The 66,812-nt window shown below is 38.3% G+C and overlaps 10 protein-coding genes and 1 long non-coding RNA gene across 20 annotated transcripts in view; 6 read left to right on the top strand and 5 right to left on the bottom strand.

Moving 5' to 3' along the window:
* LOC131317453 (uncharacterized protein C57A7.06) overlaps window positions 1-550 on the top strand; it is a 7,949-nt gene extending 7,399 nt beyond the window's left edge. Inside the window, exon 11 of the mRNA XM_058347009.1 lies at window positions 114-550. Coding sequence (XP_058202992.1) covers window positions 114-272 — 159 coding nt within the window. The 3' untranslated portion in view covers window positions 273-550. The remainder of the gene's footprint in view (window positions 1-113) is intronic.
* LOC131317460 (uncharacterized) lies at window positions 288-1,428 on the bottom strand. The gene is made up of 2 exons (XR_009197348.1): window positions 585-1,428; window positions 288-486 (listed from the first exon to the last, which is right to left on the bottom strand). It is a non-coding gene; the product is annotated as an uncharacterized LOC131317460 (long non-coding RNA).
* A 1,734-nt stretch (window positions 1,429-3,162) lies between these two features.
* On the top strand, window positions 3,163-8,147 carry LOC131304191 (blue-light photoreceptor PHR2). The gene is made up of 4 exons (XM_058331336.1): window positions 3,163-4,343; window positions 7,147-7,376; window positions 7,484-7,585; window positions 7,810-8,147. Exons 1-4 carry the CDS (start codon window positions 3,360-3,362, stop codon window positions 7,886-7,888), a joined length of 1,395 nt encoding a protein of 464 aa, XP_058187319.1. The 5' UTR covers window positions 3,163-3,359; the 3' UTR covers window positions 7,889-8,147.
* A 1,762-nt stretch (window positions 8,148-9,909) lies between these two features.
* On the bottom strand, window positions 9,910-16,580 carry LOC131334741 (magnesium/proton exchanger). 4 transcript variants are annotated; one of them, XM_058369964.1, is made up of 9 exons: window positions 16,433-16,580; window positions 15,857-16,304; window positions 14,282-14,457; window positions 13,489-13,607; window positions 13,201-13,358; window positions 12,473-12,603; window positions 11,837-12,053; window positions 11,589-11,718; window positions 10,430-10,965 (listed from the first exon to the last, which is right to left on the bottom strand). In XM_058369964.1, the coding sequence occupies exons 2-9, from the start codon at window positions 16,281-16,283 to the stop codon at window positions 10,668-10,670; spliced, it is 1,656 nt and encodes a 551-aa protein (XP_058225947.1). In that variant the 5' UTR covers window positions 16,284-16,304; window positions 16,433-16,580; the 3' UTR covers window positions 10,430-10,667. The 4 variants fall into 4 exon arrangements, with proteins under 4 accessions (XP_058225964.1, XP_058225947.1, XP_058225973.1 ...); XM_058369990.1 differs by having other exon boundaries at window positions 11,589-11,612; window positions 11,669-11,718; window positions 15,857-16,553; XM_058369973.1 differs by having other exon boundaries at window positions 13,201-13,217; window positions 13,269-13,358; window positions 15,857-16,535.
* A 2,694-nt stretch (window positions 16,581-19,274) lies between these two features.
* Window positions 19,275-23,305, bottom strand: LOC131336230 (bidirectional sugar transporter SWEET17-like). 4 transcript variants are annotated; one of them, XM_058371992.1, is made up of 7 exons: window positions 23,190-23,305; window positions 23,030-23,066; window positions 22,683-22,893; window positions 20,260-20,421; window positions 19,906-20,025; window positions 19,592-19,675; window positions 19,275-19,520 (listed from the first exon to the last, which is right to left on the bottom strand). In XM_058371992.1, the coding sequence occupies exons 1-7, from the start codon at window positions 23,221-23,223 to the stop codon at window positions 19,449-19,451; spliced, it is 720 nt and encodes a 239-aa protein (XP_058227975.1). In that variant the 5' UTR covers window positions 23,224-23,305; the 3' UTR covers window positions 19,275-19,448. The 4 variants fall into 4 exon arrangements, with proteins under 4 accessions (XP_058227975.1, XP_058227994.1, XP_058228004.1 ...); XM_058372011.1 differs by having other exon boundaries at window positions 22,683-22,873; window positions 23,190-23,259; XM_058372021.1 differs by having other exon boundaries at window positions 22,683-22,873; window positions 23,030-23,085; window positions 23,186-23,243.
* A 2,624-nt stretch (window positions 23,306-25,929) lies between these two features.
* On the top strand, window positions 25,930-29,571 carry LOC131334709 (outer envelope pore protein 16-4, chloroplastic). Its single transcript, XM_058369897.1, has 6 exons — window positions 25,930-26,110; window positions 26,190-26,241; window positions 26,374-26,405; window positions 26,490-26,523; window positions 28,082-28,149; window positions 29,153-29,571. Exons 1-6 carry the CDS (start codon window positions 26,051-26,053, stop codon window positions 29,285-29,287), a joined length of 381 nt encoding a protein of 126 aa, XP_058225880.1. The 5' UTR covers window positions 25,930-26,050; the 3' UTR covers window positions 29,288-29,571.
* A 3,716-nt stretch (window positions 29,572-33,287) lies between these two features.
* Window positions 33,288-38,079, top strand: LOC131333527 (caffeoylshikimate esterase). 2 transcript variants are annotated; one of them, XM_058368089.1, is made up of 8 exons: window positions 33,288-33,736; window positions 33,935-34,025; window positions 34,103-34,135; window positions 35,925-36,071; window positions 36,468-36,598; window positions 36,724-36,861; window positions 36,988-37,086; window positions 37,521-38,079. In XM_058368089.1, the coding sequence occupies exons 1-8, from the start codon at window positions 33,716-33,718 to the stop codon at window positions 37,899-37,901; spliced, it is 1,041 nt and encodes a 346-aa protein (XP_058224072.1). In that variant the 5' UTR covers window positions 33,288-33,715; the 3' UTR covers window positions 37,902-38,079. The 2 variants fall into 2 exon arrangements, with proteins under 2 accessions (XP_058224072.1, XP_058224079.1); XM_058368096.1 differs by lacking the exons at window positions 33,288-33,736; window positions 33,935-34,025; window positions 34,103-34,135; window positions 35,925-36,071 and adding an exon at window positions 36,235-36,368.
* A 1,476-nt stretch (window positions 38,080-39,555) lies between these two features.
* Window positions 39,556-43,211, top strand: LOC131318500 (uncharacterized). 2 transcript variants are annotated; one of them, XM_058348325.1, is made up of 7 exons: window positions 39,556-39,648; window positions 39,866-39,912; window positions 40,517-40,541; window positions 41,569-41,643; window positions 41,877-41,981; window positions 42,087-42,206; window positions 42,947-43,211. In XM_058348325.1, exons 2-6 carry the CDS (start codon window positions 39,908-39,910, stop codon window positions 42,201-42,203), a joined length of 327 nt encoding a protein of 108 aa, XP_058204308.1. In that variant the 5' UTR covers window positions 39,556-39,648; window positions 39,866-39,907; the 3' UTR covers window positions 42,204-42,206; window positions 42,947-43,211. The 2 variants fall into 2 exon arrangements, with proteins under 2 accessions (XP_058204308.1, XP_058204316.1); XM_058348333.1 differs by having other exon boundaries at window positions 42,087-42,222; window positions 42,964-43,211.
* Window positions 43,212-43,463: 252 nt separating this feature from the next.
* LOC131318513 (UDP-glucuronic acid decarboxylase 2-like) lies at window positions 43,464-49,836 on the bottom strand. Its single transcript, XM_058348346.1, has 7 exons — window positions 49,228-49,836; window positions 48,984-49,131; window positions 48,099-48,178; window positions 46,723-46,806; window positions 46,536-46,610; window positions 44,381-44,473; window positions 43,464-43,895 (listed from the first exon to the last, which is right to left on the bottom strand). Exons 1-7 carry the CDS (start codon window positions 49,834-49,836, stop codon window positions 43,668-43,670), a joined length of 1,317 nt encoding a protein of 438 aa, XP_058204329.1. The 3' UTR covers window positions 43,464-43,667.
* Window positions 49,837-57,298: 7,462 nt separating this feature from the next.
* Window positions 57,299-59,774, top strand: LOC131325643 (peter Pan-like protein). The gene is made up of 5 exons (XM_058357993.1): window positions 57,299-57,531; window positions 58,191-58,291; window positions 58,371-58,558; window positions 59,029-59,222; window positions 59,448-59,774. The coding sequence occupies exons 1-4, from the start codon at window positions 57,498-57,500 to the stop codon at window positions 59,132-59,134; spliced, it is 429 nt and encodes a 142-aa protein (XP_058213976.1). The 5' UTR covers window positions 57,299-57,497; the 3' UTR covers window positions 59,135-59,222; window positions 59,448-59,774.
* A 1,255-nt stretch (window positions 59,775-61,029) lies between these two features.
* LOC131335671 (uncharacterized) lies at window positions 61,030-63,985 on the bottom strand. Of its 2 annotated transcripts, XR_009202578.1 has the most exons (3): window positions 63,118-63,985; window positions 61,246-61,602; window positions 61,030-61,142 (listed from the first exon to the last, which is right to left on the bottom strand). XR_009202578.1 is itself a non-coding variant. In XM_058371143.1 (2 exons), the coding sequence occupies exons 1-2, from the start codon at window positions 63,824-63,826 to the stop codon at window positions 61,496-61,498; spliced, it is 816 nt and encodes a 271-aa protein (XP_058227126.1). In that variant the 5' UTR covers window positions 63,827-63,985; the 3' UTR covers window positions 61,030-61,495. The 2 variants fall into 2 exon arrangements, 1 of the variants encoding a protein (XP_058227126.1); XM_058371143.1 differs by having other exon boundaries at window positions 61,030-61,602.
* Window positions 63,986-66,812: the final 2,827 nt, after the last annotated feature.

Genomic DNA, 66,812 nt, shown 5'->3' with positions numbered 1-66,812 from the left:
AATGACATCCCATTTCTATATGCCCATTTTTTTTCTTAGTGTGAATGGGAAAGGAAGAGTGGATCCCCAAGCAGCACTTCTAAGTATTGTATCCATTGTTTCATTTGTTGCAGGTGGTTAAGAAACCCGGTGTGATCATAAAACCAATTAAATTTGAAGATGTGAATCCCCATGAAAGAACGGAGCAGCACAAGAAGAGTGGACAGAAGCAGAAGAAGAAAAGTAGTGGCAGGTCTATAAAAAGCATGAATGCCAAGGGGATTAAAGTTTAAATGAAACCAGTTTTGTGGAGACATTTTAGTTTTGTTATACAAGGAATATGGAAGAATCAAAATGGAAGTTTTGCTTAAGATGTTTTAACTATGGACCATTATGTTATAAGCAAACTTTGTTCTGTTTTTGAGGCTTTGTGGAGTTGAAATTAGGAAAATTCTGCAAGATAGGAGCAGTAAAAGAGCTTTCACGTACCTTAGCGGTAGTATATCTCTGTAACCATATTTGCTTTTCGTTACAGTACGCCTATCTAATTATGTTTTTTCCCCTGCGATCAGCTCATTGTTTTAAGTGGAGTTATCTTGGTACACAGATCATAAAAATGTCAGAAACAAGATGCTGAAAGTAGACCAGAATTCCCAACAGAATTAGAATCGATTACGGAAGATGCTTGGGCCTTCATAAACACCACAGGTAACAAGCTATAAAAGAGATTGAAAGATTATTCACAATGTTTTTCTCTCTTGTTTTTAACTCAGGTGGGAAATTTACGAACTTTTGCTGTTTTAGTGTTTTTTAATCTTCGATTTTTGGAGGAAAAAGAAAAAGGGTATGGTGCAAAGCCAAAGGACAATGAAATAGAAGATTAGTTACCTTTTTTGGGAGGAGTTAGAAGAATAAGAGATGCTCGTAAAAACCGTTTGGATGTTTGCTTCACATATCCCAGATTGAACATAGCATTGATGTGTGACACAAATGGTCTGGTCCTCTTTCTAATGCGACTCCCAGCTGTGATCTGGTGTATATAATTCATTCTCAAATCTTTTGCTATAATGCTGAAGAACCTAGGTTCATGAAATCTCTTCTTCAATGCAACTTTTCCCCCTTAGTGTGATATCTGGGTTCTGAAATATTAAGAAAAATGGGAACCTTTTAGGCATGGTAGGGCTGATTGATACGATTGTCCGCTCCGTGGCTCATTTTATTTGTTTCCAAAATACTGAGGCAGCTGGCTTTTGAACCAATTTGGGATGTCTCATTTTACTTGCATGTGTGGGACCCACACATTAAACGGCTTCAGACACTTATCTGTCTGGATATATTTGCCCTGAAATAATTTCCTTTGATACATGTGTTGGTGCAATCGATGCTTATATTGTTAGTTGGGGGTGGGCTAGTGAGCCTTATTTACAGAACGAAACCCAACTGGTCATGGTGGGCCTCCTGTAGAATCGGTCAAAGAAATGATAGTCCAGAACTTCAGATGCGGATTCTCTCTGCTGAAATTTAGTTGACTCATGGAGGGTGGAGTTTGAGTCTTTGCTTGCTGATTTTCTGTTATCTCTTTGGCAGTTTGGTGGTACTCCAATTTAGGTGCCACCTTGTCAATATCTGCTTCTTGTTTGTTGACTATCCCTTGGCAGTTAGGTGGTGCTTCTTGTTAACTGATTTAAATGTGAGCAGGGCTGCAAACAACCGAGCAGCTTGAGGCTTGGCTCGCTAAGGGTTTGGTTTGGCTCGTTTAGTAATCGAGCTGAGCTCGAGCTTGAGTTTGAGTTCTGGGCTCATGTAGAGCTCAACACTCTAAAGCTCAGCACGACACGTTTGTGTAGGCTCGGCTTGTTTAGTAAATGGATCAGGATCGGCTCGAACATTTTAAGGTCTGCTCGTGTTCATATCATAGGGTTGTTGGGTTTCTTTAATGGCATTTAATTGGTGTGTCCCAGTTATTATCTTTGCATTTTTTTCAGAGAGTTCATTTAAAGATGTTTTATCTTTTGTGTTTGTGCCGCCTTGTTTGGAAGCGGTGTGGATGAAGCCTCTGCCGGGCTGGTGAGTTCAGGTTGCTCTAATTCCCATTACTGGGGTCACCAGATGGAGCATCTCAACTACTCTAAGATGGTGCTTTATGATTCAAGGACATTGGGATATAATTTTCAATACGACTTGACTATATTCTGGAAAACAGATGTTTAATGACATTGATTCAGTTCTGGGCAATGTGCTGATGACATAAAGTATTAATGTGCTAACTAACCTGTTCGATAAAAAGAGAAAATGGTACAGCTAAAATTTCATGAGCCAGGGGGAGACGGAGAGATGGTTTTGCCTTGACAATGCGTCTCTTCATGGAATCCCAGGAAAAATCTGATCGATATTTCCCTGTGATTTTGTTTGAAAATGCCCAATTGCATGGAAGGTAAACCGGGAGTTTAGTTGTTCTCTAATTAAACAAACTTAAGCCCAGACAACAGAAAGAAGCTTCTACTCTTTCATTATTCAGAATTTTTGTTGACGATTTAATTAACTAATTCTTGGTTTTGTATGATCAAAGTCCACGCAATCTGCCTACTCCTGTTCTACCAACCCAAACTAAACAACTTATTTTTTTCCCAGGGAACTTGGAGAGGGGATCAGTATTTACGGGAATCGAATACTATTTATATACATGGAAGTATAAGAGAGGCACTAATTGCATTCAACTTTACTTGCAACCCAAACTAAACTAAAATTCCGAACAATCACCGCCTCTATTATTAAACTGAGACTATGATTGGAGTGATTATTAAGTGCCTCTGAAACATTGTCACGTGATGCTATAGAGAAATCTACCATCACACTTTAATGTGGGTCTATACATTTATGCTTTATTTGGTTTGTGATTTGAATAGTATTTTTGGGTAATGAGTGGAGAAAGAAATGAAAATAATGATTTGAGAGGAAAAAAAAAGTGAAGAGAGATAGAGTGAAAAATAAGAGTAATGATTAAAAAGTTAGAAAAAAAAATAAGAGTAATAATTTAATTAAAAATTATTTTTTGAGTAGAGTTGTGAAGTGAACATTGGTTTTTAGTCCCGAGCTTCGCATGAATTGCGGTGGTAGACGTCTTTCACGTGGCGGTGCTGAGGAGCAAATACTAATATTTTTCCTTGTTATTGAGTTTGAAGGTTAGTGGGAAAAAAAGTTTGGTGGAAGAGGAAAAGTGGGCCATCATAAGTAATACAGACAACGGCTTCATATCCCCTCGCATTTGCCACCAAACTCACCTTCACCTTCACAACATAAACACAGCAAGTTAGAGAGAGACAGAGAGAGAGAGAAGCAGAGGAGGAGGAGATACACAAGAGCTTATCTTCAACCTGAAAATGGACTCCAAGAACCAAACCCTGGAAAAACCAGAACCCCAAACACCATCAGATGACCAAACCGAGCTTCTTCCCATCTTACCCTTCAACCCTCTCCCAACCGCTTCACTCTCCCTCTCTCTCTCCCCAACCCTCCTCCTACCCACACCAAACTTCCTCATCCCTCCCAAAATCACCTCCCTTCTTTTCATTAACCCCAAAAGTGTCAAAATCCCCACCCAAATCTCCTCTCTCTCCTCCCTCTCTCTCTCCTCCACCTTCTCCCCTCCGAAACCCTCCCACAAATCCACCATCTCATCCAACCCTCTCCAAGCCCCTCTCTCTCTAAACCCCCGCCGCCCATCCGACCCCACCAACCCCGCCGGCATTCGTCGATGCTCCATCGTATGGTTCCGAAACGACCTCCGTGTTCACGACAACGAAACCCTAAACTCCGCCAACAACGAATCCGGGTCCGTCCTGCCCGTCTACTGCTTCGACCCAAGGGATTACGGGAAGTCCTCAACCGGGTTCGATAAGACCGGACCCTACCGGGCCACGTTCTTGATTGAATCCGTTTCGGACCTTAGGAAGAACCTTAGAGAACGTGGGTCTGACCTAATTGTTAGGATTGGGAAGCCTGAGAGTGTATTGGTTGAGTTGGTTAAAGAAACCGGGGCGGATGCGGTGTTTGCGCATAGAGAGGTGTCACATGAGGAGGTTAAGGCTGAGGAGAAGATTGAGGAGGCGTTGAAGGATGAGGGAGTTGAGGTGAAGTACTTTTGGGGGAGTACTTTGTACCATATGGATGATTTGCCGTTTAAGTTGGAGGAAATGCCAACGAATTATGGTGGGTTCAAGGAGAAAGTGCAGGGGTTAGAGATTAGGAAAACTATCGAGGCGTTGGATCAGTTGAAGGGGTTGCCGTCTATGGGGGATACTGAAGTTGGGGAGATTCCGTCGTTGGTTGATTTGGGTCTCAACCCAAGTGCTACATTGGGTCAGGTATGTGCTTTGTTTGGTTCAGTTTTTTTATGTCCTCGGTATCCATGTAATCCTAATCGATGGGGTATGAGAGGGGAGGATGTGAGATAGACTTAAACTTTGGAAATATATAGACTAAGTAGCTGCTCGCAATATGTTCTGCCACTGAATAGCAACCCCCTTGTACCTCCAAGAATCAGGAAAATCAAGGGAACTTATGCCGTGAAACCATACACCCAAGTCAAAGTGGGAAGCACCAGAACGGGCATGCCTAGAGACCCAATTCAATTGTTGTGCTTATTACCTTGCTTCCTTCATTCGGAAACCATAGCACTAATATTCTAGTAATGCAAAAATAGTCTTTTGAGTTATGCCGTCCCTTATTCTTTACTACGTTATTTGTCTTGTTTACTTGTTTGTGGTAATCCAAACTTTTTTGAAAGAACACATCATGTCAGAGAAAAACCAGGAAGGCATACCGTTCAATTACAAAGAAAACTAGTCATAGTTTCAGATATTTCTGTGTTCTTGTATTTTGTTTCTTGTTGGTTCTGTAAGAGCACTTCTAGTATGTTGCCTTTAAGCTGTTGGTATTGTACGGGAAAATCAGGCAAGTGATTAACATTTATGTAGCTCAGTGGCTGGGTGGCACTGCGAATGTGTTTGTGTTTGTGACAGATCATGTGACCTGACATGAGAGGTTTTGTATCTGTTTGAAGTTTAAGCTTCTAAGTACAGTAATTGTTTTCATCTTTCCTTTTTTTCCAACATTCAAAGTGTGTTTGCAGTATGAGTACTGTTGAATGGTTTGACACAGGTTTGATTAGTAGAATACAGTTACAATCTATATGCGTGAAGTTCTATACGTGAGTGGTGAAACTTATTAAGAGGATGATTGAAGTGAAACTAAGAGCATCCTCAATGTAATAATCAAAAGCTATGTAGCACCGACACTCCAAAAGGGCGCCGTGTTCACGTATTGGACTCGGGGACACGTATTGGACACGCCACATGGCGTGTCCAATAATTTTTATTATTTTTTGATATGGGACACGGCTGAGGACACGCCGGGGACATGGCTAGGGGTCAAAATGTAATATTTTTAAAATTTTGGGGGTTAATATGAAATTATTTAAAACATTTGGGTTAAACTGTAATTATGCCTTTGAAATTTTTTTATACAATTTGTGAAATTATTCATATACAATGGTTCATAATTTTTTTTTATATATGTACATATATTTATTTTTTATTTATTTATACACATGGCGTGTCCCTTGCCGAGTCCGTATCCCCATTTTTTTAGAATTGTTGTGTCCCGTGTCCATATCCGTGTCCGTGTTACATAGATCAAAAGTGAATAATCAAGCCTTGCCACATCAGATTTTGATTATCCATTTAGAGGTTGTTAAAGTTAGTAATGTCAAGTCCCACATTGTTTATTTTTTGCCCATAATCAAAATGAGTTGGCAAAAATTCAAATCTAATGGTAAGTTTTTTTCTTCTCAATCTAATGGTCTACGTTAAATGTCATTCTAGTAAGATAAGTGAAAGTGAAGAGCATTTGTTATCCATAAAGTGATCAATATTGTTAAATGCACAACCACTTGCCAAAGTGGAGAGTGAGTTTCACCTACCAATAAAGCATTTGCTTTATGGAGAGTGAGTTCCACTTTCCCATGATGGTTGTACACTTGTACTTGATTGAGAAGCTGTGGGATACAATAAATTGGGTTATTGGCAAAAAGTTGCTAGTTTTGATTATCCAAATGCCCAAATTTGATTATTGGTTAAGAGGTTGCTAAGTTTGATTATTACAATGTGAGCACTTTTTTGAGCACACATTGCTAACTTTAGCAACCTTTTGGTTTTTATTATTACATTGAGGATGCTCTAATTACGTCATTCTATTTCATTCTTACCGCTTTCTTTGCCTTCATTCTTTTTCTTCGAGTTGAATTATGCTCATGATTTGCCATCTTTGCCTAATTCCAAGCCTTTGTTGCTTTACTTGGACAATATTGATAGAAAATGGAATTACTATGCTGCCCTTGACTGAGAAAAAACATGGTATAAGCCTATAAGGTGTCTTTATGTTGCGGTAGTATGGTTTGTTCAGTGTAGTTTCTTCCAATTGCCAGTCTTTTGATGTCCATTTATGCTGCTTGTAGCTGTAGCCCATACGTACCTCTTTAGCATTAGTGCTTTCAGTGATCTCCCATCTATGTGGGCTGTGTATCCTTTCGATGTCATCCACGAGGTTCCTTCTCGATGGCTGTGAATCTGCCTGATGAATGAAAGATTGTGTTTAGATTTCGTGAATCCGCTAGTCATGCCGCTTTTGTCAGAAGCACACTTTATCGATCAAGGATGTAATAGTGCATAGTCATTTCGCCATATTCGGTGTTTATCTTGGGTTAGTTAGTAATTATTTCCATCCTTTTCCAGTAAAGCTCAATACTAATGGTTGAGATGCTGTAAGAATTGTTGAAGATGTCATGAGTCCTAGACATTGTAGCATTCCTTTGAATTGATATTGTTTGGAACTTTGGACTTGTCCCACATGGCATCTCTAAGCCACCCAAGCTTGATGGTCTGTATAATCTAGAGGCTGCGCTACCTATTGTCAACTGGTCTACAAAGTTCTAACAGATCTCTTGCAGTGAGTCACCCATTTCAATGCTGCCTGCAGAGTTTACCCCAATTTCTTTCTGACCTATTATGTGACCAATATTTCAACAGTCATTGGTAAACCTGAGTAAAACTAACAGACATCTTTGTTCTGCTTCTAAAAAGTGACAGTGTCGTCATTGTCCTTATGCAGGATGGCAAGCCGGCTGCCAATGCTTCTCTGGTGGGAGGAGAAACTGAAGCATTGCAGAGGCTTACAAAATTCGCAGCTGAATGCCGAGCGCAACCAAACAATGGAACCAAGAATGGCAACAATGACAGCATTTATGGTGCAAACTTTTCCTGCAAAATCTCTCCATGGCTCTCTATGGGATGCCTCTCCCCCCGCTCAATGTTTGATGATTTGAAGAAATCCATTTCCAGGTAGGGCTTAGTTTAATGTGCTCAGGTCTACAGGTTGAGAAAATATGTACTTGTTAACAAGATTGTCCAACATTTTCTGAGATTCAGCTGATTCGTGTCATTGGCAGGACAATTTCTGCTGCCTCAAACCAGAAAGATGGTGGCAGTGGGCCTTCTGATACTGGGATGCACTGGTTGATGTATGAGTTGTTATGGAGGGATTTCTTCAGGTATCTCCACATACCATTCTTAACTCATACGCCAATATAACTAAGATTTTCCCCATAATCTGTATCACCATATGAACCTTGCCTATTCCTGCTCCAATTATTTATTGGCTAGTGATTTTTTTAATTTTGTATAAAAAAATTCCAATTGAACACTTCTGCTCCAGAATATAAGTCTTCTTTAGTGAAACTGCTGGTGCTAGTGATTCTTGTGTTGGCTTTTGCAGATTCATCACCAAGAAATACAGCGCAGGTAGACAACAGAGTACCACTCCAGTCACGGCTTATGCAGGTGCCACTGCTTAAGCAGAAACTTGAAAACAAAAATCAGACTCTTGGTGGGGGTGTATTCCGTTTGCTAATGATATTTCAGCCTGTAGCCATTTAGGTTTTGGATTACGGTTCTTTCTTAAAAAGTGAGCTGCATCACTGTCAAATAATTTGTTGCACATGGAAGGAAGCTTTGGTGTTCTTGAGAAGGTCGTTATGGTCGCTTCGCCCCTTAAAACATTTCGGATGTTAATTTATCTCCTCGTGAATAACAGATCCGTGTGGTTCTGCTTTCCATTGCTTTGTTATGGTCTTATGTATTGCGACGATTTGTTTAATGCCTTTTTCCCTTTTTATCAGCTTCAATTGTGGTAAAGCCAATAGCTGGGAGTGCATATGATCTAAACGCTTTCTCAACCTTTAAATGGCTCATGCAAGAATCTTAATTTGAAACTCGGTTATGTGTAAAATAGGAAAACAGTGAACATAAAAGGCACTAAATTCCACTCTAGTATCAGCCACGTCTCCACCCATATCTCTTGTGTTTGACCCATGTTATGGTATGCGTTCTAGGCTTTTACATTAGCCGGAAAGACATCTTCCTCGAATGCTAACTGCTCAATGCTCTCCGGGGGCGGGAAGGAAGAGGGAACGGGTAGGAACAGCAGAGGGAGTGGGGTGCTACAAGTATAGAAAAGCAGTGAGCTCAAACCTCCCATCCAAGTCTTGGGTACAAGTAGCTCACGTTTGCTAACTTTGGCCCTGTGTTTTCATTTGATCGGCAACCAAACCTGTATACTAACCCTGTTCATGCTAATTTATTCACCACAATTTTTTGGTTTTGTCCTTATTCAAAAAAAATTTACATTTGTTAGTTTTACGCCAAATTTTTATGTGATACGGGCGAGTAAGGATGAGAGGAACCGGAAAAATAAAAAATTATGACTTTTACACTAGTATTTTGTGAAATATCCAAGAAAAGGTCAAAAACTGACTTTTCGAGTTTTTATTTGGATATTTTCCAAAATACTTGTGTAAAAGTCATAATTTTTTACTTTTCAGGTTCCTCTCATCTTTACTCACCCATATCACATAAAAGTTTGCCGTAAAACTAACAAATGCAAAAAAAAAAAAATTTTGAATAAAGACAATCAAAAAATTATTTTGCATAAGTTAATCACTAACGTAAACAACCTATAAAATAAAAGTAGGAATGCGTTTTTCCATCATCGCTTGTGGAATCCAAAATCGACCAAGATATCATTAAATCTTTTCGAGAGAGCAAACCATCAAATAGGACCCACCGCATTAAGCTAGGATATAAATATTCAATCTTTGTGGGACCCATAATATTGTTTTGCCTCTTTTCCTCGTCAGATGAGATAGGCTAAGTGGGATCCGCATCAACAAATTTAGAAATGAGTATAACAAATACCGAGACTCACTTCATTTAGTTAGCATATAAATATTCAAGTTTTGTGGGACCAACAATTTTGTTTGGTTCTCCTCTCAGAAATAATTTCTCCAAAATTTGACTGTTTCGTCATCCGTGTTTTTTCGTCTTTAGTAATTTTTTGTCTAATTGTTTACTTTTTTTTTTACTTTTTGCATGTACATAACATACCTCTCTTCAAAAAGTAAAAGAGTTTGTTAAAATGTTAAAAAAATTTACTAAAGACAAAAAAATACACGAACCTATAGAACTTTTTTATCTCAAAAACTACAAACCAAACATTATTATTCTCTTCGTCCTCATTTGTTGGCTTCTTTAAGAGATTCCAACTTAATAAGAGGACACAATCATTGCATCTCTTATCATCTTATTTTTCATTTTTACTCTCCAATCATTCTATTTTCTTACTTTGTTAGTACTTCTCATTTATAAAAGGGCAGGCAAAAGTAAAAATTTATTTAATAGTGCCCATTTACTGTTGAAGAGGGACAATCTTTTTAAAACAACAAAAAGTGTTACTTGAGACCAACAAATGGGGACAAAGGGAGTGTGTAGAACATATTAAATTATATGTACATAACAATATATATTGGATCCCGAAAATATAAATTGATGATCACTTAAGGAAACCGATGGAAGCGATTAAGAATGATAATGAAGGAGATTGAATACACTGAATATTTCCAAACTAGTAGGATCCAATTGTCCCCCAAGTTTTCCCATAAACTCACACATACACCAATCACACAGAAGAAGCTGCAGTTGAGGTTTCAGGAGCATTAAAGAAGAGCCTTTGCTAGTGTGCCTTATCATCTCCCAGCCGTTGCTCAACTTACTTTCCTTGCCTTGTACAATCTGTGTGAGTTGAGCGATTGTAATCCTACTGCATATATTGAAATCAGTGGCCCTCGTGGATGTACCCCATTTTGAAGAACCACGAAAAATTCTTGTCTGTTTCTCTGTGATTGCTCCAATTCGTTGTGTGTGCGTGTGGTTCGCAATCTTGTTGCATAACAAGTGCTTCAAGGTTTATATAAGAGACGAAAAGGGATAGGATACATCACGACTCAATACAATACCCACAAGTAAATTAAAGATATTTGAGAAGCAAGAACACGGACAAGGACCATTGTAATACTACTTGCACTATTAAAGAAGCTTGGTCTAGCAATACATGTCCTTGAATACCATGAAACCAGTCAACGTTCTCTTTTTCTATTCATTTACTAATTCTATCACAATGGATGACCAAACCCTTGTATGGATTTTATATTTGAATCCTAGAAAGCTTTACAACAAAGCACTATCAATGAAAAGTAGGGGAAGTGAAACAAATAATATTTCAGGGGAAAATTGAACTCCTCAGATGATGCCTGAAACTTTAAGGGAGGACAGCACAACGAAAATCATCCAAAGCAACATGAAGTACACAAAAGTTACCCAGGCCCATAGCCTTGGCCCTCCAAGCTCAGCACCCAATGTTATTCGCCTAAATACCAGAACAACAATGCAGCCGGCAGAAGTAGCAAAGAAAACAAGCAAACAGAAGCTGAGCCCCTCGGCATTCTTGATCCTCAACGGTTCCTTATAGGCTATGTAGTTGTATGCTGTGTCAATGAGCCATGGAATGCCTATGCCCACATAAATGTTCACCGAATTGCTACAAAAGGAGAAATGAGGCAACAATATCAATTCAAAGTTCTTAACTAGGAGTATTTACTGCTGTTTTGATTCGTTTAATGTGGTCTGCTCTTGGGGTAGTTAGCGGCATGTGATTTCCGGGCAGGTTGGGAGTCGATTGTGATGCATTTCATTCGTTATGATGTTTTGTACTTTCTATGTTTTTAATCATTGTAATTTTACTTTGATTAATAAATTTATCCTTCTTTGCTGTTCAAAAAACAAACCAGGAGTATTTCCTCACTTAAGACGGATCTGAAAAGGGGAAAAAGCTCCCCCTCTACTTCTAAATAACGACATTTGTTAGTCCGACTCTGAAAATAGCATTCAATCCTTAGACTTGCACCTTAACCTTTTGTTTCGAGTTTACTGGGACTTGAACCCTGCAACACACCCTTCCAGGACAGTAGATGATGATACTCAAGCTAGTGACTGCTGGTAATGGGTTCGGTATGAAAACAACTTTGGGTTCAATATAAATGTCACTTAATGAGATTTTAAGATGAACACCACGCTCCAATGACTACAAGAAGTGAATTTCAAAGTGGGCCTAAGTTTTTACCAGTGTAGCAAGGATAACTGTAGTGGAAGTAAAAAATGAACCTGCAAGTGATGTTTGCTATAGCAGAGTCTGCTGTTGTCTGCCGTTCAGCAGCAATCTTGCTTGCCACTAAATCTGGCCACGAGGTTCCACTCGCCAATACAGTAAATGCTATCACGTAGGCATTTATTCCTGAAAAACCCGGGAAAAAATTGCAAATGAAGCACTTAAGTGCGATAGCTACATGATGGAAGTAATATTCATGGTGAACAAAGAAAGCTTGGGGGATTTATCTCCATTTAGGAGCAACCTGTGACACACGTAATTAGATCTGTGAGTTGGGTAACAATGTATGCTATCCCACTGATGAAAATTAGAGAGCAAATGAAGGCAATCCAGCCATGAGCTATTTGATGTGGAGGTACAAAGGCAAACAAAATTCTCCATGGTGCAAGGAGTGTCTGCCAGAAAATTCTCGCAAGCCTCAGGTAGATATTGTTCAATTTTCTCCCTTCTGTGCTATCCACCTGTTAAAAGAAATAAGAAATTATGACTACTTTCAACAGCTAGAATAGAATAGTAGTATAGTACAATACCCAGTGAAGTTTGGCGAGTCATCTACAAACTTTGTTCCATGATAAGGTGAATAAACAAAAGCGTGTTAATGATGCATTTGCTCACATAGAGGGTTTTTTTTTTTTTTTTGGAACAAGAGCTCACATAGAGTTGCCCTTGATTTGCAACCCTGTGGAATTCTCTTTTACTTAATCTAAACATTCATGTCTTCCTCCCACTACTATCAATTTATCATATATGGCAGGCAGTGTTTATCAATATAATCTAGGCAAATAGAGCAACCAAAACGTCCAAGTGAAGATGAGACATCTAATTCCAGTTTATAGGCTTTCAATGAAGACTTCAAAAACTAAGGTATGCAATACAGTACCGTGAACGCATCAACAAATTGCTGCTTCCAAATTAAGAACAAGTGGGATTGTACGACATCAATCTTTCTGTTCAAAGGTTCATCAGGGGCTTCAGCTAGATCATTACCAGGCACGCTCTGATACACAGGTCCTGCAAGTTATACTTTGAGAAGGGCTATTTAGATTTGACTGTAGCATGAAAAACAAGAGCCATACAGCAAACAGAGTTGAGCGTGTCACATTAGAACCAAACTCACGACATTTTTTTTTTTATGCTTCCTCTCAATCATCTTGTACCCACTAGCCACTATAAACATGAATCTGGTTTTCAACCTTATCTTGACTCCATTTCATGTTTTTCACAGCTTAATGAAGCATAAAATAGCATATATTAACTTTGGACATAGCTTAGAGATTGTTCTGAGTTTTTCAACATTCCTAGGACTTCATCCAAATCGTACCAAAGGTATAAAAAAAATTTATCGATACTTCTGCCATGTGCAAACCAAATGGAGCGATTTCTGGGGTTTTGATAGCTTGGAGGAAAACTTTTTGTGAAGCTATAGCGCAGTAGGTTTTGGAAATTTAGTGTCTGTCTGATAAGAAAAGGTACGATTTTTCCCTCCTTCCCTGGCTCTTCTACTGGAGTCTGGTAAGGAGTTGACTTTCCGCACCTCCAGTTTCCAAACCCTTTTTCCTCCAGAGATAAACAGTGTATACAAATAGACAGCTATCAATAACTGTTTACCTTCTCTTGAATGAATAGAGAAAATATCAACAATGGCTTTCCGTTCATCATCAGCAACTTCTAGTATATCATCAGAGTGTTCAACGGAGACACTGTTATCATGTTTGCATGAAGCAACCTCTTCTGGCACCCAGTCCTCCGGCCTCTCAGTTCTTGCACTGAATGCAAAACGGAATAAAAATTGCACATCAATTCTTTTACCAAGAATCTTAGCCAGTGATGCATGAACAAATATGCGTGCAATGCACACGTAAGCAAAAAAATAAACACAAGCAACTTAAATCATACATAGGAAGAGACAAATAGGGCCAACGCTTGTCCTGAGCATAAGCATGCATCAGCAGTAACCCAAACTGGAGCACTGTCAATAAGGATTCCCACAAGGTAACAATGTTTGGAGTCCACACCTGCAAAACAAGGATAACCTTTTCATTCCTAACTTGTTGATAGAGCAGCTACAGTAAGAAAAATTAGGGTGTCCTCATTTTGTGTTCAAAATTTTTGGGCTTTAAATGGCGAGTGCAAGGGAATGAAAATATCAATAGCAGATGAGTCCATTAAAAGAACTGATTAACTTGTTTCTATTAGGTAGTTCATGCAACATTTGTAGAAGATAAAACCATTTGCAGTTATACTATACACATATATGTTGAATGCAGAGAAAAATCTACACGGGAAACTAAATATTGACTTCTGGTAATGATTTAAGAAGCGTTTAAAGGAAGACATTAGCAAGATCATTTCGAGATCGTAGAGCTGGAAAATGTATATAGCGACGAGTTAGCTCACTTCACAGAAAGTCAGAAACCTTTGGTTATTTGTGTCCATCAGTTCTCTCAATGGGAGTGCACTCCATTATCCATATTTTCTTCCAAGGAGAGCTCCCAAAGTCGGGACTTGATTTCTATCATGAGTCGTGATATGGTGGTTATTGAATGGACATGTAGTGTCAAGCACCATGTTGTTACTGAATCGAAATATAGTGTCGAGCACCTGGAATGTTCTACAATATTCTAGAATAAAAACAAACAGTGGGTGAAACTAAGATGGCTTACTCGGGAGAACAGATATGAAATATCACCTCTATGATAATGTATAACCATATGTAAGCCCAAAAGGACCAAAAAAGCTCCACTAGCCATACTCCTAAATCCGATATCTTTTTCAACTCTCCAGCTTTTGGTACCACCACACAAACAGCATGGATGGGAAATAGGTCGAATGCAGCAGAACCCACAAGTGTTCCAGGACCCAAACCTGCTAATCAAGTGGATTTTAATATCTGGAAATACACGTAAACTTAATACCTAAAGGTAAGCTCTTTAACTAGTTGCATGTAGATTGTAAGCAAAACATAAAAGTAGCATGCAAATGTTCCCAGAAGTAATCAAGTTAGCAACCAAGTATTAATTTCAGAACGATCAATTTACATAAAAATAGTCGTGCTAACTGAAAGCAAAGCATCAAGACACAACTACTCACTGAGCAATCACCAAAACATGCAGACAGAAAGAAGATTACGTTCACATTATTAACCAAAACTTGAAAACATAACAGGTAATATGGAACCTTCTGTTTTTACTTATGTGTGAACAAGCAAATGTAGGCTGCTTTGGTACGAGTGTGCAATTAGGGTGTGTGTGTGGAAGCTCTTTCGCTTATCTTTGAAATCACATAAATATGCAACCGGGGTTACGTTTACGGCTCAATCAGTTACATAACCTTGTGTTCCTACATAATTCATACAAACCTAAGTAGCCCAGCAGGGCTGCTTCCTTGTTTATTGAGGGTGTCGCTGGAAGTTTTTCCACCTTTCTTCAATACACTTAAGACCTTAACAGCTTTTTTTTTTCCTAGAAATTCTCCGCAAATAAATTGTTAGACTACTTTCACAATTGTGAGTTAACACAAATTTGCCATACTATTCTAGTTTCCGGAAAGCATAACAGTATGTGAATCACCCATAGTCTTCTTCTGAATAAGATATGCTAATAACTGCACTCAGCGATAAAACTTAAATTCAAGAGTTAACTTGCAACAAACGTGTTAACTCTCTATCGCAAGATTGTGTACTCCAACCATTGTTTTCTCAAGAAAAAGATCCATGTTACATAGGTCTGGTACTCGAATGTACCAATAACAAATTTAAAACCTTGGTTGACATCTTGAAGTCATATCTTTCGTAAGAAGCACACATGTACTCAAATCCACTTTGAATTATGTACTGAGTAAACAGTCACGGATTGCTACACTAAGACATCTGAACAATCAGACGACCATGTAGTGATGTACAGAAATTCAGCCGGATTAGCTAACATCATTACATGACCATGCCATGTAGACAAGTAGATTTGCATCAATACAAGACAGTAAGTGGTTAAATCATCTTCATTAACTATGCTTCAATATTAAAAGTGAAGTAACAAAAACAATTGGACAGATTAATATCATCATTACACTACTGCTATTTAACTTTGAGGACAATAGAAAAGTCAGCTGGCATAGAATAAACGCAAGTACAATGCAATCACAAGTAGTCCAACTGTCCAACAACATAAGCACCTTTTTCCAATCTTACACCTTGAAGATAAGCAAAATTCATCTCTATGCTTGAATATCAAATCAATAAAGTGAGAGCAAGAATGAAATAACAAACCTCCAGCATACAAGTTCCCAATGTTTCGTATGGCGTCAATGGTAGCCAAAGAGATTTGGGGGAAGCTAGTCCCAAACGCCAACAGAGTGATGTCGGCAATTGTGTAATTCCACACCTTTTCTTGTCTAACCTCCTCACTATTTGTCAAAGGATCTATCTCCACCACAGTCCGGCTATGCTTAACAACAGCTTCCATAGACCGGAAGAACCGCGCAGTTATAGCTGATAATCCGATGAAACAATAAGCTAGACCAAGAAAATACAGAAAGGCCCGGAATCCATCCCCAAGGGCAGTTTCACCCGGAAAAATGAAGTAGTCTTGGCATAAGACATTGGAAATAGATGTGCTCTCAGCAGAATGGTTACGGACGGAGGCCATCGTCGTATTAGTATGCATTCCGAATTTTAGAATCACAGAATCAGTCATTGTGAAGTAGTAGTTGCGTACCTGGTAAAAGAATTAGCAGCGAACCAAGGAGTAAAACAAATAAGCCACGAAAAGTAGATTATACAGGTCGATTCCAAGAAATGTCGCGAAGAAAAGAATAGGATTAATGGGCCGACCGACCGACGTACCAGAGAGCAGGGGACGGCGGCGGCGAAATGTGAGGATCGCCGGTAGGTATCTAGATTGACGCAAGTTACGACGACCGACTTGGCCTCAAATTGGATTTCGATTTTCGTGGAATCTATTGGATCCCATAGTAGTGGAGTATTAAACTCTTTGTGATGTAACTCTTGCTCATTATCAATTGGCTTTGACATATATGGTATTAGAGCGGGTCCGTTCCATCTAATATTTTATAAACATTTTAAAATTCACACCCGTGATGACAGATCAGCGAAAAGGCTGCACGATGATAGGACCCAAAAAATGGTCACACGTGACAGACCTCAAACGCGACTGCACGTAAGGGGATGTTAAGGAAATGAATCTCACATTGCTTAGGAGTAAAATAAATGATCACTTAATAACATTTGAATCTCTCCACTCATCGCCAATTAACTTTGAGATGGATATAAAATTTCTACTATTATTGTTATCCAGACAGACAGACGCAAGGTCTTTTTCTAGGCGAGGTCTTTATTGTGGGTTGACACCCAATTTTGGCCAATCACTCGCAAATTCAAAGTTTGGAGCTAACATTGGACGACCCAAATTTTACCATATTTATCTCCGCGTCAGAACAAAAATTTTGACTGTGTTCGGCCCCAATCGAACATGTGAATTGGCCAAGAGTTCTTGTGGATCGGGACGAATATTGCAGTAGGCCTTTGTCAGCTGATTTGGCCTATAAAAGCCAACCTTGGCTTCACTGACGGGATCAAAAAAGAAAGAAAAGAAGCCAAAGCTCTCTCTCACAGTCCAAAACCAAATACCTCTCTCTCTCTCTCTTTTCATCCCAAGCCAAATGGCCGAGAGCAAATTTCTCATCTTCTCACCCACATAAAATTAACCTCCTTGTTTCTCCAGAAAGAAAACCAAAACCAAATTCCACTCCAAAACCTATAAAAAAAAAAAAAAAGAAAAAAAAAAAGAGCTTTCTGTCTCCACAGTCAAAAAAACCAAAAAACGTATCTCTCCAAATTTCTGAGGCCGAAGTCCTCTTAGTTTAGGTTCAAGGAAAAATACCTGATTCACACAAGTTCATCATATGTCAGAATTACACGACAACAATTATATAACTAAAAATAAGTACGAATCAAATTATGTGCTGTTTTTAGTTATATTTTTGTCTAGTTTAATTTCTGAGCACACCTCTATAAAAATCCATCACACAAGGTGAGAAAGATGTAATCCTACGCAAGGGTATTTCCCCCTTTCAATTCAAATTTTCAGTTCAACTCAATTGTTTTTTGTTACTTAGATTAATAACACAACAATGTTCTTTTCACTTAAAACCGAAAATAAGGTTGCAATGTTCGGATTACTGTTTTGCACCCTTATTTTGGTATAAATGAAAAGAAGATTGTTGTATTGAATTGAATAACCAAGGTGCTCTTTTCGTGTATATAAAGATGGCGTTGAAACTTAAAAGTACCTAGTGACCTTTTGTCGTGATAATGTAGCCACAATTGAGTCCCAGTGATTCTAGGTTTCCACAAGCCTTAAACACGAAAAGAGGACCGAAGGTCATTTAATCAATCAATAGCTCAATTGTACGCATTTTATATTTTATTTATTTGCCAAGGATTATTACTCGAAAAAGACCAACTTTGAAAATTAACTACTGAGAGGACGATGTGGGGTGCCTCACACCTTCCCCCCATGTAATAGTAAATCCCCGAATCTATCTTTGTTTTCGCAAACCCTCGAATGGGAGTCAATTACAAGCCATGTTTGAAAGAAGAATTTGCTCAAACGATAATATAAAAAAAGAGTTAAAATAGTTTTCTTCGCAAAACAGTTTTAATGGGTGACCTGACACACCCGAACTCAATGTTAGGTGGCGACTCTATTTTCAAACAACAATCTAAGTCACAGCTACAAACTCAAAATTCACAATTGTCGCATTTAAAAGTCATGATTTTGGAAGCGTTGCCTTTTTGCCCGAAAAAGTGGGTTGGGCGACCGCCGGTAAAAATTGGGGCGCAACATTGTGATTTTGGCAACACGATGTTAACGTGACTGATTAGTTAATGTGTTTTTTTTATAACTCGATGTTTGGGACATGTTGCACGCACCTCAACTAATTCTAAGGCCCCGAAAATAACGACCGGATATAATCCTAATGGCCCCAAAGTTTAAAACCCATGACCTCGTAGAAGAGCACTTATTAATTTATCACAACCACTTGATAAAACCTCTTTGTGATTACCACTGAAGTATTGTATTATACGTGGAGGGTGGTTAGGTTTTCAGAACCTCTGTGATCACATGTTCCCTCACTAGAAAAGGTGAATCATCATATCATAAATAATTTCAGATAAAAAACCATAGCTTCACATTATAATTTAAGATAAAAATCATACATTGTGAGATTATTTGTGCACTTGTCTGTTATAGTGCTTGTGGTTCTAACACCGTTGTTAATTGCTTTTTTGAAAGGTAAAAACTTATATTAATTAATCTTTGAAATTGTTACAAAGGTTAAATTAAAAGAACAAAAAGAATGACATCATATTTCTAAACACTATTGTTAATTAGTAATGGACGGTAAAAGATGCGTTTTAATAACAAGGTATTATATCATTTATTAAGTGAAGTTGATGGTGGAGATGCCTTTAGTAGCAAACTTATTTCCACTAAACTTGTCAATTAAGTTTAGTGCAACTTGTCTACTTCAAGTGAAAACACGACAGTGTACATGTTTTCTTTATTTTATTTGTCTACGAGTTTATGTCTTTAGCTAACTTGTTTCTACTAAATTTGTCCATTTAATTTTTAGTAAAAAAAACTTGTCTATACTCCTTTTAGTTTGGTGGAAACACAAACACCACTTAAATTAATTCCAAAAAAAATCGACTACTATAAGGTTTCAACACCGGCATTGCCCTGCTTCAAACTCAGAACATAACAACCCAACCATGAAATTAAGCCTAGCCCGAGAAATACATGGCTAGAAAGCCAAAGCAAACGACAAAGGAATTGTTAGATTACACTTCCAACGATCCAAAGTGGTTGATTTGATGATCGAAGACATAACACATCCGTCTTTTCATGCGAGATCATGAACTGGAATTGGAGATGAGTTGATCCTCCAAATGTTCATCGTCACCAGATATTGTTATTACTTTGTGGGAGGCCTTGGGTTTCCAGTAGATTGCATAGAGTACCAGCTGAGAAGTGCCAAGAAGAAATCCACTACCATTTGGAATCTACATATATATAGAGTCATCAAAGTAATTGATTCAGTTTGAGCTATTGATTGAGTGATTGACAATCTTGAATGACTTTTTACACGTACGGCATTGAAAATCCTTCCAAGAAGAAACCCATCTATGATTCGAGTTGTTTATTTTGTATACTTACTGAACCAGTACTCTCACTTTCGTTAATTTAACATGTACTAATATGTGCATTAATTTCAACTTAAATCAAAGCTTACTCCGATGAACCAGTCGCTTGTAAGCACCGCATAAACTGTCCAAACCCCTCCATTTATGAAAAGCATAAAGGAGAGAAGAAAGGGCATGTACTCCACGCTCTTTGTCATTACCACTGTTTTCTGCATGTTTCATCAGTAAATGGATCATCACATTAGAAAATTATCAACCTCTAATTATGTTCTAGTCGATCTCGTCGAATAGTTTAATTGAGAATGGAAAAAGGGTACAGGCCACGCGCATGCATAGATCCAAACACAGACCTCTTAATGGTAAGTTTGTGCTTGTACGGAGTAGGATTGATGTTAGTACGAGTATATTATAGTTTTTTGGGGGAAACGGTTCTTAGTTCTTACCATGGCTGAAAGAGGAGAAGCATAGGCGACCATACTAAAGCAAAGGGACAAGAACCCGGCCGCTTCAATTTGCTGCTCTGTATCCAACATCAGCTGAGTAACCAACACTACTGCTGCTGGAAATGCCACATCCGATACGCCAAACATTATGGCAGTCCTAGCCTACAAGATCAACGTACAATTATAGTATCTCATCAAGTACTATATGATCCAAAAGTAATTAACTATATGAGTACTATCAGAAGTTTGTACGATTTCAAGAGAAAATTTCAGAGTTACATTACCAATGAATATATATAAACCGTACAAAACGTTTTCTCAGAACTTTATGGTTCACTAAGACCACTACCTCACCAGGATGTTTTTGGGCCTTCAGGAAAGGCATAAATGGGCATAAATGGCCTAATGGTTGGTCAGCCCATCCATGGTGACAGGATCGTAACTCACCTTTACTCTTCTCCATTAAAAGGTGAGCCCACAATAGATAAGACCACAAACTGCTGTTAATAAGTCAATCTGGATCAAATGGTCCTTTGCATCTTGGGCCACATGACTTTGGACTTAAGGACCTGCTGGCCCTTGGGGTCGTCAGGGTGTTGTCCCACAATATTAACGGCATCGTTTAGGAGCTTGGAAAGGACCCTCCTTTTTCCTTGTTAAATCCCCGTTTGGGTGGTCAACTTCAATCAATGAATTATTAATATTTTGGGGACACATTTCGGATCCCATAAAAATGATTCAACTGGTCAATATTTTCAAAATATTTTTCTTACGGTTCCTACAAAAAATAAAGTTAATCCAATAGTGTCAAGGGTCTTAACACAGCCAAGTGAGATGTTTGTAGCATTTGCCAGCTATCATGAGGCAATAATTAAGATAGGTTTGATTCGTACACTGTTTGAAAAAATGTCAGTTCAAGGAAAGACAAGTATTGTACTACTGTATAAAATTATGTAACCCAGCACTTACCTCTACCAAATGAGCACATGTGTTTAGTCCATGTTTTGTTTTGCTTTTAGACGGGTAGGGGTGTCCAGGTCACTTTACGCGTATCTCAACTAATTTTTTCTCTATTCTTTCAAGACAGGTTATCCACGTTGAAACTAGAAAATTCATAATAAATTATTTTCTTGTGACCTGTTCTGAATAATTAAACTCTGATTAATTATGCAGAGAATAAATTCACCAAACAACCGGAGTCACTGGACTAACCCAAGCTGTCTCTGATTTTTTCCGAACGGTTATTATGGTGATTTTTTCCTAACGGTGAAGATGAAAGAGGGGCGCATGTGGTACTCCGTATTATGGCGGAGACTGGAAGACTGGGAAAAATTATACTATGCCCCAAGGGCATAGCCACGTGGTACCCTCAGGGCTTTCTGCACCACACATTTCAGTGGCCCCCATTGAAATGTGTGGTGGGCCACTGAAATGTGTGGTGCAGAAAGCCACGGGGCACCACGTGGCTATGCCCCGGGGCATGGAATAATCTCTCGGAGACTGGAGAGCACATGGCCCGGACATCCTGACAAACATTCTGACTAAAGAGGTACCGTAGTTGTTAAACGGTACATGACTTTTTCTGTTTGAAGATGGTGACAGTACACAATGCACATGTTTTAAAAAAACAAAAATAGGTGATCCATCAAATCATAGGCTCATATGTTTAAGTTTTCTTTTGTAGATCTTGATGGACAGACACAAATGTTTGTTCAACTTCGTTTGATTGAATCTTTATATTTTTCAAGATAAAACTAAGGAAATGATTTCAGACTAGCTTCTTTCATTACCAATGACATTCCACTTTTTTTTTTCTTTTAATGTGAATTTAAATAATAGTTCATACATTTTGTAAAAGTTTATTGCATTGATGGACAATTATACATTCACACAACTTTAAAAAAAAAAAAAAAAAAAGAGTTCCGTTAGTAAAAGGAGAGTGTGAAAATTATTTTTCTAAAAAAAACGCATATCCAATTTTATATCATCAACTAACACATCAAATAGACAAAAAGAACAATTGAAAGTGTTCAAAGGAAAAGACTTAAATTAGACCCAAAACACACATTCACGAAACCCAAGACACTACACTAGGCGGGGACCTTGTGCTTTGTGATTGTGGATATTTTGGTATGGTTCTAGCATTGTCGTTGTCCAAATAGAGCAGCATGTAAGTGAAAGACTCCAGACCATTTGGTACAATTCATTCAGTCCAATGTCTGCAGAGTTAAAAATATAGTATATATATTGATAACACTATAAACAAGTGAACAAACACATCCATAAACACACTCATGCACGTGCATGCACTCCAGCATTGCACGTGTTTGGGTTCTATAGTGAATGCGGGTGTGTTTTTGAATGTGGTTTTTCAAGGGGTTAGCTAGCTAGAATGATTGAAGGAGTAAATCCTACGTACATACCTTCATCCTCGGAGGTGAAAACATTAGGAAAATGATGATATAAGCTATCTCGGCAGCACCACCAAAACCATTAACGGTGGCCACCAGCACGCTGTCAGGCTTGAGTACTCCATAGTAAACCCACATATACGCATTCACCAACTTGCATATGTAGGGTATGCTCTCATAATCCCCTGTTGTTCTTCGCATCACTATTTCCCAAAACGTTTTCCTGGAAAAAGAATAAAAATAAAAAACCCCAAAACTCACATGCACATATTAATTCCCAGCAATCCCAACTTCTTCTCTAATATGGACATTATTAAGTTTGGTACCGACAACGACGAGTGAGTTTAATGAGTACTTACGCGGGAGAAAGATAGACTAGTCCGGTGGTAATGTTGCCTGAAACAAATACACATAGCTGCAAAAATGAGATACAGATTCACTCGACAATACGATCGAACATTTTGAACAACCAAATTTAAAAAAATGGATTGAAATTAAGTTACAAGTAGTACTACGTACCGAGCAAACCAAAAAGGAAAACTAAGCTCTCCATGGGTGAGAGATGGGTGCAAGATCAGATCTGGGAAGCAACTCTCTTCTAGTAGTGAAACTTGTTAGTAAGTATTATATTTGGGAGTCAACTCTACACGAAACTTCTTATAAGGGTGCCATCACTGTATTAAAGTGAGGATGTCTCTTTTTCGACCAATTTGCGATGATCCGAGCCTCTCAATGTGTTCAGAACGAGATTTTAAGAGTACTCGTGAGAAATCACCAATAAAAATGACCGGAATTGGCTTCATCCGAGCAGTTTTTATTTATTTTTTATCGAACGGTTCAAATAAAAACTGCTCAAATCAAGTCATTTCCAATCATTTTGTTTTTTGTGATTTCTCACGGGCACCATCAAAATCACGTTCTAAAGATATTGAACAGCTCAAATCATCAGAATTTGATCGAAAAAAGAGAGAAAATGGAACGTCCTCACTTTAATACAGTGAATGCGTCCTTACGAGAAGCTTACTGGTCAACTCTATATTTAAGTAAGTCATCCCGACAGTAGTTGGTGGTGTCAGTTCGTTAAATGATACTACACGTAACTCCACTTGTTTTACACGTTTACACCTAAGCGTTAATTGGATCGATGCTGCTATCCACAGGGGCTAGCTGGAGATAGCCGCCCAGCAGCCGGCTCCACCACAATTTTTTATGCTCTTTGTTTGTTTGTTTGTATGAGTATCTCATACACTTTCAAAGTATTCATGATATATAACTTAGAAAACTCATATTTATTGTTGTGTTTGGATGAGCTTTTTGTGTTTGGATGAGCTTTTGAGAAATTTTTTGGAGTTATGAGTGGAGAGAAAAATAAAGTAATAATTGAAAGTATGAGTAATGAGTTGAGAGAGATAGAGAGAGAAATGAGAATAGTGATTGGAGATAAAAAATAATAATTAGAACTTGGAAGTAGGAGTAATGAGTATTTTTTGAGTTGAATTTTTTTTTTTCAAAAAGGAAACCAAACAAAGCATTAAAAATTGGAATAAATTGAGTTTGGTCTTCATTTCAGATTATTTTAGGGTGAGTTTCGCGTTTGTTAGTTTTGCGTCAAATTCGTCTCAAGGAGAGGAACTAAAAAAAGTAAAAAGTTATTATTGAAACTCAAATTTCTTTGGAAAAAGCCAAAAAAATTCTGACTTTTTAAAAAATCTCTAATTGTTTTTATGACACAGTCATGAAATACATATAAGTATATATTGATGTTCAAATTACCAAATAAATGACCAGGATAAATGCATAATTTATTTAATAGTAACAAAGTAGATTACTCGAATTTCTTTTGTACGTACTCTTTTCATTATCACCAAATTATTTGATTTTGTAAGGGGAAAATGATTTTCCTTTACAAGATGGCCAGACGGGTAAACCAAACTTGGGATGGTCGGGCTTCGCCCGCCCCCTCTGTTTTCCAAATGAATGTTTTATATTTGATACTTACAATTTTTTACATATCCTTTTAAGTACATTAATTTTACTAATAACTACAATGTATTGCCCATTTTACAAGTTTTAACATTAAATTGCTATGCATGATACATGATTTTATAAATGGTGGAGTAGAAAAGACAAAGAGGAGAAGGGTCATATATATAATCGGTTGGTTGCTGGATGACTTGTTTGAAATGATAAAACAAGGTGGAGTCTCTATGAAAGAGAAAAAGACAAGACTGGAGGGAAGAGATGTCTATTTCCACAAAGGTGAAGTCTTCGAAAGAGAAGAAGAAGAGAGGAGGAGGGAATGGATGTCTATTTTCACCAGAATGGGTACTGTAGTGCGTATTTGGACCGTCCGTTTCTACGATCGATATTCAGATTTGCTAAAATACTCTTACCGGTCAGAATTCTGAACCATCGATTGCGAAAACGGACGGTCCAAATGCGCACTACAGGACCCCCGGTATTTCCACATCCTATTTTTATTGCTCCGGTGCTATGGTCAAGTATATTTCACATCACAATTTTCTCTTCCGCTATCAACACCGGTGGTGTCCATCATTTATTTTTCACGACTACAAATTAAATCAAGTCGACCGCAATATTGTTACACAATTTTGATATCGTATCTTAAGTCAAATACTATATATGCTAACTTAATCTGGTGGAAGTGTTAAATCTAATGCTCCTATTAAACTATGAGTTTACTAATGTTTCATTTGACTAATTTACTCTTCCATTTCCCTCTACACCCCATCATTTTTCCTTCTAAAATGACCTAACAGGCAAAATCACCTCCAAATATCTCACTTCCCCTCCACAATTAGGGGTGATAAAACGAGCCAAGCAGATAGCTCTTCAAGCTTAGTTTTGGCATTGCTTAGCTTGTTTTATAATACGAGCTGATCTCAAATGAGTTATAATCAAATCAAACATGAGCCGATTTCGAGTAGCTTGAATTTTTGTATACGTACATAATAAGCCAAACGAGCCGAGTAGTAACTTGCTCAAGCTTGGCTTGAAATCTTAACGAGCTTCAAAAAGAATATTCAAGCTTGATTTGATTATGTAGTAAACCAATCTTAAACAAATTTTTAACGAACGAACACGAACCCAAATCAAAGTAGCTTGGTTCGTTTAGCAGCCCGGGACCACATCCCTCAATCCAAACAATGCCAAAACTAGAGTTCCACTTAGCTCCATCACGCGTACATTGGGCTAAAACTCGGTGTTGACAAGACTGTCTTAAAGCCCAAATCAGGACGGGCCAGCCCACACTACTTATACTGAATCTTCACACTAGTTTTCGTACTTGCGAGTATCCTCCCAAACTTTCGATCATCTTCCCTATGATGATGAGAGAGAAGGAATGAAGGGAGAGAAAGATGGACGGCGAGGTCCCCTGCTCTTCTCTCGCCGTCGATTCCGTTCTACGCGTCGGAACGGTAAAACCCTAAACCTTTTCAGTTTCATTTTTGTTTTGCCTTCAATTGTAGAATGTCAAAAGAATGACTAATGTTTCAGGCCGGTGTAATCTGGGGACTGTGTGTGGGCCCCTACGATGCTAACAAGCGAGGTAAAAAAATTGAACCCTAATCGATTGTTTCATGTACAAATGTGTGCTCTATAGTTTAGGTTGTTTCTAAAAGAATTTGAGCAATGGTCCATTTTAAGTTGATTCTCGTGCTGTTTGCCTTTTCAAGTGCAGGCCTTACTGGTATTGCTCGTGCTTCCTACGTGGTAATTTATTTCCCCCTATTTAGTGGGCTTCTTTTGATGTTACTGCATGAATTCTCCAGTAATGCTTTTCGACACATTTTGCAGGCGAATTCAGCTGGAAGATTCGGCTCTATGTGTGGTAATTGAAAGGAAATCTTTAAATTAGTTTAGTAGTACATAAAATGTTCTCGATTGTCCAGTAATGTGACTTATGATTGTTCTTGTGAGTTGTGACTAGTATTTTAGCTTATGTAGTCGTGGACTCATGGCTACTAAAGCATTGGAACTGTATTCTATACCTCCATGACCTGCTTAAATGTTATCATCCTTGGAATCTTTTCCCCAACTCTTTGGAAACCCGAAGACTTTGTGCTCATTGGAACATCTCTACTAGAGTTCTTGGATTTGCAAATCTCTAACGAGGAGTTAGTATAGTTGTTTGGTAGCTTGTAGTAGGATGCTTTTTTTGTGTGTAAAGCAGTCTGTATAGTGGGTTTTGCACCCTGTGTTTTTGCAGTTTGGTTGGTTATAAAATGACACATTTACCAGAAAAAAAAAATGTTATCATCCTTCATGCAATCTTTTTGATGGATAATCACGAGTAATGGCGTAGACATGTGATGGTGGAATTCTGGTTTAGTTTCATTGGGGTCAGAGGATTGTACATACCTTATAGACAGATGATTCTGGCCTAGAATCAGGAGCATTTTAATGAGGGCCCATTTCTGCTAGTATAAGTAAATTTATTTATGTGGAACACTCATCACGAATAATATGGGACTAATTTTGAGGGTCTTCGCTACATAGAGCAACAGCCGTATCTCCGCTGTAGCTCAAATCAAATGATTTGTCTTGGCATGTTGTCTTGAATTTTTAAATTAAAAAAAAAAAAGAAAGACAGTTCACCTTGTTACAGCGTTACCATTTTTCGTGATCATTGGGTTATTACTTGTTAGCTATTACTTTCACTATAATGGTAGAGCACGAATAGCATTACCAAAGCTGTTTGTGAGATTAGATTTGATTGGTATGTCTGGCAGTAAGGTCAAGCATTTGTGGCCATGGAGGTTGCACTGACATCAGAATTGTTCCCTAATACTGGTAAGTGGTAACTGGTAAGGCATCTAAAAAGTTCATCCTATGCTCAACGTGCCATAGTAGTCTTTGAGCGGAGTTTGGAAAAAATGTGAACTTACTGATTGGAGGAATCGCGCTCAATCATTTTGCTAGTTCGCAGGGATGTGATGTTTGAAAAACGTCGTCCATTGCACACACAACAGGAGGTGTCATTTGTATTTGTGAAAACTGCAAGGGTTTTGATATACTGCTAGATAAGAGATCACAGTAACATTTGCGTAGCAACACCTCATCTGTTGAGTTGATGGGTTCTCTTATTCGCAATGTAAACATCAACACTGTTGTAGATTCGTTATTCTTATAATGTGCTCTTGGCACATTGAATTTCCTTATGCTTTTATCAATTCATTCTGGAGTCAGAAACTAACAGTGTTATGGAACTCAATAGCGTTACTTGCTGTTGTGATCAATACTTGACTTGTAGTGCAGTTAGATAGCATTCTAGAGTTGTTGCACTTTTCATTGTTTTCAACTTATATTTTCTTTTTGACTCATCCACACATCTTCCATCTCCTGTCTTACTGTTATTGACTAATCTCTAATGTTCCTTTTTATTTTAGGAGTGTTTGCTGGAGTCTTTTCTCTTACACGTTGTGGGATTCAGAGATATCGAAATAAGAATGATTGGGTTAGTGGTTTTTACTTCCCTTTCTTATTGATATAGTGTTATACTGTTGACAAGAGTTTCATGCTTGACACTATGAGGGCTGGAGTTGTGGCTGTATGGGCCAATGTGTAACAGACAGTGCACCCCTCCTCTTCTGAGGGTAGGGGATCCATGTGAGAAACAATGGTGCATGGCTGACGTTAAAGATGTATAGGTGGCATAATATAAGCACATAGAGCATGACCATTATGAAACCAGCCAACTAGGTTATATTTCTGATAGAACTTGGGGAGTTAAGAGTCAGAGATCATTCTCCTTTTCTTTTGAAGGTTCTTGATTTTCCTCAGTTGTCAAAGGTCTAAACACTTGTCCGAGATTGTTATTCGTCTCTATATGGGAATAACAAGTTAAAGACTAAGTAGCTTTTGTTAAGCAAATTAAGGAGGTATTAATCAGTCAACTTGACCTTTGAAGCATGAGAACGTAGATTCAATTTGAGCCTTTGAGGGCAACTGCTTCTTTCAAACAAACATTTACTCCAGTTTCATCCATTCCAGTTCCACCACATTATTTCTGTGGAACCTGGACCGACATTGTGTAGTGCCTTTCCCCCCCTTCTTTACGGAGTCACTTAGATTATCCACTTTGGCAGGCCAATAAAATGGTTAACCGAGATCTTGAGTATCAAAAGTTATTTCTATACAAAACATAAAGCGGTGGTTTCAGTCCAACGTGTATCTGTGAATAATAGGATATCAGCACCCTCCTTGCATCGGTCCTCAAAGTTTCCCACCATTCTGGGTTGAAATTGAATGGATGATTCCCTTGCTGGAAAGATTAGAGTAAGCTTTGTAACCCGTTGTTGTATCATTTTAGTCAGAATTTTATGGGCCATGGGATAACAAAAAACAGCTTGCTCACCTGTTGACGAGTGTTATGCGAATTTTTTCTAGGACAGACATGAAAACCAAGATTTCCCTTGGGTGCTTTCCGACCGACCAATGACATGACTTCACACATGCAGGTAAATGCTTTGGTAGCTGGTGCTGTAGCAGGAGCAGCTGTTGGTGCTGGTACCCGAAACTGGAAACAGGTTGCTGGGATGGCTGGTGTTATATCAGCCTTTTGTGCTATTGCTGATAGCTCCAGAACAAATTGAATTTTACTGCCTCCTTTAGAAGAAGGCTGCAGTGGAAAAACAGTAAGGGACAGATACATAACCCTAACCTTTTTTGTTTTGGCAGAGCGGGTTGTTTTTTATTCACTATATTGCCTTTCTTAATCTTCTTTCTTTCGCAGGAAGATTGTCATGAAATTATTTGAATTGTACCTCTCTTTTTTTGGGCTTCAGAATAGGGTGACTAAAACTAGACTTCTAATGCTACTGGAAAATACTTGCTTGTCAGTTAATTCAGTGAAGAGGAAAAATGTTGAATTTCTGTACAGAACTGTTCCACACATTTGGTTATGTATTTTCTCTACCCAGCAAACAGCAATAAGTGGAGGAGTATAAATTTCGGCACATAACCTAAACATGGCCTTTCAGGAAGGGTAATTTACCCCTTCCAGAGACTCTACCCGACATACCGCCACCCCAATTGCACTCAAAACTTCTCTACGTATAATCCCAAAACGTTGGTCTGGTGACCAACGCTTGGGACTTAAAGGTTTGTTGCTTCCTAGGTTTTAGTTTCGAAACTTCATAGGTGCTATCAACTCTTGTAAGATCAGTTCATCCTGGGTTTCGCATTGGGTTTAAAAAGTCTTCAACTAGTGGATTGTAGAATTGGTTGTTTAGGAATGAATTAGGATATGCGTAAGCTGGTCCAAAGACTCCAAACACCCCGATGTTTTATAGAAAAAATAAAAACTCTCCACGATGCATTATCTTCTGTGCTTTTTCCCCAATCGGCCAGTCCATCACATTCAATTTAACTTGGGAAATGATTTTTGCACTTCTTTTTCTAATCATGGTACTTCATTTTTCGTCTTTTAGTGAACCTTTTGTGTGCATTTTTCTACTAAAAGTCAAGAAAATGAGTGCCATAATAAAAAAAAATGAATGTGAAAGTCATTTTCCTTCAACTTTGGTGGGGATTCTGTAGTGGAATACCACTGCCACTTTGCCACATTGGTGGAAAATTCTGTATGAATATTCTAGGAGGATGTGATATCCTTTTTGGAGTTTAGTGCCTTCTCATCTCAATAAAATTGGTCCTCTTTGGAAATGACTGGAAAAAAATAAATCTGCACTCCCCTTCTCCCTTGACCTTTTCGGAAAAATTTGGCTGATTTTTGTTTGCTTATGTAGAATATATAGACCAGGCATGTGGGTTTACGGAGGTTCACACGTCAACCACCTAGAAATAGGGAGAATTACATTTAAGTGGAGAGAGGGGCAAAAAATGTCCAACTCATGGACCACTTTTTTGAAAATTCATCTAAATATGAAAAGGAGAAAAGGAAATAGAAAGAGAAAAAAGGAAATAAAGAGAAAAAAAAAAACGAAAAAAGAAGAAGATTCAAACTGGAAATAAAGAAAAAGAAATAAAGAAAAAAAGAAAAAAAAATTTCAAACAGGAAATAAAGAAAAGGAAATAAAGAGGAAAAAAAAAAAAAAAACAATCAAATTGAAAAGAGTGGGGATAAATGTGGAAATGGGGTTGTGGGGTTCATGAGTTGGGCATTTTTTTGCCCCACTCTCCACTGAAATGTAATTCCCCCCTAGAAATATGTGATAAACAAGTATTGATTCAGATGGTTCTTAGAGGTACACATCATTGATTCAGATTGGTGACCAATTATAGATGGATCATATCTGTGCTCAAGTACAATTCGTTGCTGTCAACGCTCACTCATTAGACTTTTGGGATATGCTCAAAACTTTTTTTTATAGTCGTATGTCCGGACCAATATACACACACCTCAAATGATTTCGGACCCTGAAAGTAATGATCAGACAAATTCTTCTCTAGTGGCCCTAAGGTTTCGATTGTTTGGCTTCTGTGAGATTCGAACATGCGACTTCATAAATGATAAAAACTTTCTTATTTTCTTATACCCACTTCGCCAAACTCCTTGAGGTTTATATGCTCAAAACTTACGTCAAGTTACAGTAATCTCAGGGAGATTACGTTTTAGGGCACCATAATCCAACTATAACAACCATAAATTACATTTTATCAAAACACCCATGTACGAGTGTTGTGATATCATTTGACGGTATTTTGGGGTGGTTTTGGGCACCATAATTCTCTTGATTATGTTATGATCACTAATAATCATTGAGCGTTACGTGGTGCCTCAAAACCTCTACAATAATTACATAATCAAATGTCCTAACCCCGGAGAATGAAAAATAATGGGGTGGTCTTGGTTCTGCCCAAATCTTCCTCATTCTACTATAAACTATGCATAGCCTTCGTCTGTTTCTACTGGGCGTGATTAGCATTTTACATTTGAATGAGATCCTCTCTTAATTGTAATGAACAGTCCTTTTTGATTCATTTGTGACCTTTCTTAGGTCCATTTCTGTCATATGAATCGTTCATTTTTAGACTTAATCGGGAAAATTTTCAGGCAAATTATATTTGATAAGACGCATGACTTCTGAACTCATTTTTGTTGGGGAAAAAAAATGGTTCTGATTCAAATCTTTAATTTCAAAATTTTCAAGATAAATAGTTCACAGATATCTCTTAGTTTTTTTCCACACTTTTTTCATGCTTATGTTTTTCATCCTCTTAATGTGTGAATTACCTTTCTTAACATTTTCCCTATGATATACATATATTATGTTATATTATTTTCCTAATTTAGTGGGATTAGATTGAATTGCTTTCCCAATTTAGTGGGATTGGATTGAATTATTTTCCTAATTTAGTTGGATTTGGTAAATTTAAATATGATTGATACTTTTATGAAAAAAAGGCGTGATGAATTCTTACATGGCATGGTTAAAGAGGATAGATATTTAAATATTCATTCTTTTTTTTTTGAATTGGAGGAAAATGCAGATATTCGTATATCTTAGTTGATATTATGTGATAAACATATACTCCACGTTCGTAACAAATTTGAAAAAAATAAACAATGTCAAATATCAAAATAAACCGGGGTAATAAGCTTTATACTAGTTCTAATTAAGACCCCCACAAATGGGCAGAGGCATTGTTCTTCAGAACTAATCGAAATGCACGCTAACCCATACACCTAAGTTATAAAATATATATACTGGGATACAATCACTCCATGGTAACTATAGTTTGAAAAGGAGCACCTCGGTAGTCCAAGGAGTTGGAACAGCGAACAATAGGTTGCTCCTCTCCATCTGTCTCGAGTTCGATACTACTTGGGGCCTGATGCTCGGGGAAAACTTTCAATTTGACTTGCATTTCGGTCGAGGGCTTTGCTTGGGGAAGGGTTTCGATTTAACTTGCATTTTGGTGACGGAGCCCACGACATGGTCACAGATCAGGAGTATTTCTTTTCCAAACAGATGTCACAGATCAGATATAACTTAAATTTGAATATTCTACTTCAAGTGGGTTTCCCAATTAATCGGGAATCACTATACTGGTTCAATTCAGACCAGTTTTTTTCCCGAGCAACAAGAAATTTTTGGGTGTCGGATGGGGATCACGTCACCCGGTTGATGTGGTGCCGAACACCCACATCCGAACTGTCCAAAAGTATGTTGGATAGCCCAAATTAAAACACTCTCTCTCCTTTCGAATACAAGTTACAGTGCGATAGGCCCAAACATTTACTACAAGTCTACAACAAAGGACCGAAAGATGGGGAAAAAACTAGAGTGTGAAAGGAACTCCTCCCGTACATTTTGGCCGCGGTTCACAAAATCTGACACGTGTCAACATAGAGGAAGGATGATTTTTCCATGTAGCTTATGCCTTGTTTGGATGTCTTTTTTGAAAAAAAAAATACAACTCAAAATATTTATTATCTTTATTTTCAATCATTATTTTTATTTTTTTCTATTTTCTTCAATGATTATTCTCATTTTTTTCACAAAAAATTTTAAAACATCATCCAAACAAGACATAATCAGTTTGAGAGTGGAGAGACGACGTGGAACCTCCCACAGGAGTGGCCAGCGGGGGGTACATAGTACATTCTCCATAGCCAGCGGCAAATATACAAATCACATGCACACCTCTCTCTCTCTCTCTCTCTCTCTCTCTCTCTTATATTAATGGGTATTTATGCGACATAACTCTGTTTCTGGAGTCTCAGGGCGGGATGGGTCTCATGTGCACGTAACCTCACAAACTTTTGGAGGCTTCTATGTTCCGACATTCAATGTCAACGAAACCAACCAAAAACCTTTATCAAAATCACACCCTCTCCTTCTCCTCCTCTTTCTCTCTCTACGCTTCCCAATCCGATAAAATCCTATTTTTAGAACAAAGACTCTGACTCTTTCGACGTAGGGTGGGTTTTTCGTTCTGTCTTATCCTCAGCGTTTCAGGAGGTTTTCCCATTACAGATCTAGCCATTGCACATTGAGCTTATGGGCGTCGTAACTGTTATTGCTTAGTTTTGTGTTCTTTTTACTGTATCGCATAAGATGGAGGTTGAGTATCAGGAGGTGGGTCTCTCTCTCTCTCTCTCTCTCTCTCTCTCTCTCTCTCTCTCTCTCTCTCTCTCTCGCTCTCTCTCCCTCTCCCTCTCTCCCTCTCTCTCTTCAAAATTTCTGTTTTTGGGTGTTTTCTCTGTTTTGCAACGGAATTGTTTTGTTAATGGGCATGTTTAATCTGTAATTATTGTGCTTGTTGGATGGCACTAGGAGTATATAGCGAATTCCAGGGGAGTGCAGCTCTTTACGTGCAAATGGTTGCCCCTTCTTTCTCCAAAGGCCCTTGTTTTCCTTTGCCATGGTCTCTCTCTCTCTCTCTCTCTCTCTCTCTCTCTGTTTGTGGGTGTGTCATTGTTAATAGTTTTAATGAACTTGCAGGGTATGGAATGGAATGCAGCGATTTCATGAGAGGTAATTAATGCCCTTCAACTGGTTATTTCTTTTCTTTCCCAATTTTGATTTCAGCTGTAAACTGTGAAGTGCTTGGGATTACCTGATTCTGGTCTGCACATGCTTTTCTACCGATTCAGTACTCTTTTTTTCTTTTTTCCTTTTTTTTTAAGAAGAAGATCGCTGTCATTGATATAAATGAAGATCGAGGATCAAACTAGTCTATTTTGAATCTCGTGTTTGCCCGTCTGTGTTTTTCAATGTATTATATCTCTCTTTTTTTCTTTCTGAATTACTGATTCAATTGTTCGTTGTCGTTGATTGGTAAATTGTCATACTAAATTCCAACAATAAATTGCCCCAAAAAAAAGGAAAAAAAAATCATCCCACTTAAAAATCCAAAATTTTTGCATGTGGTTTGTCTGGGTTGGAAATTTTTCGACAGGATCCAACTACTTTTTTCTGCTCACCTTTTATTGACTTCTTGCTTTTTCTTCCATAACCCAAGTCATTTTCATGATTAGAATGTAATCTTGTAAGATGATCAGTATTTCCTAGCTAGGGATTATCATATTACATACTTCCAACTGGATTAATAAGAAGGATTATCAAACCACATACTTCGACATATTGCACATCTCGTACTTTGTGAAATTGGTTATCCAACAAATATAGTCCCCAATATAATCTTACGGGTAAGGGGTTTGGCGAACTGGGCATGAAAAAAAAATAAGTGATTGTACTTCATGTGGTCATCTTATTCCAATTCTACGGAAGTCAAACATTCTAAATTTTGAGGCCACTGGAAACTTGCCTTGCTTGATCATTACTTTTAGAACTCCGGAATTAATTGAGGTGCATATAAACTGGTCCGGACATCTAGTTATAAAAACAAAAAAAACAAAAAAAGTTTGTTCAGTGTACCCATACCAGATAGTAATGAGATAGAGCTTATTGTTTGTGCAGTGTAACTATACCCTGTCGGTGACACCTCACAAACAACCAACCAAGAGATAAAAAAATATACGTATCTTCTTTTCTTATCTTTCTCTCTCTCTCTCTGTCCGTTCTGGTGTATTGGATGGGGGGAGGCTCTTCAATATGGGCCTTTGTGTCCTTGACAGTTGGATCATCTCCTTTTTTTCTTTTCTAAAGTTATTACATTGATGGGACCAGGAGGTTCAGGACACCTTTTTCCTGCTTAAATGGTACCAGAAAGAAGAGTAGAAGTCTAGAACTTTTACGATGCAATAAATCCATTTTAATTACTTCTGGCTGGTCACGAGACAGTTAGGTACTTTCACCATGCAATAAATACATTTTAATTACTCGCTAATGTCTTTTGAGCCTTGTGTTTTTTATCTGTATTTGTTGGAGTATTTAGACATGCAAATACCATGAATCGCTATTTTTTGTTGATTATTTTCGTAATTAGGAATGATGGTGCTAGTAATTCGTCATTTTCTTTATTCCTCTATGTGCTTCGACTGCTAAATAGTGCATGTTATTGTACTTTTAGAAGTAGGGTTATATTTATTTTATATTGACCATTACCATCCCTGATCATGCAAATCAAATTTTACCCTTTATGCAAGAGAACCATTTTATGAGAGAAAGAGATTTCTATACTAACCCCATTGATTCTTTTTCAAGAGTACCTAATTCTGGTCATTTTCAACATTTTGGTTGGTCCATTGGTCATTTAGGTAGCCAAACTATTAGCTGCTTGGTTAGGAGGACAAGTCACTGGCCCTACGCATACTTTCTTAAACTGGTGAATTTAGTAATGCACTTTTTCCTCATTTTATAGGATGTGGGACCAGGTTGGCTAGCTACGGGTACGCTGTGATCGGCATAGATTATGAAGGGCACGGGCGATCCAAGGGTTCACGTTGTTACATTCAGAAGTTTGACAATATCATCAATGACTGCAGCAACTTCTTTAAATCGGTCTGTGGTAAGCTTCTACCTCTTCCCTTCTTAGTTATGTCTATGACAGATTTAGTATTTACAGTTGGTGCGCCATAAATTCCAGAAGGAACCCCACTTTCAACCATATTGGAGATTACTGTTCAGACAAAAAAGGAAAATAACTACTCCAACTGTACGTAAGTAAACTGGCAGGACGCAAGTAAACTTTTAGGGTGCCTAGGCATGGAGGAACCACACCATCCTCCGAATTTGGTGGTTAAACTCTACTGCAGTGACGATACTGGAGGGGAGGTCCTGCGGAAAAATAGCTCAATGCTAGCATGTTAAAAAACACCCCTCATTCTTATTACTTTTTCAATATGTAGTTTGGTTGATTTGTACAATAAACAATCACTAAAGTTGTTTTCAATGGATATATCAGGGAAGGAAGAGTACAGGGATAAGAAAAGGTTCATGTATGGAGAGTCAATGGGCGGAGCAGTGGCTCTACTAATACACAAAAAGGACCCTGCTTTTTGGCACGGTGCTGTTCTCGTTGCACCCATGTGTAAGGTAATGGAGTGCTTTAGGAAAGGTCTTATGTTTTCATTGTTTGCTAATGTATCTGGTGAGAATCGTGTGGTAAGTGATGTCGAAGAAGTTATTATGATGGTTGATGTGTTTCTATTTTGTTCTAGATATCAGAGAAGGTGAAACCACACCCGGTGGTTGTGAATATACTCACCAAGATAGAAGAGGTCATACCTAAATGGAAGATAGTCCCCACAAAGGACGTGATTGATGCAGCCTTCAAGGACCCTGTTAAGCGAGAAGAGGTGCGATTATCATTTTACAAATGAATTCGTTAAATTTTTGGGAGACAGGAGGTAGACTGTTAGTAGTAACCCTATTTATTTAACAGTCTTGGTGTCTGTATGTTTATATGTTATATTCATGTGCAGATTCGTAACAACAGGTTGATATACCAAGACAAGCCGAGGCTGAAAACAGCACTGGAAATGCTCAGAACTAGCATGAACCTTGAGGACAGTTTAGGCGAGGTTTGTAATTTAATTTCACTTTACAATCTTTCTATGTCCAATTGAATAAGTATGCGACTCAGTTTCTATCACCATATATTCGCAGGAAATTAATATCTGCAATGTTATTACATTATCATTATCATTATCCCCATCCCCTTCGTTATCATTTAACAGAACCAGATATGGCTGTGTTATGTGTTGGACATATTTAGTGGCACATATTAAAGTTCACTACAGAACTACGAATAAAACCCTCATATTATGATCTTTGGCACATTGTTACCTTCAGATCAATTAAAAAAGCACAATTTAACTTGTCTCGGCGTACTTGACATGAGAGTTTAGATGATTCTAACAGGTATGTTAGATAGACATACCTGTACCCAATATCCATACTCAAGTCCATACAACAGGTGATAGTTTGGCTTGTGTGTTTTATGTTTGCCCTGCAGGTGACGCTACCATTCTTCGTGTTGCATGGAGAGGCAGATATAGTAACAGATCCAGAAGTGAGCAAGGCACTGTATGAAAGAGCGGGCAGCGAGGACAAGACCATAAAACTGTACCCAGGAATGTGGCACGGCTTGACCTCAGGTGAGCCAGATGACAACATTGAGATCGTCTTCTCCGATATTATTACTTGGCTTGACAAGCGATGTGGCGCCGCTGACAGAGTGATTTCTGCTCAACCAATTCGCCTTCCTGGCCCTGCCATTCGAAACTTTGTGCCATTGTCATCTTCTGAGTCAAGGGAAAAGCGACAGAAGCACAAGCGAAGCAACTATTTCTGTGGGTGGAAGGGGCGCCGGATGCACCACCATTCTTCCATGTAGCTTGTGTGTGTGGAGATGGTTTGTCTTCTGATTGTGGAGTAAATAATGAGCGGGAAGGGAAATGAAAAGAAGTTACTCGTTTGGTGTTTTGAATTAATCAAGTGTGAGGCCCATGGCTGTTCCCTGTATGAGATATGAGCAGCACCTATATTTAGGCTCTGTTTGGCTTGTTTAAAAACTCGAATTCTTCAGTTTACTCGTTTTTCTATTATGGCCACAAAAATCACCAAAAATAACTCAACAGTGAACATCACCTTGAAAGTTTCACTTCTTCCTCAAAAAGTCAAAGAGTGCAACCCAACTTTTTTTTATAATAGTATTGAACTTCAACTGAAAGTTACTACTAAAATGTTAAAATGCTTAATTCTTTTGGCAAGCAAAACAATGTACTTATCCACAAATATGCATTTGTTTGTGCAGAGATCATGATGATATTTGTGGTAGGACTGGGTGGTAGTGTAGTGGTGGTTGAAGTTTCTAAATTCAGAGAGGTATAGCCCTAGAAATTAGGGTGATAGCTAGGTGAGTAGGGTTGTAGGGTTTGGTTTCGTTTGTGGTACTGATGTTGTTTTTCCCCGCCTAGGTAGCGCTAGTAGTTAATTAGGGTGATAGGTGAGTAGGATTGTAGGATTTGGTTTGGTTTTGTTTGGTTTTGTTTTGTTTGTGGTAGTGGTGCTTCTCGCCTCGGTAGCATTAGTAGTTAATTAATTAGTTGGTTAGCCGACCGCTGCTTCATCAATTCCAACCACGACGTTGCCCTGGAACAAAACTCATGGGTTTCTAGGGTGTTGGGATTTTTGAAAAATTAAATGGTCTTTCTTTTCTTGCTGAACAACATGCTTGCATTGACAGAAGTTTAAGTTCAAATAAAATTCTGGAGGATGGAATTAACCACCATAACATCATCTAGTAATTTTCCTACAACATAATTAAGGACAACATTCATTGGAAAACAAACAACTATTATCTTCACCCTGCGTCACCCAGTCCGCCATAGCATCTGCACCAGTTAACCTTCACCGTAGTCAGTCGACATGATTAATCAATTGAATTCCCAACTCTTGCATAAGTGTCGTGCAATTATGGATAATGTTACTAACCTGATGTTCAACGGGAGTATGTCCCATAATGAAGGCAATAGCCTTCATACCATCTGTTTCTACTTCAAGCTCGATGAAATGCATAATGGCTGCTAAATGAAGGCCATCGTTACCTCCTTTTTTTACCCAAACTCAAAATTTGAGTAAAAACACTATAAATATTCTATCACCTACCCATTTTGAGTTTTACAGTACCATTTTTCTTACCCAAATGAAGAGACCCAATCCATGCCCATTTTTCTTAACAACTCTTTTCTTATTATTTACAAATATGCCATTTTGGCCCATATTTTAGGGAAAAACATAAACATTTGATTCAGGTTAAAAAAATATATATATTGTTTAACATTGGAGAAGGCATACCAAAATGAAGACACCCAATTTTCCACCCAAATATAGTAAAATGGGTTAAAAATTGGTGAGGGCTGGAGACGATCTAAGGTCTCGTAATAAAAAAATACTCAAAAGCTTCTGTGTCAAACAGAGATTGTCATAAGTTTGGGGACGAAGTGGTAAAATACTATCCCATAAAGGGGGTAAAGTGTTTTTTACCCGTCCTCGAGATTTTTCGTTTAAAAATTCCTCCCGACGGCCACGGCAGTAATCAAGAGTTGAAGAAATCGGGACTTGAAACCCTAACCCGCCCGTAAGTAATCCGTCGCAGGATTTCTTTATTTTAATTGTCGATTTTCGTTGTACCTGGAATATAATCTCTCTTATCGTTGCGGTAATGCGTAGGAACCCTATATCAATCTCAACTTCCATCACTCATAAACCCTAACTTCTTGTTTCCTAGGGTTTTTGCGCAATTACATAGTGGGCAGTGGGCTAACCTTCGTTGTTCTGTTTTTTATTTACTGGCAGGTTTACTGATTGGTGTTTTTGGCTTTTCGTTCTTAATTCAATATGAGGTATGTACCGTATGTTAAAACCTCTTTATTTCGTTATACCTCGATTGCTATGGTTTTATGATTGAAAATACACGTCTACACTTACCGGACCGGGATTTTTGCTTTCTGGCTTGAACAACCCCTAGGGGTTAGCGAAGTTGACTTGGGACTTAGGGGTTTGCTCCCTCCTAAAGTCTCAGGTTTGATTCTCCTTGCCAGAAATGGCTGTGGGAGGGGCTGGAGGGATTAGTCCGAGTTGCGCGCAAGCTGGCCCAGGACACCATATATTACCCAAAAAAAAAAAACAAAAAAGAAGATGTTAACGTTTAGTTGAACATGGCCCACCAAGCTTGTGCCAACTATGGGTTTGGGATGCCGAGTTCAAATCATCCATGCGATATAGTGTTGTAATAGGAATAGTTCATTATATCTTAAAGTGTTATTCTTAGGCATTCTAGATGCCCTAATTTGTGACAAAGCTGTATTTCCCATGTTAATTGATTGACTGCTTGTTTGTCTATGGTGTATCAGGGGTAGTTGATTTTTCTTAAATAACGTTGGCCTGTTGGGTAACTTGGGTCTAGTTGCCTATGTACTAATTGGATTTTATGCTTATCTTTTGCAGTCGTCCAATGGAAGAAGATGCCCCAGTAAGTAACCCTGCTTATTACTGTTAGTTTAGGTGCACCACTTAGATAATTAGTCCTTTTCTTTACTGCTCTTTCATTAGTAATTTTGTGATTTTTCTTAATGCTTGCTGTTTATTTTCCCCCACTTAAGTAGCACCAATTTAGGTATCAATCCATCTAACTGTTAATGCTATGAAGTCTTCTATCGCTTAGACAAACTTAAGATGTTATGTCATTGGATGACAATCAGAATAGCATTTGCTCATATGGGTGATTAGACTATATTTGTCTTCCTTTGCTTACTGGTTGCCGGTACTGAAAGGAGTTGAGGCATTTCATCAGTTTTATTCCCCAAGTGCTTGAATTTTTTGTCATAAAAGCATCGTTACTTGGTGGTTCTAACTTTTCTTGCTCTCGCAAGCATAATTGCCCTGTTGGTTTGCTGCTACTTTTTTTTTGTCCTTTCTATTTTTAAGGCTGGGGTTGTTCTTTCAACTATTTCTGGTCGGTCTTGTGGTTACTGTCCTGTTGTCCACTTTCACTTCTAGTTTTTGGTACATTGTATTTTTGTAGGAAAGATGCTAATTGTATTGCTTTCTATATTGGTGGGTAAGGATCTACCTGCATCAATATTTCGAATTCCCTGTCTCTCTCTCTTTTTAAATGATTTATCAAGTAACCTGGTATGCCGTGAGCTAGGTTTGAGTTAAAGGTTAAATATGACCTAACCTGTTATAACATGGCTGCAGCATGCTTTGGTAGCTTGGCCAACGTTTATGATTAGTCGTTGCCAACGTTTATGATTAGTCGTTACGAAACCCAGCTGAACTAAACGTAATGGAACTTGTTCATTTAACAAAGTGGGAAGGGAAGTTGAAAGTAGCTTTGTACCTTTGTGCCTACCTCATTCTCCAGTTTCCTTCCAAAAATAGGCTTTAAGCTGTTAACTTTTTTGACATTTTTTGCGAGCAATATTACTGTGCCCTTTATGTTCCTACTCTTATCACATATAAAATTGATAGTGCCTATTTGGACATGTTCACGACAGGCCAAGAATGAAGAGGAGGAATTCAGCACTGGGCCTCTTTCTGTTCTGATGATGAGTGTTAAAAACAACACGCAGGTAATACATATAGAAGTTAGAATAGTTTTGTTGGTCAAGACTTTGATGGAGGGCCATATGCATCTTTAAATTGTTAGCAAGGGGTGGTTCTGTTTTCCTGGCCTTGGAGCTTTTTATTCTCATTTGTTTAGACATCGGTTGTGACCCTTGGAGGGTATTGGTTTAGGTAATTTAATTTGCACTGTTTTAATAAAGTGAGTGGTGATTGATTACTCCTCTTTCGCACCAATCAGGTGCTTATCAACTGCAGGAACAACAAGAAGCTTCTGGGACGCGTCAGAGCATTTGATCGGCATTGCAATATGGTGCTGGAAAATGTTCGAGAGATGTGGACAGAGGTTAGTTTTATGCATCACATCAGAACTCCTCCTCTACTTTGTCAATACTTTTATAGTACCGAATACTATTGAAGGTCCAATTGTAAACTCTCTGTTTTTGCTCAGGTACCAAAGACTGGGAAAGGTAAGAAGAAAGCTCAGCCAGTTAACAAAGATCGGTTCATTAGCAAGATGTTCCTCCGAGGCGATTCTGTGATCATTGTTCTTAGAAACCCTAAGTGAGAGGTATTTGTTCTCTATGGTTTCATTGATTATGTGGAAAATTCGTAGGATTAAAAACGTGTGGAGTTGTGTTTTTCGAACTGTGTTCTCTTTTGCACTTGTTTGAGTAAGAAGTCAGTTACCGACTTACCGGCGTGTAATATTTTTGTCCTCAATATTTGAAACATCAATAATTTCTTTATATGAATCAGCTCTTAGTTATATGGTTTATGAGAAGATTCGCCTTAATCTTTTTTTGTTTAAAGTGCACGAGGCATTGAGGAATCTATGTTTTCTCCACTTATTCCAATTTCCAGGTGGTATTTACTTTGTGATCACTGACTGATTGGAAGCCATAATTGGGTTAACGTTGTATTCATAGTAATATTTTGATGTTTTAAGGGAACATTTACGACACGAATTAAAATTTTGACTTACAGTATTATTTATTGCTTTTGTCTTTGGTAATCCAAGTCGCAGTATCAAGTTATTAACTTTATTTGTTGAATGAGACACCTCCTACATAAATTGCATTAAGCATGGGGCTTGGACTATGGTTTGAAGCCACCTATCGGGTATGGCAAGTTGCTTGGAGGAGGTTTTCATGCTGGGAAATGTGTTTCTCTTGCTTAGTTGCTTTCTCTTGTTCATATACCCTTGTTCCTGACTTGCTGCACCAAAATCACTCCGTACTAGAAGTTGAAGTAGTATTTTCAAGCTGTCACAGATTGGTTATTGTACTAGTATTTGTTTGATGTGTGTAGGTATGCATGAGTCGTAGGACTGGATTTTTGGAGGAAGCTTAGCGGAGAGAATTTAGTTACTTTGGAGTTTCAGTTTTCTGGCTCGTGTAGAACTGATTGTACTTAAAGTCACAGTTGTTGTAGGATTTTGCGGAACTTTTTCCAATTTTTTGCTTCTCTTTATGTTTGAACCATGCAACTTTCTTGTGGATTTTTATGCTACCATCTTGTCTTTGTCGTTATATTTTTTTGTTCCCAGAAGGCAGATTTATTCTGCATTACAACATCTAAAGTTGGTAATTGTTACCGTTCCGTTTCTAAGTAGAATTCTAAATTCTTAGAATTTTTGTTTGGCTCAATTAGGTGGAATTCTTGTTCCAGAATTGATGCGCCGAGCCATTGCAGCAATAAACCTTCGCATTTGTCAACTTGCACTTGGTGATTTGCTGTAAGATTTTGAGAATATTGATGTATGCGAACAAGGCAATTGCTAATTGATAGCAAAAAGCAGAAATCTGAGTTGGATCGCATATGTCAATGACAAAACGGGAAGGTATTAATGTTATTGCAGAACTATCAAATATGTCATCTCCATTACTATTCTGGTTCCAGGAATGACAAGGAAAAAAATTACACAGATCAAATAAATGGAAACGGGGACGACGCAAAACTTTTCAATAGATACCAATGGTGGCGCTCCTTTGAAAAAAGGAGACTCTCAAAAGGATACTACATCATACTTTTAATCTGAGGTCAAGGTGATAGAGGAACTGTCTTCGTTGTGGTCACCAAAGATCCGTTGCCTGAAATCGGAGACCATTAGAGGAAGACCCTTGCGAAGGGACACCTTGGGCTCCCAACCCAGGAGTTCTTTGGCCCTTGTGATATCGGGCTTTCTCTTGTGTGGATCATCCTCCGTGTTAGGCCTGTATTCTATCTTCGCATTCGGGTCTATTGTTTCTTGCACCACCTGCATGCAAAACAGAGGGCGAGTTAACAGTCACCGTACGTCAGTCACCGTACGTCTTTATGAGGGAGGTAGTTTCTATGGGAGACGTAAAGAAATTTCCAGTCCCAAACAAGTCATAAAAGGAATTTGATGAGGTAAACCTTGCGACGAGTCCAAAAGAAGCAAACAAATGTTCCAGCTTAACAAAAAATGAAACAAAGAAAGGTATGCCACTTTTGTTTAAGGGAAAAAACATGTTTTTTATGTTGTGGGACCCTCGTATATTACGATTATACCTGTTCTCCATTCTATTCCATTTGTTTTTCACTTACGTTACAACTTGTTAACATAAAAAGTTTCGCCAATTTGTCAACACTCCGAAGTTGGTAGACAGTGAAGGTGAAGAAAAAGCCAGATCGATAAATGTCTAACCACGAAAGGACGGTTTAATTGCAAGTTAACAGAAAAACGATACCATACAGTAACAAATTTAGCAAGCTTGATACCTGAGCAAGTTCGAGCATGGTAAATTCTCCAGGGTTTCCCAGATTGAAAGGTCCTACATGTTCCCCCTCCATCAGGCGCATCAGACCCTCCACCTTGCAAATAAAATAGACAAACCCGTCAGCCTTCTACTTTATAAAACAGGAATCCCAAAAACAGGATTAAAGTGCATATTTATGTTCATTTCAAAAAAACTAGGAAATGCTTGGCATTACTTTCAAAGGAGGACAAGAAAGAAAATCAAGGCCCATTATGTCTACAGAGCAACAGGGCTTGTTGGGAAATCCTCGAAATTATTGCAGACCAAATCGAGCCTTAGCCACAGATTTTCATTGAGGAAGGGATATAGCCAAACCAAATCGAGCCTTGGCCCCAATTAGAACGGGACAGAGATGGCTAAGAATATGGAGGCCTACTTCCAGATGTACTTCGCGGTAACAGCAGAAGAAAGAGGGTAATAGATCAAGTGAGTAATCGGTGCGAGTCTTAGTTATATCTAAAATTGGAAGGTAGGGTTGGCAATGGGGCGGGTAGGGGGTGGATACTACTATCCCCGTCCCCGATCCCCGAATCCAAATCCATTCCCATCCCCTCCCCGATCCCTACCGGAGAATTATTTTTACCCTCCATCCCCTCCCCAAACAGGGAACGGGGATCCCCGTGGGGAATCGGGGATCCAACTGGAACCATAGGCAAAACCGGTATTCTTAATCCGGTATCCCTCCTGCAGCAAGACGCCAAGAACAAACAACACACGCAAAGCTCTTTAAAGCTTCGTTTCTTAGTCTCAACACGATGCTATTTCATGAGTTTCCGACGTGAACAATATTTATCAGACGTGAACAATATTTATCTGACTAGAACTATCGATTTGAGCTCTTTTTTCTACTAATTTTCTATCTGTGGTAAGTGAATTCAATTACTTCTATATTAATTGACAGTGAGATTTAGTTTCTTTCTTTCTTCCTCACTTATGTATATATAGTACTCCTATATAATTTTCATTTATGTATATAACTTATTTATTTTATATATATACACACACACACACACACACACACACACACACACACACAAAAAAGGGGCGGGCGGGGACCAACTCGTACCCATCCCCTATCCGTTCCCCATTTTTTTTTAAAAATTATCTCCATTCCCTACCCGATCCCCGAAAAATTCCCGAATTCCCAATCCATTCGGGGCGGGGAATGGGGCGGGGCGGGGCGGCCGGGATTGCCATTCCTATTGGAAGGTCACAAAGAAGGAGTTTTAAAGAAGAGGACTTGAAATAGTATACGAAAGGTTGGAAAAGTTTTAACACAACAAATATTCCTATATAACAGTGTAAGACCAATTTGATACAAACCCAACGGAACCGAAACCATAGATCCCCGAATCTTGGTGAACTTCGACCAAAAGAATTAAGTGCTACAATGAAGAACAGCTAAGAAGACCATTTGGAAATAAAGGTATCCACCTTTTGCAGCCGTAGCCGTACCGATACAGAAGCCATGCACATGGAAATGGAAGTCAAAATAGTTGGGTTGGGAAAGGCCACATGCCTGCATCTTACAACTAGCATGGCACACATCACATGCTATATTTAGTCTTTCTTAAATTGCTCTCAGCTATGCCTATTGTTGGCAAAAATTAACTAGGTCTAGGAGGTCCCCTATATGAAAAGTGATGTGCCCTTTAAGACACATATCCACTTTCTATATTCCGAAGTACCAAAAAAAAAACATATCCACTTTCTGTCCTAGTAATTTATACTCATCAAGATGGTGATGTGGTCCAACTTTATTGGGTGGGCATAAAGCCAAGAGACATGCTAAACTCATCAGATAACTTCTCCCTAGTGTACAAGGATCAAGTAAAATTTGTAATTTGGTACTGTATCACCAAACGCTACGGTTCGCCTCGGAAAACAAACCCTCCTAATATGGCTTGCTTTAAACAAGAAACTCTTGTATGCAAAACTGTGATTACTAGTCTGTTGAGAGGAATCAGTTACAACTTTAGAAACAAAAATCAAGAAAGCACAGAAAGTAAGAGCATTCAACGTATCTACACTTGGAAAAGTTTTTGAGATTCGAATTCAAATGCAGAGAAAAAGAAGCCAAAATCAACAATAAATAATGGTCCATTAAATTATCTTACCAAGTCGGAAACGTACTGGAAACTCCTCGTCTGCTTGCCGTCGCCATATACTGTCAATGGCTCCTTCCTCAGGGCCTGTTTTGTCAAGGTCAAGATTAATTACCATCAACATGCAAATTGAAGCTCAGATTACAAGTAGCTTGTCTATTTATGTAGGATATGGTAAAAGTAGGATTCGGAGGCGTACCTGAGCAACAAAGTTACTAACGACACGGCCATCATCAATGCACATCCGAGGCCCGTATGTGTTGAAAATCCTAGCAATTCTCACCTATACAAGGAAAGTGAAACGCGTGTATAAATTAGAACCTTAATTTTACAGAAACATTAACCAAAAAAAAAACCATCTATACTGACGTGGGATGGTAATTTCATATCATCATAAATAATAACGATATTCTACGTGTTGTTTCCAATTGGGCATGCTTCCCGTTCACTCACACCATTCTCTAGAAGATCTTTGAAAATATATTTGAAATGAAAATTTTTTTTTCAAAAAAATCTCAGTCGAATACTCAAAATAATGCTGCTGAGCTTTTTAATATTATGAACTTAGTCATCTGTTACAAAATGAAATTAAGTCTAGGAACACATTTGTGCATTTGTTTGTGGTGCCAGAATGATTGCCTATACACTCTCCGTCCTCATTTGTTAGTCCCAATTAGCACTTTCTGGTATCATAAAAATATTGTCCCACTTCAAAACTAATATTGAATGAATTTTCTCTTTTACTCTTCTCTTTCTAGATTAGTAGTACGAACAAAGTAAGAAAATATAATAATCAGAGGCTAAAATGGGAGAACAAAGTGATAAGAAATTCAATGATTATATTACCTCCTAAAGTTGAAATTCCAAAAGGGGCCAACAAATGGGGACGAAAGGAGTACATACATAGACAAAAGACAAAATAAAAATAAAAATTATAGGTTCAAGATTCATTAAAAGCAAATCTTTGAAATTAAAGTTCATCGTGCATATTAATTGGCTATTGTGTTTAATTTATGAATTCCGAAATTCCAGCAAAAACACCAACAGCAGTGCACCCCATGCAAAACACATCACATTATTATATTGTACTATATCATATCGGATAATTATTGAGTAGTAGTAGTACAGTAGTACTTAATTACAGTAATAAGTAGTAGTATGATATGATTAGAGTTACTATAATCTTAATATTAGGAGTAGAGTAGAGTAGAGTAGAGAGTAACTGACAACCACTACTTAGTGCAGTTGGTCAGTCATTGCCTCTGGAAGGTCTTGGGTTCAAGCCCCACAGAGGGCAGGCCCTTTAGGGGATCAGGGCTATGGATAGCTTCTGGTCTCCCCGTGCTAACTCTAACATCCCCACTAACCCCTGCTTAGTGCAGTTGGTCAGTCATTGCCTCTGGAAGGTCTTGGGTTCGAGCCCCACAGAGAGCAGGCCCTTTAGGGGATCAGAGCTATGAATAGCTTCTGGTCTCTCCGTGCTAACTCTAACACCCCCACTAACCCCCGCTGATGTATATCGCCGTGGCAAAAAAAAAAAAAAAAAAAGAGAGAGTAGAGAGTAACTAAACTAACCTCAACACCAGCACCACGGTGATAGTCCATGGTCAACGTTTCCGCCGTGCGCTTTCCCTCATCGTAGCAACTCCTGACACCTGTCATCATCGTACCCCACACACAAAAACTCATTTTACTATAAATATTAATAATCTCGTACTTCTACATCACAAGTAGTAAAGTAGTAGTTGCAGAATAGTATTCCACGAACTCCACACCTCTTGTTTTTTTTGTCAGATCTATAAAGACTTTTCACGTTGGCATCCAGGATATCGCGTGCATCCTAACTACTACTACTCCACCAGTAGTACTAATTTACCCATACACCCCCGACCATTTCCACATTTACCCTTCCACCATTCAACATTTAATACTATAATACTAACAACAAAACAAAATTAAAGAATCCGATCAAATTTTTTTTAAAAAAATATAAAATCAAAATTAAACATCAAAAGTTTCCCAAAAGAAAGAGCAATCCTTGTAACGTAACTCCGGACACAAATTCGATGCAGGTGAGCGCACATCTATAGAACGCCTCCAAACACAATTGTGTGCCTAGAATTGTGATTCTAGGCAAGAATTTGATGCACGTAAGCCGGCATCTTTCATACGGCTCTAAACACAACTGTGCCGAGAATTGTAGTTCTGGACTTTTTGATTGAGAGAGAAAAGGCGATCCAACTTCCAAATACTATTCTGATCACAAAATGTGTTGGTTGACTTTTCCAATCGCGGCGGCTCTCGGTCAAAAGTCCATTAATACAACCACACCTCTACACGTGGAGACTCCGCAAGTTAACCACGTCCCCCGGCGCACGTTAGCGGCACTCCGGCCACCAAACAAGCAGATTCAGTTTACAGTTCTAGAGAGAGAAAGAGGGGGGTGAAAATTGAACTAACCGATGGGATTGACGTTGCCCCAATAAGTCTCCACCTGAGGATGCTGCAGAGGATCACCGTACACCTCGCTGGTGCTCGTTAGCAAAAACCGCGCACCCACCCTCTTCGCCAGCCCTAACATGTTCAGTGTCCCCACCACATTCGTCTTGTGCAAAAAAATCAGAATCAAGGAAACTCAAAAAACAGAAACACAATTTCGAAACAGAAAATTTCAAATCCAAATTGGTAAGAAAGAAAAGGATATGATGGTCTTGACAGGGTTGAATTTGTAATGAACAGGGGAAGCAGGGCAAGCGAGGTGGTAGATCTGATCCACTTCTAACAGGATAGGCTCAACGACGTCGTGTCGGATCAGCTCGAACCTAGGATTCCTAAAATGGTGCATCAAGTTCTCTTTCCTCCCCGTGAAGAAATTATCCACGACAATCACGCTATCCCCTCTCCCAATCAAGCGATCAACCAGGTGGCTCCCCACGAACCCGGCCCCGCCCGTGACGACGATCCGGAGCCCCTTCCGCTTGAGCCCCAGCGGGATCTTCCCGCCCGAACTGAAAGACCCGAACCCGGCGGCGTGGTTGCTCTGGTAGGAGACCCGGTGGGTTAGCTGAGTCGAATCGGGTTGGAAGAGCGAGTCGGCTGAGTAAGGGGGCGGGGGGGAGGAGGGTGGGAGGAGGGTGAAGAAGAGGGTGGCGATGGCAATGCCGACGAGGACGAAGAGGAGGCGTTGCTCGCGGAGGAGGTAGCGAATGGGGCGGATCACGGGGAGCCATGGCTTTGGCCGTTTCGGGGAGTAGGCATCGGATTGTTGTTGGGATTCGTCCTCATGGCCCCTGTAGATCAACTCGGACCCCATGTTCCTCTCTCTCTCTCTCTCTCTCTCTCTAGAAAAATATGTCTGTTTGTGTTTGAGGTGATGAGTTACGAGGTAGTGGGGGTGGTTTTGAAGTGGAATGCCTTAGCCGCGAATTCGGCCACTTTTTTCTTCTTCTGCTTCGTTTTCTTCTCCGGAGGGGAGAGGGGAGCGATTATGGGGTGGGTGCAATTAACCCACGGAGGTGTTTTAAATTGTTCCTAGGTTAGGCATGTCGTATTTACCAAATTGCCCGGCATTGTTTTTTTTATTACGTAGTATTATTATTATTTTTTTATTCCCCCGTGGAGAGATTTTTCAGCACTGAGCAGTTATATTCTATGTGGTACTCGTTCAGTGCATCCGAGCTGTTCGATACATTTTTGGACGGCTCATATTGAAATCCTCTCTTTCCTCTCACCTCAACACTTTCTTTCTCCAAATTTGAGCCGTTCAAAATTGAAATAGGCGACTCGGATACGCCAGCGGACACCACATGATACTCGCTCGGCACAGAAAATCTTTTCCCTCCTGTGGGTTTGGACCGTGGTTGTTTTGAGAAGTAAACGGTAGGTGGAGATATCGACGTACCAAATGTCTTTTTTTTAGAACCCGTCTATTGGTACCGACAGGTTACATAGCGACTGTGAACCGATGGACACGTAGGGCCTCTTTCGGATCTTTATTCGAGTCAATAATTTTTTTTAAAATAACTCGAGTAGGCCCTTGAAAAATCGGTTCAATCTGATATGTGTAAGTGTTCGATCAAATTACAGGATCGGATAATCTGTGCAGGATTCAGAGTGGATCCTGCGTGCCCGTCGGTTCATGATCGGTATGGAATCAGTCGGCCCCTTTAGCATCAGTTTTTTTTTTTTTTTTTTAAATCCTTGTTGTTTGTTGGTTTCATTTTGTTGGGGAAAAAAAGAAAAAGAAACAGATGTAGCAAAGTTAACGGTTGGAGTTGAAACTTGATACCGACATCCAAGTGATTTTTGTTTTTGTTTTTTGGGGTTTTGGTGATATTTAGTTGAAAGAAAAATGGGAGAGGAAATTTTGAAAAGTATTTTTCAGCTGACATCAAAAGATTAATTGTTTCTGATTTTTCTGCAAATATCCCAAGTGATATTTTATTGAAATAATAAAAATATCGGAGTATGTCGTAAGCACAAAGGACTTTCTGCGTCTACTAGCTCATCAATCATCATCACATAATGCGCATAAAAAAAGGACATTGTACGTTCAAGTTGGGAAAATTTTATTCTCTTTAATTACAAGACACAATGTTACGGAGTATGACATATTGACATGTAACAAAATTAAAATTGAAAATCGGGTCAACCTAAGTTTCCGTATAAAAATGGTACTACTACATTCTACTATTTTTTTTTCTACAGTACACAAGTACATTAACATGTGAAATCTCTTCTTCTTTTTTTATTTTTATTCTAAAAATGTGAAAATATTATTCAAGCATATTGCTGACTTTTCATTTCTACTGGAGTACTATAGGAGTATTAAATTAAGCAAACAAGGCCGGCCAAGTGGGGTGGCATTCGTTTACTACAATGCTATTATTATTCCAGCCCTCATGACAACTTCTCCAACTCATTTCCACCCATTTCATTTACAAGATTCAAAATAACACACATTTTTTAACGACTTCTCACACCCTCTCCAGTTATTATATTCTATTTTACAAAAATTCCAATCACCAATTTTTTTTTATTATATATATTTTGAGTTACTCCATCCCTAGATTTATGCTTCGACATAAGTAGCTCTCTTCTTCTTCTTTTTATCAGCGACGTAAGTAGCTCTTATAGGATATTGTTTGCCTTAATTTCCCCCTGGACTAATGTGAAAACTCGGGACAAATGGATTTAGTTGAAAATCTACTCCAATTTGTAATTTGTTATTTTGTTCTTTATTCTCCTGGGTTATATAATCATAAACTTATTAGTGGATGAAAAATGTCAGCCAGCTGCTACATGAAAAAAAAAATTATTGCGGAAGTTTTGCGTGAAGTCTCCAAACTTCTTCTTTTTTTAGAATGTTAAAAGTTAACGCGCAATAGGGTCCATAAGCCGGCTCATATGTTTTTAGCTAGAAAAAGAAAGGTGTGGCTTCTTTTAGTCATTTCATGCTAACCCAAAGAGAGAATATACATGTATTCGGTGATTACACGGAAGAAGTTATAGTTTTGTCTGATGTTACTTCTAAAATGCTATCCCTTTTTTAGCTAGTTTTTGCATGTTGTTATGTTTTGCTCTCCTATAAACGGCTTATATTGCTATCGCATATTGTTAATAAGTCAGTTTCTCAAAAAAAATAAAAATAAAAATAAAACAAAAACTAGCTAGCCTCGTCAACTGCATATTTATGTTAACTTGTTTTGTGATCAATAATAAAATATCAGAGCATTTACAGGAAAAAATAATAGCCTTGCCCAAAAATGAATGAGGCCAGGTCAACCTTGTTCTTTTGCTAACGTGAAAAATCGAAAAACTAGCCATGACCTATTCTAGCTAGCTGTTGCTCAAAAATGAAACCATTAGACAAAACTATGATTAGTTTAGGTGGATTTGGAATTATATATATGCCTGCCCAGTGGGCGCCTAACGCTTGGAAACAATGGAAACTTTTACCAAATCAATGCATTGAATCTATACATGCATTCAAAGGCGGGCAAATTATACGGGATTGGTCCCTGTAAATCCCTTGAATGAGTTGAAATTCTCAAAATTTACCGCATAAGGGTGAAAATAACTCTCTACGGTTATTTTTATAAGGTAGAAATACATGTCGTTTGGTTCTGTTAAGTACTACAAATCACGCGTCAGCCACCGCATGCAAGATCCTGATCACTTTGCTAAGCACATCCTCCAATGGCTCAAATTAGTACTGGTACTTCTCGGAAAACGGAAATGGCTTTTCTTCGGTGGTCCAAATCAAAACAACGGTCTTGCGATTGTTAGTCTACTGGGTTGACGATAAATACGTTAGAAGATAAAAAAAAAAATATTTCTATGTACTTTTTGCACCATTTAATATACATTTACACACTTATTATTGTCAGCCCATTAGACTGATTTTAAAATTTTTCCTAAAACAAGCAGCAACTAACTGTCCTTGGGAAGGTCAAGAGGAAGCGCGAAAGCCACTTAAAGTCAATTTGGTGGACAGCTTTGAGTGATTCGGACGCTCTCTCCTTTTCATTTGATTAATTAATATTCCAAATCTAACGTACGTAACATATGCAACCAAAAAAATGGCCACATGCAACCGTTGAAAATTGGAATATATATATACAGTCCGGATCCAATGAGGAATCCCGCACGGTGCTACCGTGCGGGACTCCCCTTTTTCGATCAAATTCCAACGATTCGAGCCGCTCAAAGTGATCAGAACGTGATTTTAAGGGTACTCGAGAGAAATTAGCAAAAAAAATGATCGGGAAGGGCATGATCCAAACAGTTTTTTATTGAACGGTTCAGTAAAAAACTGCTCGAATCAAGCCCTTCCCGATCATTTTTTTTGCTGATTTCTCACGGGTACCCTTAAAATCACGTTCTGCACACTTTGAGCGGCTCGGATCGTCGCAATTCGATCGGGAAAGGGGAGTCCCGCACCATAAGGCCATAAGGGATCCCTCATTGGATCCGGACTGTATATATATATATATATATATATATATATAATTAATTTTGGAAAATAATTTTGTTACTCCCTTTTTTGTTAACACCACTCCCCTGCAAGTGTATTTTTATACCAAAAATACACTTACAGTTGAGTGACATTAATAAAAAAGATGTGGCAAAATCAGCGGCCTTAACTTTCCGTACATCATTAGTTCATTTCTACATTCTTTCAATAATTTTGCCACCTGGGACAAGACAACAAATTGGAACAGGAAAACGAATCAGAAAGCGACAGACATTAACCAAACCCTTTCAACAGTTCGAATCGTGCAGAGTTTAATTCGAAACAGACGGCTTCAGATTTGTTCTATACTCCCTCCGTCTCAATTTACTTATCCCAGTTTTATTCTAACTGAATAAAAAAATTAGTTATATCTTTAAATTGGTAATGAATTTTATATCTAATATGAATCTTGATAAAAAAATTAGTTATATCTTTAAATTGATAATAAATTTTATATCCAATATAGATCTTGTTTGATAGATCTCGATTTGTTCTATAATATAGTATAATGTTTTGAAAATCACCTAAAATATTATAAATTACAAGATATAATCAATTGAAAAGTGGCAAGAACTCTCAAAAGTGAAAATTAAATTAGGACGGAGGTAGTATATCACAAACACCACCACTTCACCGCCACAATTGTCACACCTACATGTCCAACTCCACCACGACATAATTCATCGTCACTTTTTAACAGTTCCAACTTTGCAGAAAACGGAGTTCGGAAGTATTTGGAATAAATTCGCAAAGTTTGAGCAGTTGTGAAGTATTAATGTGCCTCAGACGTAATTCCACACACCCGAGGCGCATTTCATTGCACTCCGGACGCATCCTTGAACGGAATTTTAAAGCGCCTCAGACGAAATTCTACGTGCCCCAGGTGCATTTCATGCCGCTCCGAGCGCACCCTCTAAAGAAATTTTAATGTGCCTCAGACACAATTTCACGCGCCTGAAGTGCATTTCATTGTGCCCCGGGCACATCCTCAAACAAAAGTTTTAATGCTCCTCTAATGCACCTCAAACACAATTTCACGCGCCCAAGGTGCATTTCATTGCTCCCGGGCGCACCCTTGAAATCATAAAACTGATCAAGCTAAAGCGTGGAGATGGAGAGCTTGCTCTAGTTGGCCTTTGGTTCAATTCTTGGAACTGTGGAGACGAGGCCACGAGGGTGCGGGTGCGCGGTCCACTAGGGTAGGCCCAGGCTGGCGAGGGACGCGAGACAAGATTTCGTTCGTTAGCACGTCGCAGTGGATGATCGCTCAAGCGACAGTGACGCACTGCCGTACACGTGGCTAATAATCGTTCTCCACGTTCGATTCTCACCTCATGAATTATTGCAATTTGCTCCCCCCACTTACATAAAGTGCGTGAGGGGACGAATTCAGGAGCGCGAGAGTGAAATCATCTCTCAAGAATCTTCAAAACAACTAAAACTTGTGAGTACAAGAATTGAGAGCGCAAGCTCATAGTGATGATCGAGGGCGTAGGCATTGGACATTTTAAAAGATTATGTGACTAAGCCCTTGTCCCATTGAGTGAGCATTGCCACGTGGCGCTCCACGAATTTTTTGCATCACACACTTGTGCGGAAGTCGCACAACCTGATGATAAAACTGGTACAAATGTGTGGTAATGAAAGCTCCTGAAGCACTACGCGGCGGTGCTCCATAAACAAACACTCCAAAAATTTTCCACCCCTTACAAATTTACTTCAAAAATTGTCCAAATATTTTACACATAATACCAATATTAAATGATAACTTGTGAAAGTACATTCATAAGGCTTTAGATTAACTTTTTAATTTCCACCTCACTGTGGATGTGGTGCTCTAATTAAATTGATAGTGCTCGATCCATTTGTTCAGGCCATAACTAAGACAATATATTACACTTTGACGTTGGTAGATTGGAACAGAAGGTTTTCATTCTCTACCTTTTTTTGTCTAGAAGTTTTATCTTTCTTGGAATATTTTACTGCCTTTTGTATTGCTGCTTTAATAGCTTTTTTTTTATTGACGTTTTAATTCAGATTAACACACTATATATGAACAAATAAATAAATGAGCTTGTAAAAAAGGCCGATCCAAAAAAAGACCTTAATTAGATTTTGGTGGCCGAATCCAACAACAGTACTGTTAGTAATAAATAAATAAATTTTGGAGATTGAACATCACCCAAGAGATGAAGAGATCCATCTAATCAAGAACACTACCCAATGCCAATTTAGCTCATTGAAAATTACTGTACTAGAGACACACATATTTGGACATATGTCCACGTGTATCAAATGAATCTGTTTTCATACATTTGTGTCCATGAAAGGTACTCTAGTTTATTTATAAAGCTTTAAGTTTCCTGCCATCTAGGGAGCCTTAATGTATTTTCATTGAACCTAATTTGTTACCCAAAAAAAAATGTATCGTAATTGCACGTTACTACATGTTTCCGGCTCTTGGACTTGACAAAACAAATAGTCGGCTAATGCCTTGTTTTGGCTCAATCATTAAGCCAGATAATTTTTTTGTCTTTATTCAAAAAAAAATCGTATTTGTTAGTTTTGCGTCATTTTTTTTAAATAAATTTTTAGTGTAGGAATCTAAAAAGTAAATTTTTTCAAACCATACTAAATTTCTTTTGTGTTATATGGAGTAAAAGAAATAATCAAAAGTCTATCAGTTATGGATTATTTTTGTCCTTGGTGAATTTTGGTTAACATTTTGATTACGTATTTGTACGCTTTATATTCCTCTCGTTGAGATGAACCTATAATTCACTGAACATTAAACACAAAATTACCAAAGACAAAAAAGTTATCCTAGAGAATTTTTTGTTTTTTTTGTTATTTTTTTTTGGGCAAGTATCCTAGAGAATTATTAAGCCAAAATGGGCATAAAATTGCTCATTCAGAGCCGGTTGCCTAATTTTCACTTTCTGGGCCGAGTGAGGAGCCCATGCAGGCCTGTCATTCTGTCTAACGAAAACCATTTGGGCCGGTTGCATAAATTTTTGTTAATTTGGTATCGATTCATTCCAAACAAGAGTGGCTTAAAGAACTTTCAATGATTGCTTGGAGAACTGTTATGCCTAGACATTAGGAATGAAAATAGCACAAGTTTGATAGATTTGTGGGACAAATCTAGGTCACATAATCCTTCAGTAGCATCCTTAGCTATTGCTCTCAATCCTCGTTCTACGCTTCCCTTTCTATCCTTGCTTTAACAAATTTTAGTAGTATAGGATGTTTTTGAAACACTCTTTCACGCTCCCACTCCCCCACTCATGCACACAGATAATGTGACTTGGGAACAAGTAATTGTTGCGTAAACGTAGACATGATTGGCCATGTGGCTAGTTAGTTAAGGGATATCAGCTTCTTGTAAATACATTCAGGAGATTCTTACTTTGGTCGGTTCTTTTCAATTTCGCCAGCCAGTATTCTTTCAATTGTGTGAAATCTATAATTTGCAGTGACTAGTATTTGTTTAAAGATAGTGTCATAGTTAAAGCACTGTGTTGAAGTAAAACAGTAGCTGAACGACTACAAGGGTATACGGTGTTAATACGTAAGTAGGAGAACAAAATGGCTTCCTTGCCTTGGCAGTTTTGGGTCTTCCTTAATGCATATCGCCTTTTATATAGGATCTTCTAAAAGCTTTCGATTCATCAGACTTGGTTCTGTTCACTATGTAAAGTTTGATAAAATCAAGCATACTCCTGGCTAACTTGTTACTTCATCGTTGTCTCAAAATTGCAGGAAAAGAGGCGTAACAATATCAAAGACTTCTTGAACATTGCAGGGCCGATGGGAGTTACACATTTCCTCGTATTATCAAAAACTGAAACTGCACCATATTTGAGGGTTGCCAGAACTCTGCAAGGCCCAACTCTAACATTTAAAATACAAGAGTACTCGTTGGCAGTTGATGTTGCTCATTCTCAAGTACGCCCAAGATGTCCTCAAGACCTTTTCAAAAACCCACCCTTGGTAATAATCTTCTTCTGAGGAGTGCATGCACAAATATACTCTTCTGTGCAGCTGCATGTCTATATTGTTGCAACTGATTTTCATCTACTTGCTTCTTACGGAAACTTGGCGAACTTAAGGTTCATAGCACAGATATTTAGTTGGCAATGACCAGAGAGATATCACAAATGGGTGCCAAACTTCCAGCTGTTAGAGGGCTTATGCTTTAGTAACTCTCATCACTGAGAATGTTGTCATGAACCAGCCATTAAAATCTAGTTTAGATGTCTCTCTGGAATCTGTAATTTCCTTTTTCTGCCATGTGAATCATGTGATAGTGCGCTATTATGTTGTGATCAGGGCTATGTGTTAACGCAAAAGAGCCTATGGTTTAGTGCTCCGAAGTGGATTCCAGTTCTCTTTACGTATAACTTCACAGTTTTCCCGCATTAGCAAGTTATTAAACTTCCTTGTGTAGAGGAAAAGAAAACATTCACAATTCTTCTGTCAACATGTATTCCCACCATTTATTTTCAAGCTGTTCGACGTGCTACTTTTTGTAAATTTAGTTTGCAATGTATAGTTGGTTTCAAGTGTCAACTAACTGTTGCACATTATTGATTTTCTTGTTACTTGTTTTTTGATTACTTATTCAGATTTTCAATCCACTATTTTTCCAGATTGTTCTTTGATTCTTTCTGGTTTTGGGACGGGGGAGCAACACCTGAAGCTTACAACTATTATGTTTCAGAACATCTTTCCAGGCATTGATATTAACACTGTGAGTGCTGTGAAAATGTCAACCAGATGCTTGCATCAGATTGAGTACTGCTTTCCCTCATATGTTGCTTGTGTTGCAGGTGAAACTTTCTTCGTGTGAGAGAATTGTGCTGCTAAACTATAGTAAGGAGACAAAGCTAATTGATTTTCGGCATTACTCCATCAGGCTACAACCTGTTGGGGTCTCACGCAGAATCAGAAAGTTTGTGCAGAATCATCAAGTTCCTGATTTAAGAAGTCTTCAAGATGTGAGTGACTTTGTCACCAAGTATGCTCTCTCTCTCTCTCTCTCTCTCTCTCTCTCTCTCTCTCTCTCTCTCTCTCTCTCTCTCTCTCTCTCTCTCTCTCTCTCTCTCTCTCTCGGGTGCGTGTGAAATATCAAGTAGCTAAGGAGCTCTCAACTTGACTCACAGTTGTTTCTCAGCTTCTCGGATTTCCATTGTGTATGTATTTATGTTTGTTTTTTTGAGCATTAGAGGCTTAGAGCGTAGAGGCATAGATGGTAATCAGTAGTTAGTATAGTCTCAACGGTACATTAGAGTTTGGGATGGTACATCTAGTCTATGGTCTATAAACCTCTGCTTGACTAAGAAAAAGGGAAATTTAATCACGTATATTAGCATAAAATCACAAGAAAAGAAGCTCTTTGATACCTCATGCTTATGTGTTGGGAATGTTTAGTATTTTTGTTTTAACTTTGTAAATTTGTGTTTTCCGTTCCTTGGTATTTGCCTGCAGGGCTGGTTATGGATCAGAAAGCGAAGCAGATGAAGAAGCGGCAACTATAAGTCTACCAAGTGATCTCGGTAGAGTTAACCGAGCTTCCACAAAAAGTGCTGTCTAGCTTCAAGAGATTGGAACCAGGATGACTCTTCAACTCATGAAAGTAGAGGAAGGATTGTGTTCTGGTGGCGTCATATTCAGTGAATATGGTATGTTCTTTGATCTAACATTGTACCTTTCCTTTTTCTGTGGTGGGAAAAAACCAGAAGCGTGCTATGTCCTTGCAATGAGCTTATTTGTCCATATCAGCTGTGTTTGGGGGTTTTCCTTCGTTTCACTCTTATCCTTTTCTTAGGATTCCTACTGACAGCCGATGGGAGAACAGGAGTATGAAATGCAGCTGTCACTAACTGTAACCTTTCTATCCCTTTCAGGAGATTATGGCAAACAGAAAACAAAGGAAACTGAGGTAGAGCAAAAGCAAGAAGATGAGGAAGTTATGGTGGAAGATTAGCTGTAAACCATCTTCAAACAAAAATAGGAGGCGGTTCTTATTGTATTTTGAGGATACTTTTGTATGACAGTTTCGAGTCATTTGGCTGGTCTCTCTTGCTAGGGGTGAGCAAAAAATCCGTCAAACCGCGAATCCAGTCCAAACCAATCCAAACCGAAAGATTTGGTTCGGTTTTGTAGTAGTATGGTTTGGTCATGGTTTAAAAAAATTAGAAATCATGTTATATGGTTTGGTTTACGGGTTCACGGTTATGGTTCCAAATCAATCCAACCGTACAATACATATATATAATTTAATTTTATATATATATATATATATACACACACACACACACACACAAAACTTCTAATAAGGGCGCCCTTACCGGGAACCCTTAAAAAAACCTCTAAAAAAACCCTCCTAAGTTTCCGATCGAATTTTGATGATCCAAGCCGCTTAATGTAATCAGAACGTGATTTTAAGGGTTATTTGTTTTGCCAATTTCTCGCGGGCACCTTTAAAATCACGTTCTGAACACATTGAGCGGCTTGGATCAACAAAATTTGATTGGAAACTATGAGATTAAGATTTGGAGGGTTTTTTAAGGGTCCCCGAAACCGTCTTGTATATCGATTTAATTATGATTCACCAAGTAAATATGGGAGCCCTAGTCAAATATTTTCCTAATATATTGAGCCTATTAAATCCACCGCTTTTTCCTCCCTAGCCCTTATGCTGCCTCATTTCAATTCAAAAATAGTTTTAGGAATTGTCTTTGGCCTTATATATGATTAAACTATCTTAAGATGTTTAGTAGTAATTGATATTCTTAGTTGATTCATTTTAGTGACTTGCCACTATTTTATTTTCTTAGTTTAAAATTTGAGGCAATTGTTGGTATTCTACTCGTAATTAGTTGGTTTATGTTAGTGTGTTTTGGTTATTTGAATGGAATTGGTTTTAATATGAGTTTTCTTGTAATTTATCTTTGTAATTTCAAGTATTTTAAATATTTTTTGAAGATGATAGCTTAGTTCAAAGCAAATTATGGTTTAAAACTGAAACCGTATCGGATTTTAATGGTTTGAATTGGTTTGGTTCTATGTCTTTTGTGGGTTAGTTTGGTTCTCTAAATACATAATCTATAGATATTGGTTTGGTTTTTGATTTACTATAAAACCGAACCAATCCGTACCATACCCCTATCACTCGCTCTGAGGGCTGGGCAGGTGGTTGTGGACAACTCCACAGGGTACACAACATCACTTGGCTTCCCAATTTTGTATTTGAAGAAATGAGAAGAATAGTGCCATTTTGTTTCTATTGCGTTTGAGAAGGAAATAGTTGTTGATCCATTTACAAGAAAAGTACAGAGTTTAGTTGGCATAGGGAAATTGTATTTCGCATTTAGATCTGTCTAGTCGCTGATGTTAAAAAAAAGAAAGAAAGATTGGCCAGTTGCATGTATGTTGCAAATTATGTTCAAACAAATTCTCAGACTAATGCTCAAAATGCATCCAAAAGCACATCAAGAACATTATAGAAATAAATCCCTTTATAACGAAGGTAAAACAAGCATGGAATCTCCTTTCCACCAATTTCTTAAACACTGAGGAAAATCGACACCCAAACCAAACTTTATGTCCCAATCATTTGGGGTCGGCTATATGAATCTTTTTCCTCTATTGAGCTCTGTCAAATGTCACTTGTTCACACAAACCCATTATACCCATCCCAACCAAATACAGAGCTTTACACCTTTGATAAGTTATCAAGTTTCTCAACCACCAGCCAAACAAAGTCAAAACAAAAAGGATCTTCATATATTTTTACAACATAGTGGCACAACTCACCAAGTATTCAATGAGCTCCCAACAAAGCGAATACTAAAATGCTGCCCAGCAGGATCAAATGGATTACTGCGTTATATGACTGATGGCAAATCCAGGAACCATCAAACCTTGCCATGAAATACTTGCCAACAGTCTTTTAACGAAGTGGATCAACCATTCTCACATCATTTTTCTTACGACGGCATCTATGATGGGTTTTTTGCAGTGTGTTCTCACCAACCATCTCCATATTAGAATCTGTACCTGGTGCATAGAAGGGTAAGGAAACACATTAACATTTACTGCGTAGTAAATCACAAAAAAAAAAATCATTTTTAATAGTAGGTGTAACTAAGGTTTTCCCATAGCATCTGTACACTAGAAATTACTTCACAAGCAGAGGAACCACAGAGGTGGTAAGAAGAGAATCCCAACCAGAGTACTCCATTTTCAGGCAACCAGTTGAAGGAATCAATTCATCCTTGATTTCCAGGTTACATACACACTCCTAAACTATCGCAGGCTTCCGTATCAGAAATGCTATGTTGGAGTTTTGTATTATGAAGTATGTACTATGTACCGTAATTGACTGTGTATCAAAAGAAGCAACCCTTGTTTTGACAATTAGTCATGTGTGTGTGTGTGTGGTTATTTTTCTTTCAATCTACAGCTCTTTAGATACTGTATTTGCCCCTGAAATATAAAAGAAAAATGCAAATCTGATCCCAGTTCTCCAATTTTTTTTGAACGGTGAAGCAAAAGATTTTATTGAAAAGGAAAAAGGATTACAAAACAAGTTCTTGTTGGCAAGAAGCCAACAAAGAGAACTCCAATGGGCTTAGCCCAGATCACCTAAAGGGTCTGTACAGGTAAAGATATAACAATAAAGCTCATAAGAAACCCGTAACCCAAATACAACATGAAGCCCAAGAAGCCGAAAACCCAGCCCAAAAACTAAAAGGCATAGCCCATAGACAACATAGGCCAAGCCCATAGACAAACCCATCTTCAGTTCTATTCATAGAGAGCTTATTTTCCAAACTTACCCAATCAAACGAACTACTAGCCTAGTTTGTGATTATCACCCAGGCTTTTTGTTTAGATGGTTCTTTCCTTTGCCTATACCTTCCTTGATGCTTCCTGAGCACGCATTGATGCATACCACATACAAGGCTTCAATTTTAATTATGTCATCCTTTGGAGGATATTAATCTGTTCGAAACCAAGAACTTTGTCTTGAGTCGTGTTATAACCTATGCAAGCACATTGCCCAAAAGATTGGATCCAAGTATGATCAACCAGCACAAAAAGAGGTAACCAATGTAAGTGGGAAAAAAAAAAAAGCATCTTAGTCTACCACCTAGAAGGACATTCTCAAGTTGGTCCTCTTCCCTCTAAAAGGAAAGAGCATTCAATTCCTCGTCTTCATAAACCACTATAGTCTTGAGATGACATTCTCAAGCTGCTAGTTTTGCCTTCTGTATTTGGAAGCTTATGTTGTGTGGCAATTGCTTTTTAGTTCTTCAAATTGGGATTGACCTTTGTTTTCTTTCTAATAGGTGCTTAACCTCTTGTTTGCAAGAGGAGTGTTTTGTTGTAGCTTAGCTAGAGTCTTCGATCGTTATTATATTTTATCCATTTTTTCGTTAACAAAATTTACTTACCAAAAAAAAACTAAAAATTAGTTATAAGCTATATATACTAATACAGAAACAAGTATATATATATATATATATATATATATATATATATATATCCAAATTCACCAGTGTAGTGTACCTCCAATATTTTGACCCCAAAACAAGAGCCTTTGATCCTCCTCCTCTTCATCCACCTCATCCCCATCTCCCAACTCCGCATCCCCTCTATACCCCGGTTCACTCCCATACCCTGACTCATTCCCCATACTATCAAAATTACCAATTTGCCCCACCCCAATCCCACCACCACCACCCAAACTCTCTCTCTCCTCCCTCTCTCTCCTCGAACCCTTGCCCGCTGCCTCGCTCACATCCGACGCCCAATTCCCCTCCCCCCCACCGTTCAAAAACAACTCCCCGCTTGAATCCGTCCCCCCCGCCGCCACCGGGAAATCCGAGCACGTGCCGTTAGCCGCCCCGACGGAGCAGCACCGGCGCTGGGTCCCACTCCGGTCGCTGCTCCGGCCCGACACGGACCTCGACCCGCCCCTCCGCCGCCGCCTCTTCCGGTCGATGAACCGGAGGCCGGAGGAGACGGATCGGTCGTCATCGATCAGGCTGAGCCTGGAGATGTCGATGGAGAAGGAGGTCGTGGCACGATCGGAGAGGCAGGGGCGCTTGCTGTGGGCCCCGTTGGCGGTGGAGTACTGGTAGGGTTTAGGAGAGGAATCGGCGGAGTCTAGTGGTAGGGTTTTAGTGGAGTATGGGAGGTGGAATGGTTTCCAGCTGTGGAGCTGGAAGGTGCAGGAGTCTATGGCGCGCCGTGAGTCTAGTGGTCTGTGGGACATCTGGGATTTCAGAAAGGAAGAAGAAGAAGAAGAAGAAGTCAATCGGAAATGGGATTTTGAAGAGGTAGGTAGGGTAGGGAAGAGACAGGTGGAGAAGTATCACCGCATGTGGTTTCGTTTTCGTTCGAAAAAGAAAATGGAAATTCAGAATGAAATCTCAACCTCAAGAAGAAGTCTAGTAGTCTCTCTTACTACAAAGAGAAATACTTTCACGGAGGTGATGTAAATACTTCAACGCTGTTTCTATTATCAGCCCAGTAGGTTAATTTTAGATTTTTTCATACTTCAATTGTGACTTTACAAAAGTGTTTCGGATGGTTGGGATGATAATGAAACTTTTTTGAAAAAGAGTTTTATTGAAATTTGGACCGTTCAGAATATTTTTGGACGATTGTGATTGGTTAGTATTGCAAACAAGCTGTTTACAGCACCTCCGTAAATAAGTATTTCTCTACTACAAAAACCTAAATTAAACAATTTTTTACTGTTTCTTGGTTCAACGTTATATGAAATAGATTAACATTATTTGATCATGTGAATATGAATGTTCGATTGCCTTAATTTTTTTGAACAAATAGGGTGTTCAATGCGGATCCAAAAAAAAAAAAAAATAGGGTGTTCAATGAATTTTACAAATGGTAAATTATAGTTAACCCCCTCTAACTAAGTCTCGCGTGCACTTTGCTCCTTCTAACTTTTTTTTTGGCACTCAATCCCCTCTAACTAACATAACTTCAAACGGTCATAACTTCTTCGTCCGAAATCGAAAACATGCAAATTATATATCGATTTCGAGGTCTTGAAGTCAGCTTTCTAATGACACCAAAATCATATCATGATTCAAAGCACACAGAAAGTTATGATCAAAAGAGTAAGGGCTGGTAGACAGAAAGACCGTTTTGATCATAACTTTCTGTGTGCTTTGAATCGTGATGTGATTTTGGTGTCATTAGAAAGCTGACTTCAAGACCTCGAAATCGATATATAATTTGCATGTTTTCAATTTCGGACGAAGAAGTTATGACCGTTTGAATTTCAGTTAGTTAGAGGAGTTGAGTGCCAAAAAAAAAGTTAGAGGGGGCAAAGTGCACGCAAGGCTTAGTTAGAGGGGGTTAACTATAATTTACCCTTTTACAAACTATAATTTACCCTTTTACAAATTGAATGTTCAGATCACGTCGATATGAATGCCTGATTACCTTAATTTTTGGGACAGATAAAATGTCCGATTAAAAAACTGGGGCTAACTCAATTGAGAAAGATTCTTGCATGTTACTAAGAGATCGGGAGTTCAAATCTCCCCACTTGTGTGTGGGTTGGAAGAGCTTTTTCTTTTTTTGTTTGTTTCTAACCTATAATGTGCTTATTTATTGTATTAATTGAGTTGTTAGATTTGATTGTCTCGTAGATTCTTACAACTGATATAGTGTTCCGAGTTTATTCTTTGTAGTTTGTCGTTCATATATAAAATAAATGTATCTTTTCTATTGATTGGAAAAAAAAATGTCCCATTTCCTTGAATGTCTAATTTACCTTGGATTTTTGGGACAAATTGAATACTCCATTTGTGCCTTTTTATTATAGCCACTTTTATGTAGTTCCTCGATATATATATATATGCATATTGCTCACTTTGTAATGTCTTATATATTAGTAGTAATAATGCTACTTTTTAAAAACTCAAAAAAGGTATTTAGATTCTCACAAAACAATCATAATTTAGTAAGAAATAGATTTTTAAAACATAGGACCAGCAATGTACTAACTTTACAATTGGCTACAACTTACTCCTAAAGCATCCACAATGGTAATAATCGAAACCAATAACCAAAATGTGTCACTTCAGTATTTGATTATTCATTTAGTCCATAATTAAACTTAACAACATCTACCTTCACATTGGTTATTTTTGCATCCCTAATCAAAAAACTCCCCACAATACACAATGCACATTTGTCCAATCGCAAACGAATTTCTATCACGTACCCGACCACACCAAATTATTCGTCTCGATTCCAATGTGGGGTATTTCTGAGTTATTAAGTTTTGAGTTTGGTTAATGAGTTTTGGTTATTGGTAAAAGTTATTAAGCTTGGTTATGGAATGAGTGTAATTTGGTTATTTGCTAAAAGACTTGTAATTTTGCTTATTACAATGTGGGGTGTTTTTGAGCATTGTTAAATTTGTTTATCCATACCCATTTGCTTATTACAATGGGAATGCTCTACGAACTTTATTCTCCACTTTTATGTATTCATCCTTTCTTCATTTTATATCTAGTTTTTTGCTTCCAATCTAAACTAATTCTTAGCTTTTCTGACATTTTTGAACGAATTTTTGGAGAAGAAAGTAAAGATAGGAGAAACACAACTTGGATTGGCAAAGTTGATTTCTCCTGTCACTATCCTCCATATCGATACAACAGACCCTATCCTCCATATTGAAACAACAGACCAAAAACCAGGAAGACAAAAACCCAGTTAAACAGTAACAATACTTGAACAACTCCAGTGGATTTTAGAATCTCGCGGTGGAAACTAGAGGATGTATAACAAGGCATAATGGAGTTGATATACAAGAGCATTCTAACCATCAAAACAATGAGTAGAATTACAGGAAGGCCATGTAGTTCGTTTGGAAGGGGAGGGCTTTGCATAAATTATTGTGGAGATCCAACTCTTTGACCCTCATCGTTGGTTCACTACTTTGTATTCGAAAAACTGCAGCATTTAGTATTTGAGATGCAAACTGAAGTACTACGGAGAGTTCAAGCTCAGCTCATGTCAATCGCAAGCTTAACTTCAGTAGCATATTTTTCTTGTTACTCTACTTTTATTTGGCATGAGTCGAACCCATAATTTGGTTCATTTAACAGTCTTAATACTATGGGAAGCAGGTGGGTGCGGCTATCAATTGGCCCAGAGATGCAGTTGAGACCATATTCGTTTGTTCATCTTCAAGCAGCTTCTAATTTCCATACCGACAC

Source organism: Rhododendron vialii, chromosome 1a (genome assembly GCF_030253575.1).
Source record: "Rhododendron vialii isolate Sample 1 chromosome 1a, ASM3025357v1".
NCBI lineage: Eukaryota > Viridiplantae > Streptophyta > Magnoliopsida > Ericales > Ericaceae > Rhododendron > Rhododendron vialii.
The sequence above is the reverse complement of the archived record's forward strand: the minus strand, read 5'-3'. Positions and strand labels throughout refer to the sequence as shown.

Excerpts from the sequence above, each read along its gene's own strand:
- LOC131304191 (XM_058331336.1), top strand. The coding sequence starts at position 3,360 with ATGGACTCCAAGAACCAAACCCTGGAAAAACCAGAACCCCAAACACCA. Across the intron at positions 7,377-7,483 it reads TTGAAGAAATCCATTTCCAG|GACAATTTCTGCTGCCTCAA; the intron begins GTAGGGCTTAGT and ends TGTCATTGGCAG. Across the intron at positions 7,586-7,809 it reads TTATGGAGGGATTTCTTCAG|ATTCATCACCAAGAAATACA; the intron begins GTATCTCCACAT and ends TGGCTTTTGCAG.
- LOC131334741 (XM_058369964.1), bottom strand. The coding sequence starts at position 16,283 with ATGACTGATTCTGTGATTCTAAAATTCGGAATGCATACTAATACGACG. Across the intron at positions 14,458-15,856 it reads TGGGAACTTGTATGCTGGAG|GTTTGGGTCCTGGAACACTT; the intron begins GTTTGTTATTTC and ends CTTGATTAGCAG. Across the intron at positions 13,359-13,488 it reads CCCTATTTGTCTCTTCCTAT|TGCAAGAACTGAGAGGCCGG; the intron begins GTATGATTTAAG and ends TTTTGCATTCAG.
- LOC131336230 (XM_058371992.1), bottom strand. The coding sequence starts at position 23,223 with ATGGAGAGCTTAGTTTTCCTTTTTGGTTTGCTCG. Across the intron at positions 20,422-22,682 it reads TTTCACCTCCGAGGATGAAG|GCTAGGACTGCCATAATGTT; the intron begins GTATGTACGTAG and ends TTGATCTTGTAG. Across the intron at positions 19,676-19,905 it reads CAAGCGACTGGTTCATCGGA|ATTCCAAATGGTAGTGGATT; the intron begins GTAAGCTTTGAT and ends ATATATATGTAG.
- LOC131334709 (XM_058369897.1), top strand. The coding sequence starts at position 26,051 with ATGGACGGCGAGGTCCCCTGCTCTTCTCTCGCCGTCGATTCCGTTCTA. Across the intron at positions 26,242-26,373 it reads CTACGATGCTAACAAGCGAG|GCCTTACTGGTATTGCTCGT; the intron begins GTAAAAAAATTG and ends TTTCAAGTGCAG. Across the intron at positions 26,524-28,081 it reads AAGATTCGGCTCTATGTGTG|GAGTGTTTGCTGGAGTCTTT; the intron begins GTAATTGAAAGG and ends TTTTTATTTTAG.
- LOC131333527 (XM_058368089.1), top strand. The coding sequence starts at position 33,716 with ATGGAGGTTGAGTATCAGGAG. Across the intron at positions 34,136-35,924 it reads ATGCAGCGATTTCATGAGAG|GATGTGGGACCAGGTTGGCT; the intron begins GTAATTAATGCC and ends CTCATTTTATAG. Across the intron at positions 36,599-36,723 it reads TCGTTGCACCCATGTGTAAG|ATATCAGAGAAGGTGAAACC; the intron begins GTAATGGAGTGC and ends ATTTTGTTCTAG.
- LOC131318500 (XM_058348325.1), top strand. Across the intron at positions 41,644-41,876 it reads GTGTTAAAAACAACACGCAG|GTGCTTATCAACTGCAGGAA; the intron begins GTAATACATATA and ends CGCACCAATCAG. Across the intron at positions 41,982-42,086 it reads TTCGAGAGATGTGGACAGAG|GTACCAAAGACTGGGAAAGG; the intron begins GTTAGTTTTATG and ends GTTTTTGCTCAG.
- LOC131318513 (XM_058348346.1), bottom strand. The coding sequence starts at position 49,836 with ATGGGGTCCGAGTTGATCTACAGGGGCCATGAGGACGAATCCCAACAA. Across the intron at positions 44,474-46,535 it reads TCCAGTACGTTTCCGACTTG|GTGGAGGGTCTGATGCGCCT; the intron begins GTAAGATAATTT and ends TTTATTTGCAAG. Across the intron at positions 43,896-44,380 it reads CCATGCTCGAACTTGCTCAG|GTGGTGCAAGAAACAATAGA; the intron begins GTATCAAGCTTG and ends TTTTGCATGCAG.
- LOC131325643 (XM_058357993.1), top strand. The coding sequence starts at position 57,498 with ATGTCCTCAAGACCTTTTCAAAAACCCACCCTTG. Across the intron at positions 57,532-58,190 it reads TTTTCAAAAACCCACCCTTG|ATTGTTCTTTGATTCTTTCT; the intron begins GTAATAATCTTC and ends CTATTTTTCCAG. Across the intron at positions 58,559-59,028 it reads GTGAGTGACTTTGTCACCAA|GGCTGGTTATGGATCAGAAA; the intron begins GTATGCTCTCTC and ends ATTTGCCTGCAG.
- LOC131335671 (XM_058371143.1), bottom strand. The coding sequence starts at position 63,826 with ATGTCCCACAGACCACTAGACTCACGGCGCGCCATAGACTCCTGCACC. Across the intron at positions 61,603-63,117 it reads TTGGGGTCAAAATATTGGAG|GTACAGATTCTAATATGGAG; the intron begins GTACACTACACT and ends TCTATGCACCAG.